Below are 72,089 nucleotides of genomic sequence, written 5' to 3'. Positions count from 1 at the left end.
GAGGGAGAGAGAGGGAGGGAGAGAAGCCAAAAGCCACATCACACAGAACACATCAGGAACTCTAGTTAGGCACACTTTGCATCTCTTTAGATTCAAATCTCAAACCCACCATCACACCTTAATATCTGCCCAGTGACACCTTCTCCAGCCAGGTGGCTGCAGATGAAAACTAGAAACTAATAAAACACTGACTTTATTGAGGGTCATCTATTCAAACTACCACAGCCACCAAATCACTTAAAATAATGAATGCATCAGACAATATTACTTACTTACACTTCCTCTGATTACTAGAAAGTTTGATTCACTGACATTTTTTTCATCATCACACAAAATGTGTATGAATGAAGTTGACCTCATCAGGTTTTCTTCTGTCAATTCCCAGTGTTGGCCCCACATCGCCTCATGGTCTCTGTTCTCCCTGACTCAGCTTAAGTCCATGAAAATCTTCTTAGCTTTTTTTTGCAGATATTCTCAGTTTCCTTTTTTTTTTCAAAATTAATTATTATGTATTGACCTGTAGAACTGAATGCAATTATAAGTTTGAATCTGATGCTCTGAAGTATATATACATGCCACACAATAGTTACATCTAGTTCATCTAAATATGTGTGGTTTAACACATTTATCATTTTAATCATGAGAATATTTAACATCCACATTCTTAGCACTTTCACTAATAGACTATATCATCATGAACTATAGCAGCCATGCTACATGGCTTATCTCTGAAATTATGCCATTTGTACTATATTTTACTATACCTTTGAACAACAGTGCCCCAGCACCAATCTGCAATTGTCACAGCCTTTGATAACCATCATTTCACTTACTACCTCTTTGACATCTATTTTTTGGGCTCTTATGTGAAAGTAAGCACATACTTTTTTTTCTATTTTTGGATTAGTCACTTATCAAAATGTTCTTATGCCTGTGCTGGTGGCACATGGCTATAATCTCAGCAATTGGATGGTTAAGAAAAGAGGATTGTCATGAGTTCAGGGCCACCCTTGTCTACATAAAGAATTCTATGAAAGCCAGAACACCATATCAAAGCAAGACTATTCCCCTATTTCAAAACAAACAAACCAAAAGGATAAATAAAAAAAGTTCTTGTTTCTGTACTATTGTCACTGCCCCATACAACACCTTATGTAAAGTTATACTTTAATTAACACTTGGTAACATCCAACTCAAGGCCTTAGACTATGGAGCCATCCGTGATTTCTCTTTCCTGTCCCCATTCATCAGCCAATCTTGCTGAGCCTAACAATTAAGAACAGATGTTGGGGGCTGGAGGGATAGCTTAGTCGTTAAGATGATTGCCTGAAAAGCCAAACGACCTAGGTTCAATTCCCCAGGACCCAAGTTAGCCAGATGTGCAAGGGGGTGGGCACAAGTCTGGAATTCATCTGCAGTGGCTGGAGGCCCTGGTGCACCTATTCTCTCCCTCTCTCTCCCTCTTTCTCTGTCAAATAAAAAAATAAATAAGAATAAAAATATATTTTTTTTAAAGAACAGGTGTTGGGGCGGGAAGGATTGCTTAGTGGTTAAAGCATTTGCCTTCAAAGCCAAAGGATCCAGGTTCGATTCTCCAGGACCCATGTAAGCCAGATGCACAAGGGGGGCACATGCACCTGGAGTTCATTTGCAGTGGCTGGAGGCCCTGGCATGCTTATTCTCTCCCTCTTTCTCTTTCTCTGCCTTTCTCCCTATCAAGTAAATAAAACAATTCACAAAGGAATAGATGTTGATAGTATAATGGTTAGTAAAGCTACCTGCCCAGAATAGACACACCTGTGTGATGGATGACTGACACTAATACTGTTCTGGCCCATGGTGGTTTGTCAGTACTTCTAAATTAGCCTAAATTATGCCCCTGGTACTAATCTGGTTCATTATTCTATACAAAGACATAAAAGTAATATACTTAAAATAAGACAGATAAAAATAGATCTGATCAATACTCCTGTGCCTCATTTGTCACTCAGAGTAAAACTCAAAGTGTTTGACATCATGCTGATTTGATGGACTATACAGCTACAAGGTCTGAACGAAGATGTTATTCTTTGTTTTCTAAGAATTGATCCTCCTCTGCAAATCTTCCAACATATCTGACATGAAACGTGCCAGGGTTGGTTGCCTTTTCCTCTGCTTGGATGCCTTGTACTCCTCCTCTGCTCATGGCTCCCTCTCCACCTGCTGCAGATCCTGCATCCGACCCACAGTGTTACACAGGAACCTGAAGCCTCCTGACCTCCCCTTATAAAGGACAAGCTCCACCTGTATCTTTCCTATATTTTGCACAACACCAGTTTCTCCAGAGCAGTTTTCACTTCCTGTCACATTATTTATTTGTTTACTGTTTATTTCTAACTACATAATATTAAGTTCATAGGAAAGGTGTTTCTATTATTTCATTATTATATGCTGAGCATTTAAGACTCTAGTTTTAGCACATATTATTTATATATTATATGCATAAAAGAATGAAATAATCTGAATATCATAAGGATAGTTTTCATTTAATTTGCAACTGTTAGCTAAAAAATGATTTTTATTAGACCTATCCATAAACAACTACTCTTTTTTACTACATTTGAGATTCTGTTTACAAATCTGCTTTTCTATAACACAGGAAATGAGTACTTCTTAATAAGATTGATCATATCTTGCATTACTGATATGTATGTGTATATATATATATATATATATATATATATATATATATATGTATGTATCAAAAAATAAGGTTCTGGAAATAGTTCTTGGAACATAGAAAATACTCTATAAATGCCAGATTCCAGTTTTACCAACACTATTATGTAGTTTAGGTATATGAAAAACAAATTGTTCCACAGTACAATCAAGTCATTGTTTTCAGCTATATCTCTACTGTTACTGCAGCAATGAATTGAATATTTCAGTTATTCTTCCCACATAACTGCTTTGTGGATAAAAGCATCTTACAATAAAAGAATTCAGTTACAAGTTCTTAGGGATCTATGATAATTGGTAAGTTACCACTTGGTAAAAATTAGCCAATGATATGAAAGAAGACAAAATGCATGGCAGTATATTCTATTTTCTTCTGAACATTAAGAAATTAAACAGAATTCCAATAGAAATCCTGTTGTAATCAGAATAATTCAAGCTGAACTAATTTTGATTAATATTCTACAACAATTACCTCTAGAAGAAATAAGTATCTGCATTTTAAAAGAAAATTACCTGTGGCTATCCTTCTTATGCTACCCAACACTTCAGAAAAATTCATTCTATGCTTGTGCATGCATATGTGTGTGCATGTGTGTGTTTATATATATTTGTATAATAGGCACTATATATATACATATATAGATATACATATCTATACATATATATACATATACACAAATATATGTATATGTATATATGTATAGATATGTATATCTATATATGTATATATATGTACAGATATGTATATCTATGTATATCTATGTATATATGTATATCTATACATATATATATGCATTTATATACAAGTATATATATGTGTATGTACATTCATGTTTGTATACATAGACAAACCATATCTTTATATTCCTAGTAACAAAACACCTCCACCAAGAAAAATTAAATTGAAAAAATGATAGTAACTCTCTTTCCCATTTAGCTGTCAAAATGTATAATGTGAAGTGGAGCAGTAAGCTTACAGCTTCGTGGGATTGGACAGTAAGCTTTAGGGTTGAAAGGATTGGACGCAGATATCAGTTTTGTCAATTTCTAGCTGTCTATACTTTCATTTACTAATTTTAATGAGATGCAATAGCTACAAATGCACCCCCCTTCCAAATACCAAAATATCAGTTCATGGAAAGGAAGTGTTTTAAGGAACTCAAACTAGCCACTTCCAAGAAATTGAAATTAGAGAAGATATTAATTTACAGATCTCACATTAAAAAAAAACTATCTTTAACTTTAAAAATTTTTTTTTGTTCATGTTTATTTATTTATATGAGAGTGACAGAGAGAGAAAGAGGCAGATAGAGAGAGTGAGATTGAGGATGGACGCGCCAGGGCTTCCAGCCACTGCAAATGAACTCCAGACACGTGCACCCCCCTGTGCATCTGGCTAATGTGGGTCCTGGGGAATCGAGCCTTGAACCAGGGTCCTCAGGCTTCACAGGCAAGTGCTTAACCGCTAAGCCATCTCTCCAGCCCTCTTTAACTTTTTTTTTTTAATTTTTTTTAAAATTTATTTATTTGAGAGCGACAGACACAGAGAGAAAGACAGATAGAGGGAGAGAGAGAGAATGGGCACGCCAGGGCTTCCAGCCTCTGCAAACGAACTCCAGATGCGTGCACCCCCTTGTGCATCTGGCTAACGTGGGACCTGGGGAACCGAGCCTCGAACCAGGGTCCTTAGGCTTCACAGGCAAGCGCTTAACCGCTAAGCCATCTCTCCAGCCCTCTTTAACTTTTTTTAAAGCAAACAATATAATAGGCAATATGAGTCCCAGCCCAACAAATATCATTCTGACAAGTTCCTGAAGGATTCCTTTATTATTTCAGACACTTGAATGGCCATGTCAAGGATAGCTGTGTAGAGGAACCATGAATAAGAACATATGGCAGTCTATTCTTCAAGACAAGGGAAAAGTTATTACATCTAATGAGAATCAAGGTAAAAACCTTACCCTACTACACAACAATCTTCTTAAGTTCTGCTCATTAGTAAAAATTATGGATGCATTTTAAGAACTTTTAAGAAAGTTTGAAAATACTTAGTAATACAATGTGATAAAGCATTTCTTCACTATTACAAGTCCTTTTAAAGTTATAGTAAAGGAACCTGCAACTGTTAATATTGCAAGGTATAAAGTGCCATACTATGGACTTGGGGAAAAACTAGGATCTGGAGGCATAGATCAGTGGTGGAGTACTTGCCTAACAAGCATGTTGTCCAAGATACAACACCCAGAAGAAAGGGAGGAAAAGAGGTAGGAAGGGAGGATGAGTGAATTGTGTCAACGAAAGGCAATTTTAAAATGACTTTCATTAAAATTTTCAGTAAGAGATTACTTAAGAATATTTAGTTTCATGATTTTATATTAAAAGTAATTTCCTTTTGGGAAATTCAATATTTGTTTGATTTTACTTTTTAACTAATGCTAAAATGTATCAAAGTAAGTCAACAGGTAAAAAAATCTGCAATTGCATATATACCACCCATAAATAAAAGAAGAGAAGAGAGAGGAAGGAAATAAAAAAAATTTAAAAAAGAAACGGAATAGTGGCATAGGGAAAGACAAAAATACCAGGATAAAAGAGAAAGAAAAGCAAGAAACAGGGTGAGAGGAAATTAGAATTATGTTAATGTATTTTAAATCAGTAGAATCATAGTGATATGGCAGTATATTTATCATTCAGAGGTACAGACAATAAAAAAATTTCATGTTTATTACCTCCACCATCCTCTATTGGGAATATAATATGACAGTAATTCCAATGTCATTGGCAATTGTGAGAACTAGTTATAAGTCAGATCTGAGTGTTTTTCCTTCTCAGTTAACTAATTATGAAGAATTTCCATTATCCATATGAATGAGCTGAGAAACAGGATGTGATATAGAAGCAACAGATGTCTATGAACCACCTGCTCAGGCAAATTACTTATAACTTCTGGGATTATCAAAACATATTTCTTACACATATGTCTCTCTCTATATACACACATGTGTTTGTAAGGATCCATGTATTGATATGTACCAATCAGTAATCATAACTAAGAAATTTATTTTGAGAAGTTACTTTTTACAGAGTGTGTGTATGTGTGTGTGTGTATGTCATATGTAGTCCAGAGGACAACCTCAAGAGGTTTCTTCTGGACTGCCATCCTTTTTCTGAAAAAGTGCTTCTCATTGGCCTAGACCTTGCCAATTAAGCTATACTGACTAAACAGCTATCCCCAGGAATCTGCTTGTCTCTGCCTCCACAAGCTGGCATTGTAACCATGCATCTTCACACTTGGTATTTTGTTGTGTATTTTAAGGAGTGTTTAACTAAGATGCTCATTTTTTCAAGGTAAGCACTTTGTAGAGATATCTCCACAGCCTTTACATTGAGTAGTACTGAAAGATGCATGAGTTTACATCTAACTTCAATATAAATATTTTATGTGAGGGGGATCTGAGATCTGATAGTAGTTAATTATTATTAGATATTCTAGAGTCAGAATCTACAAAAGTCACTAATATTTATTTCAGAAAAAGAGAATAGTTATCTACTTGAGAAAGTTTCTAGTTTTTCTCAAAAATAGTAAGATTAGGTAACACAAATCTTTTGTGTGGCTTTCCAGATTCTGCATGAAATATCTTCATTTGCCACAGATTCTATAAACATTTTGAACCTTCAAGTTCATAAGACCCAGTGAGGTATTCAGTGAAGTGTCAGTTCCATCCTATAATGGGCTATATTCTTTTCACTAGATATAGGCTGTTCAAATACTGGCCTTAATGCTTAATATGGTGATATTCAGTTTTTATGGTACTCCCTGCCTATTTGCTTATGAAACTATCTGTTGCAGTTTTCTTTTTTTCTTTTAGATTTTCCATTAACATATACTTTAAGCATTTTGTTATGTGGTATAGTTACATAATCAATGTAACTAATGGAGGAATATACTAATATAATTCAATCTAAAGTCATGAACATGTTAGCAATTTATTACAGTACAACATGCAATACCATAACAGCTGGTGTTGCAGTATCTTCTTGCTGCTGGCACATATCACTCAACCAAAAGCAACTGGTGGGAGGAAAGTTGTTTATTTTGGAATAGTCTCATAGTAAAGCTCTATGATGACAGAGCAAAAATGATAGAAGTTAGGATGGTCATCATCTCATTATCACAACTGATGGCAAACAGCAGCAGGAGAGTGAATCCAGCGTTGACAAGTGGTGGCAGACTGTAACATTCCAATGAATACCCCAACAACACACCTCTTCCAATAAGGCCTTGCCTTCCAAATTACCATCAGCTGGGAGCCATTTAGTCAGAACACATGAGTTTATGGGGCACATCTGATTCAAACCACCATACTATGCAGGAAATTTCTTGGTCACAAAGTCTAATCATTGTTCCACCAGCATTTTGGAACAAGGTAGGGTTGTGAAATGTTATCACAATTAACATAGCTTCAGACCACATTGTGGGACAGCAGGAAAGTAGAAACTGTCCTTAGTCAATACATAAAAGTATATTTTTCTCACAATTAAGTAAAAGCAAATTGCTTCTGGTAATCCTTATAAGCACATATAGAATAAAAAGGAATAATGCCAAATTAGTAACTACACATGAATATTTAGAATGAATTTTGCTGTATTAAATGCATTAGTTCAGGAACTCAGAGGCACTTGAAATATCTCCTAAAAAAGTTCATAGCAATCCACTGGAGTTTTCCAATATTCACTTTTTTTTACAGGCATATCATGCCCCTAAAATGGGCATAATAGTGAAAATCATTTCCTATTTTTGACTTTTTCCTAGTCTTAGTTCACTTGGATTTCTGTAGGACATCTTAGATTGCATTAGTTACTAATAACCAAGCTGCAATTCTCTTCAGGCTCGCTTATCTGTAAAGGAGATGCAGGCAGGTTTATTTCTGGTGAGATCACACTGCTTTATACATAGATGGTGCATTCTTGCTGCATCCTCACATAACAGAAGGGGGAAGCAACAACCCATGGTCCTTTTATAATGACACAATTATAAGATATGACCATTCTAAGACCATTCTTGGGAATGGAACTCTTGTGAGATAATCACTTGCTGACGGTCTCCCTTCTTTTTTTGTAATATTTTTTAAAAATTTTTTTCATTTATTTCTTTATTTATTTGAGAGCAACAGACAAAGAAAGAAAGAGGCAGATGGGGAGAAAGAGAGAGAGAGAGAGAGAGAGAGAGAGAGAGAGAGAGAGAGAGAGAGAGAGGGAGAGAGAGAGAGAGAGAATGAGCGTACCAGGACCTCCAGCCACTGCAAACAAACTCCAGGCACATGTGCCCCCTTGTGCATCTGGCTAACATGGGTCCTGGGGAATTGAACCTTGAACCAGGGTCCTTAGGCTTCACAGGCAAGCGCTTAACAGCTAAGCCATTTCTCCAGCCCAACCCTTCTTTATGTACCGAATTGTGGATTGTGTTTCATTATGAGGAACAACCATTGAGAACATAGTACTTCCCAAGTAACTTCTACAACTCCTACAAAAAAGCCACATTTCTTCTACTTAGTACTTTCCAGCATAATGACATGCAATACATGTCTGTTGTTGAAGGAATTCCTCTTTCATGTACTGTTTCAGAACATAGGAATAACAACAGGATCATTCTGCCTCATGGGATTTGAGTACAGACTAAAACTCCTTTTACCATCTTATCGCTATAAACTTCCATTTTGACAATTCTAGCATAACAGACATCTACAAAAATAAACAAGGATATAGGGAAAAAATTATTCATCCTTTTGGAGATTGCATCAATGTATCAATATAAAATTACATGAATACATGTGTTTATGTATTTTAATTATGAAATAAAAATACTACTGTATCCCATTTGTTACTATGTAACTCAATTCTCTTTTCAATGAAAAGTAAAACACAAATCTTATAATGGTGTTTTTAAATAAACATAAAATTATCACCATGCATGGTATCACACACCTTTAATCCCAGCACTCAGGAACCAGAGGTAGGAGAATTGCTGTGAGTTTGAGGCCACCCTGAAACTCCTGAGTGAATTCCAGGTCAGCCTGGGATAGAGTGAAATCCTACCTTGAAAAACCAAAATAAATAGATAAATAACAAAATAAAATAAAATAAAAGTATCAAGAAATATTCAATGAATATATCAACTTTAAGAATAAAACATGGTGAGGGAAATGATAACCAGGCAAAAAAAGAAAATTTTGATGACATGTTTTGAAATAAAGAAAAAATGAAATTATATTTCATGCAAAGTTAACTAGGAGAAACATATAATGTGAATGAATTGGAATCTGGTTTTTAAAATTCTTTGTTTCCTAAAATAGTAAGATTAAAAAAGTTTTAGCTATGAAGGAAAAAATTAGAATTTTCTCTTCATGCAATGCAAATACTCTTTTAATCATTCTAACATTGCTTTAAGTAATGTCTTAATCACAGTTGAATTATTATTTTAAGTAACATTATCTAGTTCATTACATTATCAATCTAAAAATATAAATTTATGTCAAATTTTGTATGGTAAAAGTGTATATTTTTAGAATATCTAGAAATAATCTAACTTACATGCCAGGAAATTCTGAGGACATCTTTGTACCTACTATAAAATAAACTTATATTGAAATTTTAGTACTGATTATTTTAAGTGAGTAGACTTTAACAAAAACTTTTCAGTTAAGTTAATCTATGTAGACAACTATATATTATGCAGTTTGTTGTTTTTATGCATATTACTTAAGACTGAAAAATATTATATGTAAAGTCAATAATTTTCTCATTAGTAGCAATTAAAAGATTAAAAGTATATAATTTTGGAAAATATAACTATAATGGAGAATGCATGTATCCCCAGTTCTGGTGAGAAACATGTCTACTGAGTGTCAAAATCTCCCTGTTGCTATCTTCCTCCCAGTTCCCTGGTCCAGTTACCCTGATGCTGGCTTGGGCCTTGTGGACCTTGTAAGCACATCCTTATTCTTGATTGAAAGTCCCCTGGGTCCCCAACTCACAGATATCCTGTTCCAGAGGGTGCATGTAGTGAGTAAGCTTGAAGTCTCTGCACTCTCCCACATCTCCCCCTCCCCCAAGTTCCTTGGTTGTGGTACAACTGCTGCTGCCATATAGTGACTTGACCCCTGCATGTGGGCTGAGGAAGCAGGCCCTTTGCTGTGATTTCCTGATTCACTGACCCCTGGGTACCCAAATCCACCAAGCGAGAGAGGGCCTCTTGCCCCTAGTTTTCCAGCTTCCCAGGTCCCAGTTTTCCATCCCCTGATCACTGTGTGTTAAAGAATACTTGCAAGTAGAGTGAATAGGTAAGACCTCCCAGTTCCCTACTTGGTAGTTCCCCAGGTACCTTTGATGTACCTGAAATCTCTATAATCTGCTCATCTGTGATTATAACCCCATTGTACACCAATCCAGTTCACATTTAAAACAACAAAACAACTGAAGATCCTACAAGGACAAATACTTGCTTCCCTTTCAATAAAATAAATATTTCCCCAAGATGGGTAGACCATAATGAAAAAAAAAAAGAATGAAAGTGAGAAAACTGAAAGATCTGCACCAAGGAAGCCTAGTTCCACACAGGAAGCCTCAAAAGAAACCATAGAGAAATCAAAAAAACTAAATCCCCAAATGAAAACACAACAACCAATATGATCCTGGTCAAAAGAATTGCTGAACCAAGCCATCAAAAAATCAACAATTGCATAAATGAAGTTGAGTAGGGTCATCTCTTAGGGCACACAGCTTTTGACACTAGACTTAACTAATTGAAGAAAACCTTAAAATCCTCAAAAGAGTTATAAATGAATTGAAGGTGAGTCAAAAAATGAAAGATCTCAATAATCAGTTCATTAAGCTTAATAAAGACTTGATCAAATGCAGAAATAAATTACAGGAAGCATCAAGAAAATCAGAAATAGAACTGAAATTACACCTCAATAAAGAGATGGACACTATGCAAAATAACAACAGAGAAACAAATATTAAATATGTATTTTAAAAACCTCTCTAGAACATGAAGAACTGGACCTTAGGTTAAGTATATGCAGCTACATGATCTTTTAAATAAAGGTGCCAATAAAGTAGATTGGAGAAAAGACAGCAGCTTGAACAAATGGTACTGGACAAAGTAGATAACCATATGCAGAAAAAAATGAAACTAGATCTACTCATCTCACGGCACACAAAAATCAAGTCCAAATGTATTAAAGACTTCAATATAAGACATGAAACTTTTCTCCTTCTGGAGGAAAAAAAAAATAGGAGGAACACTTCACAAATTAGGAGTGGGTAAAGACTTCCTGAGCAAAAACCCAGTAGCCTAAGAAATCAAATTATCGTTCAATCAGTGGGATCACATGAAGCTAAAAAGCTTTAAAAAAAAATTATTAGTTTTCTTTTCAGCAAACACAGGCAGTTTGGTACCATTGTTTAGGCTCATCCATGACCTACTCCCTCCCAATGGCCCCTCCTTGTTGAAGTAAATGGGTCGGGCACTGTGGAGTTAGCTCACAGTTATTGGTAGGATAAATGTCCTTGCATATCATGACCCAACATGTGTCTCTGACATATTTTCTGCCCCCTCTTCTGCAAAATTTCCCTGAGCTATGTAGGGTTCATTTTTGGTCTGCTTCAGTGCTGAGGTGTTGGGGGCCTCTGAGGCTCTGGCTCTCTGATTTAGTAGGAGTTGATTTTTCTCTATGTTGGTCTCCTTCCCATTTGTGCTGGTATCCAGTTCAGGAAAACAGCACCCTTGCTTGTTTAGCCAATTTTCTTTAGTTTCAGTCGCGCCCCTTTTGAGATATGATGGGGCAGCTCTCTCCTCAGGATCTGCATCTATCTGAAAAAGAGAAGCAGATTCTCCAACAAGAGTAAGTTAGCACCCGGAAAATTGAGATAACACTTACTTTTTTTTTTAAATTTTGTTATTTATTTATTTGAGAGCGACAGACACAGAGAGAAAGACAGATAGAGGGAGAGAGAGAGAATGGGCGCGCCAGGGCTTCCAGCCTCTGCAAATGAACTCCAGACGCGTGCGCCCCCTTGTGCATCTGGCTAACGTGGGACCTGGGGAACTGAGCCTCGAACAGGGGTCCTTAGGCTTCACAGGCAAGGGCTTAACCGCTAAGCCATCTCTCCAGCCCAACACTTACTTTTTTGATAGAGAGTTTAATAGGTGTAGGCCCTCTTGTGCCCCATGATTGATAGTAGCTTGATATTGGAGAGTGGTCTTATATTTGGATATGGTTCTGACTTGTTTCCCAGCTCCAGCTATGGGTCCAGTACCACTGAGGGAGCTCAGTTAGCCAAATCTAGAGCAGTCGGTTCCCCACCATGGCTGTGTGCCACCTTTGCACTTGTGTGGACATCACACCAGGTTATTTGTTGCTAAGTAGGTTAGACCGTGAGTTGCTTGGACAGATATTGGTCATTTCCCCCAGTTGCCCATGTAGCACCTTCTGGGACTAGACACGCTGACTGTCTGGGGACTGACTCTCTCCTAGCTTCCAGCCATGCCATTCCTTTTTAAGTGTCAGCTGCGTATGGAGTCTTCAGCAATAGGGTCTTACCACTGACCTTTGGTGTCATCAAGTACTCTGACAGAAGTGTCATTCTTTTAGGAAATCTTGTAGGTTTCTCTGATCAAAAGCTCATTGTGGATGATAGGCCCATGCTGGTAGTGGGGGTTACAGGTCAGTGCCAACTAAGAAAATGAGGAAAAAAATAACTAATATACAAGAGTTAGAGAGGAGGGCAGGGGAGAGGGTGGGAGGGAAGATGTAGAAGATTTAGGTTAGACTTGATCCTACCCTCTCCAATGTCTTGTGGTTCAGGTGTTTCCTGTAATGGTCTACTGAAGGTTCTGACATTTGGTCTGCCTTTTAGGAAGTAGAATTTTATGGTACCATTGCTGTTTGGGTCCAGATTCTAAAAAGCTTTTACATAGACAAACATACAATAAGCGGAGTCAAAAGATTACCCTCTGGATGGGAGAATATATTTTCAAGCTATGCCACTAACAGAAGGCTAATGTCTAGAATCTCAAATTAAACAATAAAAAAATCATGTAAACCACTGCAAAAATGGGGCAGAGAACTGAATAGAGAGTTCTCAGAGGAAGAAATACAAATGGCTAACACACACTTAAGAAAATGTTCAATATCCCTAACCATTAGAGACATGCAAATTAAAACAACTATGACATTCCACCTTACTCCATTAAGAATGGCAGTCATTAAAAAATTCTAACTATAGCAAATGTTGGCAAGGATGTGGGCAAAGGGAAACCCACATCTACTGTTGGCAGAATGTAAACTTGTACAACCCATGTGGAAATCAGTATGGAGATTCCTGAAAAGGATGAACATAGAGCTACCAAAAGATCCAGTTATACTCTTACTCGGAAATTATCCTAAATGCTCCATGAATCACTACAGAGATATTTGCTCAATCATGTTTATAGCTTCTCAATTCATTACAGCTAAGAACTTGGATCAACCCATGTGCCCATTATTGGAAGAATGGATAATGAAGTTGTGCTACATTTACTCAGTGAAATTCTACTTAGCAGTTAAAAAAAAAAAAAAAACAATACAATGAAATTTGTAGAAATAGGGCAGACTTGGAACAGATCATACTCAACAAACTAATACAATCACAGAAACACAAATGTTGCTTGGCCTCAGGTACACATGGTTTCTAATCTGGACAAGCTGACATACCTTATAGGCAACTGAAGTCACAGACAATAGAGATAGAAGGGCTTGGGGGGGGGGGGAGGAAGGGGAAAGGGGGAAACAAGCAAAAACTAAATCCAAAATGAACTACTACCATATAAACCTTTATCCTCGGATATAGCCTAAAAGATATAACCCTGAAAAGGAGTAAGGATGGAACACCTAAAAAGAACAGCCCTAGAGAGGGTGGGATGAAGCCTAAGCTTAATATACATACATACATACATATATATATATATATATATATATATATATATACACACACACACACACACACACACACACACATATATATATATATATACACATACATACATACATACATACATACACACACACACATACATATTGTCTCTGGCCTGTAACTCTCAGTATCAGAATTTGGTTCCTACCCACAATGCCCTATTGATTGGAGAGACATATGAGGTCCCCAAAACAAGACAGGTTTCTGTCAAAGAATTTATTTACTCACAAGAGGCAAAAGAGAAGACCCTATTGCTTAAGACACCACATGCTGCTGACACAGAGCATTGGGAGACTTGGGTGGAATCCAGAAGAGAGCCAATTCCCAGACAGCCCATCTACTACTGGAAAGCACTACATGAGCTACTAGGGGGAAAGTGGCCAACAATGGTCTGAGCAACCAGAGGTCTAAGCTACACAGAAGCAAACAACTGGACAAGATGTACATGATACTGAAATAGTGTCACACAGCCTTGTTGGGTAAGCAGTGTTTTTCTGATTGGCTAAGAGGTCCTCTCAGTGAAAAGGAACACATATTTGGACTTGGAACCAGATCAGAGTCCTATGGGGACAAAAATCTATGCTCTCTACTGTAAAGCTCTCACTACTCTTTGGCTTAAAGAGGTATTACACACATCAAATTCTACCTAAATTAATAATGCTTGTCCAATTTAAGCTATGCTGACTTCATTGATGGATAATCTGTTCTTTTTCAGAAGGTAGCAAGAGCAAAGGAGATAAACTACCCCTTACACTTCAACCAAGCCACATCTGAAACCTCAGAGGAATTAGGGAATTGAACAAAAGTACTGCTTCCATACTGAACCTGATAATCAGTGCCAGGGTGAAGGAGACAGAGCCTGAGGATACTCAACACTTAACAAAGATGAGATCAAGAGGCTCCAAGAAGGCATCGCTGAAGTAGAATTAAAACTCAGCCACTAAGGCTCAGGGAATTTTGTGGGAGAGGGTGCCCAGAGGCATTTTATCTCCCTAAAATAACTGACTGCTGCTCCCACAACACATAACTCACAACCCCATAGGGATTGCCTGCAACCCCACTGAAGAGGATTCTTAGTGGAATGGGGGCAGGGACAAGGTAAAAGACAGTACCAACACATGGTGTATCCATTCAAAATATGTTGTTACTACTACTACTAACAATAATAATAATAAATAATAATAACAATAAGAACATACTACCACTAACAATAGTAATAGTAATAATAATAATAACAATAAGAACATAATATATATAATTGACAACTTCTATACTTACTGACAACAAACCATGGTATTCCTTCCCCTCCCCCGCTTTCCCCTTCAAAACTCTGCTCTCTGTCATATTCCCACCCTCTATCCATTAATCTCTCTGTCAAAATTTGTTGCTATCATATTTTTCTCTTATTATAAGGGTCATGTGTATGTATTTCTAAGAACTGCAAGGTCATGGATATTGAGGCCAATTTCTGTCTGGACAGTTGTATATAAGGAGTGGTCCCCTTCCTTTGGCTCTTACATTCTTTCTAGCACCTCTTTCACAATGGGCCCTGAGCCTTGGAGGGTGTGAGATGTTTCAGTGCTGGACATTGCTCTGTCCCTTCTTCTCAGCACTATATTGCCTTTTTGGTCATCCCAGTGGTTATCACCATCTGAAAAGAGAAAGTTCTCTAATGAGAAGTGAGAGTGCCATTAATATATTAATATGAACGTTAAGTGTAGTGCTTTCAGGGCAATTTTGTGAGAATAATACATGCATTTACAGAGACAAGAACAGGCTTTATAACCCTAAGGTTCATGACCTCCCCTGCCATAGACTGCTGATTAGGTTTTCAGTACCAGGCAAATATTCCCTCCCATAGAGCAGACCTTCAGTCCAATTAAAGAATAGTTGGTTTGCCCAGGGCAGACATGCCACTGTCATTTTGCCTGTCTGGCCAAACTTGAGGCTTCCAGTGTCCACGTTTTTTCACTCCTGATGACTTCTGTCTCCTACAAGGCTGCATACAGTACAGATTTTTTTTCAGCTTTCACTTGGCTGGGCTACAGGAAGGAGATTTTCTGCTCAGCACCAGATTGATTTCTCAGTAACTTTGCCACTCAGGCATGTGAAGTCTTCAGCAATAGGGTCTTACCATCTCTTTCTCATGGGAAACTAGGGGCCTGGGCAATAGTGTATAGTTTTTTGGAGGCAACAGGGACCTCCCTGGCTAACAACTCACTGGAAGGTATCCCATCCCTGGCACTGAAAAACTTCTAATAACAATCTATGGCTTCTGGATGTGCCATTAAATTTTGATTGATCCTCCCCCTCACCTTTCTTTTATACAATCTCTTCCCCTGATATTGCTAAGACCTTTTTTTAAAAAAAAATAAGTTTTTTATTAGTTTTCTATTCAGCAAATATAGGCAGTTTGGTACCAATATTAGGCTCATCCATGACCTACCCCCTCCCCATTAGCCCCTCCTTGTTGAGGTATATGGGTCATGCCTTGTGGAGTTAGCACACAGTTATTGGTACAATAAATGTCTCTGCATATACTGACCCAATATGTGACTCTGACATTCTTCCCATCCCCTCTTCCACAAAATATCCCTGAGCCATGTTGGTTCACTTTTAAGACCTTTCCCCTCAAAGTATTCTTTGTCACTTACATATATACAATACCATCCCCTTAAGACGTTCTCTCTCCCCCCTCTCTTATAGCCTTTTTCTAGCTTATAGGCCTCTGCTTCTAATTTTTGGTTCTAGTTCATGCATAAGTCTATACATTTGTAGCAAGGATTCACATATGAGAGAAAATATATGACATTTGGCTTTCTGGGCCTAGATTACCTCACTTAGTATAATCCTTTCCAGATCCTCCATTTCCCTGCAAATTTCCTAATTTCATTTTTCTTTATCATTGAATAGAACTCCATTATGTAAATGTACCACATCTTTATTGTCCATTCATCTGTGGATGGGCTTCTAGGTTGGTTCCATTTCCTAGCTATTATGAATAGAGCAGCAATAAACATGGTTGTGAAAGTATCTCTAAGATAGTAAGAAGAGCCATTAGGATATATGCCTAGGAGTACTATAACTGGATCATATGGTAAATCTAGTTTTAGCTGTCTGAAGACCCTCTGTATTGATTTCCACAATGGCTGTACCAGATTACATTCCTTCCAACAGTATATTTACATCTATAGCCCATTTTTAAATGGGCTGTTTGGTTTCTTAATGTTCTGCTCTGTGAGTTCTTTGTATATTCTGGATATTAATCCTCTGCCATATGTGTAGCTGGCATAGATTTTCTCCTACTCTGTAGGTTATCTCTTTGCTCTATTCACAGTATCCTTTGCTGTACAAAAGATTTATAATTTCATGAGATCCCAGTGTTTGATTAGTGGTTTTATTTTCTGAGCAATTGGAGTTATATTCAGAAAGTCATTACCCATGCTAACATGTTGAAGGGTTTCACCTACCTTTTCCTCTAGCAATTTCAGAGTTTCAGTTTGGACATTAAGGTCCCTGATTCACTTGGATTTGATTCTTGTGCATGGAGAAAGGCAAAGATTTATTTTCAACTTTCTACATATAGACATCCTGTTTTCCTAGCACCACTTGTTGAAGAGGCTGTCTTTTGTCCAATGAATATTTTTTGGATTTTTGTCAAAAATCAGATGGCTGTAGCTGCCTGGATTAACATCTGGCTCTTCTATTCTGTTCCATTGATCTACATGTCCATCTTTGTGCCAATCCAATGATGTTTTTGTTACTATGGCTTGGAAATATAGCTTAAAATTGGGTATGATGATACCACCAGCCTTATTTTTGTTGCTTAAAATTGCTTTGGCTATTCGTGGTTTGTTTGTGCTTCCAATTAAAATTTAGGGTTGTTGTTTTTCTATTTCTGTGAAGAATGCCAACAGAATTTTTTCATGGGGGGTGCATCAAATGTGTAGATTGCTTTTGGTAAGATTGACATTTTCACAACATTGATTCTTCCAATCCAAGAAAATGGGATGTCTTTCAATATCCTTGTATCTTCTGCAATTTCTCACTTGAGTGTTTTAAAGTTCTCATTGTAGAGATCCTTCATTTCTTTGTTTAAGTTTATTCCAAAATACTTTATTTATTTTTTATTTTTGTTTAATTAATTAGTTTTGTACTCAGTGAATACAGTCAAGTTGGTAACATTGTTAGGCTCATCCATATCCTACACCGCCCCCTAACCCCTCCTTGTTGAGGAATATGAATTGTTCATTGTGGAGTTAGCACACAATTATGGGTAGAAGAAATGTCTCTGTGTATCTTGACCCAACAAGTGGCTCTGACATTCTTTCTTCCACCACTTCCACAAAATTTTCCTGATCCATGTTGGTTTCACTTTTGGTCTTCTTCAGTGATGACATGTTGGGGGCCTCTGGGTCTCTGGATATCTGATTTGGTAGAAGTTGATTGTTCTCTGTGTCATGCTCCTTCACCCTTGTGCTGGTACCCAGTCCACCAAGAAAACAGCATCCTTGCTTGTTTTGTCAATTATTCTTAGTTTCAGCAGGGGCCCTAGTGAGGTATGATGGGATGGTTCTCTCCTTAGGATCTGCATCTGTCTGAAAAAGAGAAGCAGCTTCTCCAACAGAGAATACAGTTAGCACCAGACAAATGGGATAACCCTTATTTATTTATTTATTTATTTATTTATTATTATTATTTATTTATTTGAGAGCAACAGAGACAGAGAGAAAGACAGATAGAAGGAGAGAGAGAGAGAGAATGGGCGCGCCAGGGCTTCTAGCCTCTGCAAACAAACTCCAGACACGTGCGCCCCCTTGTGCATCTGGCTAATGTGGGACCTGGGGAACCGAGCCTCGAACCGAGGTCCTTAGGCTTCACAGGCAAGTGCTTAACTGCTAAGCCATCTCTTCAGCCCTAACCCTTATTTTTTTTATACAGACTTTAATAGGTGTAGGCCCTCTTGTAGCCCATGATTAATGGTAGCTTGATAATGGAGAGCATCCACATATTTGGATATGGTTCTGACTTGTTTCCCAGCTCCAGCTATGGGTCCCATCCCACTGAGGGGATCATTTAGCCAAATCAAGAGCAGTTGGTTTCCCATGATGGTTGTGTGCCAGTGTTGCACTTGTGGGAGCATCATGACAGTTTATTTGCTGCTAAGTAGGTTAGACAATGAGTTGCTTGGACAGATATTGGTCATTTTCCCCCAATCGCCCATGCAGCACCTTCTGGCACTAGACAAACTGACTATCTGGGGACTGACTCTCTTCCAGCTTCCAGCTATGTCATTCCATTTTACATATCAACCGCATATGGTATCTTCAGCAGGAGGGTCTAAAGTTTTGTGGGTCATCAAGTACTCTGACAGAAATCTGTCTTTCTTTTAGGGAACCCTGTAAGTCTCTCTGATCAAAAGCTCATGGATGATAGCCACATGCTGGTACTGGGAGTTATAGGTCAGTGCCCACTAAGAGAAGGAAAGAAAAGATAACTGAAGTAAAAGAGTTAGAGAGAAGAGAGAGAAAGAGAGGCTTTAGAAGATTAAGGTCAGTCTTCTCATACACTCTCCAGTGTCTTGTGGCTCAGGTGTTTCTTCTAAGGGCCTGGTTAAGATTCAACCATTTTTTCTGCCTCTTAGGATGTAGAATTTTATGGTACCATTGCTGCTGTGGTCTAGATTTGTGTCTCCCACATCCTCCCTTGCCCTCCTCTCCCTCCCCACCAGCCCTATTGTCCAATACTCCAGATGCTTGCTGAGTATGTTAGCATCTTGTGTAGATTCAAGTTAGGTGCTGTACAGGAGGGAAACTATGTGGCAATTATTTTTCTATGATTGGGTAAATTCACTGAGAATGATCTGTTCCAGTTTCAACCATTTTCCTCAAATTTCATTCTCACTGCTGTGTAGAATTCCATTGTGTAGATATACCACATCTCAGTTATCCATTCTTCTAGCAATGAACATCTGGTTGATTCCAGCTCTTAATATTATGAATTGAGCTGCTATAAACATGGCTGAGCAAATTTCTCTAGACTGTGATTTAAAGTTTTTAGGGTAGATGCCCAGTTAGGGAATAACTGGGTCTCTTGGTAACTCTCTAGTCAGCTTTTTCAGGAGTCTCTATATTGCTTCCAAGTGGTTGTACCATCTTAAATTCCCACCAACAGTGAATGAGAGTTGCGAATTCTCCACATCCTCACCCACATTTATTTTCATTTGATTTTTTGATGTTTGCTGTCCTTACTAGGGTAAGGTAGAATCTCATAGTTGTTTTAAATTGTCCTTCCCTGATAACTAGGGATGATGAATATTTTCTTAAGTGTGTATTTGTCATTTGTATTTCTTCCTTTGTGAACTACCTGTCCAGCTGTTTGTCCCATCTTGTGAGTGGGTTGTTGACTTTTCATTGTTTAGGTTTTTGAGTTCTTTGTAGATTCTAGAGAATAGGCCTCTGTCAGTTGGAAAACCAGCAAATATTTTCTCCCATTCTGTAGGTAAGCTATTGGCTTTGCTTATTGTATGCTTGTCTGTTAAGGAACTCTTCAGCATCATGTGATCCCATTGGTTGAGTGACTGTTTAAGATCATGAGCTACTGGGATTTTGTTCAGGAAGTATTTTTCCATTCCTGTATCATGGAAAGTTCTTCCTGTATTATCTTCCAGTAGTAGCTGAGTTTGTAGTCTTGTATTGAGGTCTTGGATCCTTTTGGACTTCAGTGTAGTGCATGATGAGATGTGTCGATCAAGTTTCAATTACTGGCATATGGTTAATCAATTTGTCCAGCACTATTTGTTGAAGATGCTGTCTTTTTTCCAGCCTGAATTATTAGGGCCTTTGTCAAATATCAAGTAGCTGCAGTTGCTTGACCCAAAGTCCCAGTCTTCAATTCTATTTCATTGGTCTATACTCCTGTTTTTATGCCAGTACCATGCTGTTTTTATTACTATGGCTTTGTAATATAGCTTTAGATCAGGTATGGTGATGCTTCCAGAGGTATTTCTTTTGCTGAGGATATGCTTGGATATCTGTTGCCTTCTGCCTTTCCATATGAGATCATTTTTTCTATATCTTTGAAGAATAATGTTGGTATTTTAACTGAAATTGAATTAATTCTGTATATTGCCTTTGGTAGGATTGCCATCTTCACAATGTTAATTCTGCCTATCTAGTAACATGGAAGGTCTCTCCATTTTCTCAAGTCCTTCTCAATTTCTTTTTTTTTCTCTTTTTTTACTGTTCAGCAATCTGATTTTTTTCTTCTCACAATTTTTATTAACATTTTACATAATTGTAAAAAAGATCCCATGGTAATAACCCCATACACACTTTCCCCTTTGAAATTCCATTCTCCATCATATCCCCTCCCCATCTCAATCATTGTACTTACATATATACAATACCAACCTATTAAGTACCCTCCTCCCTTCCTTTCTCTTACCTTTATATATCCTTTTTAACTTACTGGCCTCTGCTACTAAGTATTTTCCTTCTCACGCAGAAGCCCAATCATCTGTAGCTAGGATCCACATATGAGGGAGAACAGGTGGCACTTGGCTTTCTGGGCCTGGATTACCTCATTTAATATAATCCTTTCCAGATCCACCCATTTTTCTGCAAATTTCATAACTTCATTTTTCTTTACCACTGAATAGAACTCCATTGTATAAAAGTGCCACATCTTCATTAACCACTCATCAGTTGAGGGACATCTAGGCTGGTTCCATTTCCCAGCTATTATAAATTGAGCAGCAATAAACATGTTTGAGCAAGTACTTATAAGGAAATGACATGAGTCCTTAGTATATATGCCTAGGAGTGCTATAGCTGGGTCATATGGAAGATCAATCTTTAGCTGTTTTAGGAACCTCCACAATGATTTCCACAATGGCAGGACCAGACTGCATTACCACCAGCAGTGTAGAAGGGTTCCTCTTTTTCCACATCCCCGCCAACATTTATGATCATTTGTTTTCATGATGGTTGCCATTCTGACAGGAGTGAGATGGATTCTCAATGTAGTTTTAATCTGCATTTCTCTGATGACTAGTGACGTAGAACATCTTTTTAGATGCTTATATGCCATTCATATTTCTTCCTTTGAGAATGCTCTTTTTAGCGCCATAGCCCATTTTTTTATTGGTTTGTTTGATTCCTTGTTAGTTAACTTTTTGATTTCTTTCTATATCCTAGATATTAATCTTCTATCAGATATTTAGCTGGCAAAGATTTTCTCCCATTCTGTAGGTTGCCTCTTTGCTTTTTTCACTGTGTCGTTTGCAGTGCAAAATCTTTGTAATTTCATGAGGTCCCAGTGATTAATCTGTGGTTTTATTGCCTGAGCAATTGGAGTTGTATTCAGAAAGTCTTTGCCAAAACCAATATGTTGAAGGGTTTCCCCTACTTTTTCCTTTAGCAATTTCAGAGTTTCAGGTCTTCTGTTAAGGTCTTTAATCCATTTGGACCTAATTCTTATGCATGGAGAGAGAGAACAATCTATTTTCATCCTTCTACAGATATACATCCAGTTTTCCCAACACCATTTGCTGAAGAGGCTGTCTTTTCTCCAATGAGTATTTTTGGCACTTTTACCAAATATCAGGTGGCTATAGCTACCTGGACTTACATCTGGGTCCTCTATTCTGTTCCACTGATCTACATGTCTGTTTTTGTGGCAATACCATGCTGTTTTTATTACTATGGCTCTGTATTATAGGTTAAAATCAGGTATGGTGATACCACCAGCCTTACTTTTGTTGTTCAGTATCACTTTAGATATTCTAGGTTTTTTGTGATTCCAAATGAATTTTTAGATTGTTTTTTTCTATTTCCATGAAGAATGCCTTTGGAATTTTGATAGAGATTGCATTAAATGTGTAGATTGCTATTGGTAATATTGCCATTTTCACAGTATTGATTCTTCCAATTCAGGAACAAGGGATGTTTCTCCACTTTCTGTGTCTTCTGTAATTTCTTGCTTGAGTGTTTTAAAGTTCTCATTGTAGAGATTCTGTACTTCCTTGGTTAGGTTGATTCCAAGGTACTTTATTTATTTATTTTTTGATGCAATTGTGAATGGGAGTGATTCTCTGACTTCATCCTCTGTGTGTTTGTTGTTAGCATATATGAAGGCTACTGAGTTCTGTGTATTTATTTTGTATCCAACTACATGGTTGTAGGCTTTTATCAGCTCTAACAGTTTGCTAGTAGAGTCTTTAGAGTCCTTTATGTATAGAATCATGTCATCTGCAAATAATGATAACTTGATCGCTTCCTTTCTGATTTGTATCCCTTTTATGTGTATCTCTTGCCTTATTGCTATGGCTAAGACTTCCAAAACTATATTAAATAAAAGTGGGGACAGTGGACACCCTTGTCTTGTTCCCTATTTTAGAGGAAATGATTCCAGTTTTTCCCCATTTAGTAATATGTTGGCTGTAGGCTTGTCATAAATAGCTTTCATTATAATGAGATATGTTCCTTCTATTCCCAGTCTCTGTAGGACTTTTATCATGAAGGGATGTTGAATTTTGTCAAATGCTTTCTTTGCATCTAATGAGATGATCAAGTGATTTTTGTCCTTCCACCCATTTATATAATGTATTACATTTATAGATTTGCATATATTGAACCATCCCTGCATCTCTGGGATAAAGCCTACTTGGTCAGGGTGAATGATCTTTTTGATGTATTTTTGTATACTCTTTGCCAATATTTTTTTGAGGACTTTTGCATCTATGTTCATGAGGGAGATTGGTCTGTAATTTTCTTTTTTTGTTCTATCTTTGTCTGGTTTTGGTATCAGGGTGATGCTGGCTTCATAGGAGGAGTTTGGTAGAATTCCTTCTTTTTCTACTTCCTGGAAAAACTTAAGAAACGATGGTGTTAGCTGTTTCTTGAAGGTTTTACAAATTTCAGCAGTACCATCTGGGGCTGGGCTTTTTTTAGTTGGGAGATTATTGATAACTGTTCGGATCTCCATGCTTGTTATAGGTCTATTTAAGTGATTAATCTCATCTTGATTTAATTTAGGTAGGTCATATAAATCAAGGAAATCATCCATTTCTTTCAGATTTTCATACTTTGTAGAGTATATGCTTTTATAGTAAGTCCCTATGATGTTTTGAATTTCTCTGGAATCTGTTGTGATGTTACAGTTTTCATCTCTGATTTTATTAATTTGTGTCTCTTCTCTCTTTCTTTTGGTCAGATTTGCTAATGGTTTATCAATCTTGTTTATCCTTTCAAAGAAGCAACTCTTTGTTTCATTAATTCTTTGGATTGTTTTTTGTTTGTTTCTATTTCATTAATTTCTGCTCTAATCTTTATTATTTCTTTCTGTCTACTGATTTTTGGTTTGCCTTGTTCTTCTTTTTCCAAGGCTTTAAGGTGAAGCATTAGGTCGTTTACTTGTGACCTTTCTAGTTTCTTAATACGGCACTTAATGCTATAAATTTACCTCTTAGAACTGCCTTCATTGTGTCCCAGAGAATTTGGTATGTTGTGTTCTCATTATCATTTGACTCTATAAATTTTTGATTTCCTTCTTGATTTCTTCAGTGACCCATTCATCATTTAGTATTTTATTGTTTAGTTTCCATGATTTTGTGTATGCTGTATAGCCTTTCTTGCTTCTGATTTGTAGTTTAATTCCATTGTGGTCAGATAGAATGCAAGGAATTATTTAAATTTTCCTGAATCTGTTAAGATTTGCCACTGCTGGATCTGCTGCTGCTGCCACTGAAGCTGCTGCTGCTGGATCAGCTGCTTCTGCCTCTGAAGCTGCCGCTACTGGATCTGCCACTTCTGGGGTCACTATTGCTGGTGCCGGAGCTGCTGATGTTGCTGCCTGACCCTGCTCCTGCTTGGGTCCTGCTGTCGGCTCAAGTTGGAGTGGCTGGGTCCCGGGACTGCTGCTCTGTTCGCTGGAGCTGGGCTCAGGTGGTGGGCAAGGGGAGGGAGATGCAGCTGCTCTAGTTCTCTTGCTGTTCCACGTGTTCTTCTTCCTTGTGGTCTGCTCCTCCATTGTTCACTGCTGCTCTCCCTTCATGTTTCTTAGGTTGTGGAGAGCTCTGGTGTGAGTGGAAGCTCACCACACCTGGCTTTTCCTGCAGCTCAAGCTGAGCCTGGTGGCTTTCTGATGTGCTGCTGCCGCCGCCGCAGTCGGCAGACCTGCCAGGGCCACTTTTGCTGGCCTATGTGGGTCTCTGGATGCTCTGGAACTCTTCTACTTCTCCCCTGCTGTTTCAATTTCCTATACACCTCACTTTTTAGTAAAATTGTGTATTTTGCTGAGGTTTTTTTTGGTCTTTCCCCCCCTAGGCTGCTTTGGCGTGGAACATATGCCACCATCTTAACCAGAAGTCCTCTCAATTTCTTTTTTAAATGTTTTTATTTTTTTGTTATATAGACCTTTCACTTCTTGGTTAATGTTATATCAAGGTACATTTTTGTTGTTGCTATTGAAAATGGGACCATGTCCCTTATTTCTTTCTCTTTATTTTTGTCATTTGCATATAGAAAGGCTACTGATTTTTGTGCATTGATTTTGTATCCTGCTACTTTGCTATAGGAGTGAATCACCTTCGGGAGTTTTGCGATGGAGTCTCTTGAGTCTCTTACATATACAACCATGTCATCAGCCAATAGAACTAACTTAACTTCCTCCTTTCCAAATTCTAACTCTTTTATTTCTTTCTCCTGTCTTATTGCTGAAGCGAGGACTTCCAGTACCAGATTGAGGAGCAGAGGTGAGAGTGGACAACCCTGTCTTTTTCCTGATATCAATGGGAATTCCTCCAGTCTCTCTCCATTAAGTATTATTTGGGCCTTAGGAGCTTGTATATTGCCTTTATTATGTTAAGATATGAGTCAACCAGGCCAATTCTCTCCAATGTTTTGATCATGCAGTGATGTTGTATTTTGTCAAAGGCCTTTGCTGCATCTATCGAAATGATCATGTGATTTTTGTGTTTAACCTTGTTTATGTGGTATATTACATTGACAGATTTCTGTATGTTGAAGCACCCCTGTGTTTCTTGGATGAAACCCATTTGATCAAGGTGGATAATGCTTTTGATGTATTGTTGGATTTGGTTTGTGAGGATTTTGTTCAGGATCTTGCCATCTGAGTTCATCAGGGAAATAGGCCGGTAGTTTTCTTTTCTTGTGGCATCTCTGTCTGGTTTTGGAATTAGGATGGTACTAGCTTTTAGAATGAGTTGGGTAGCTTTCCCTGTTTCTAATTGTGTGGCACAGTTTGAGGAAGATTGGTTTGAGTTCTTCCATGAAGGTTTGATAGAATTCAGCTGAGAAGCCATCTGGTCCTAGACTCTTTTTTTGGAAAGGTTTTTTGTTACTTTTTCAATCTCAGTGAGTGTTATAGGTTTGTTTAGGAGATTAATCTGCTCTGATTTTATCTTTGATAGATGGTGGTATATGTCCAGTAATTTATCCATCTCTTCCACATCATCCAGTTTTGTGGAGTATAGGTTTTTGAAATAAGTCCTGATGATTCTCCCAATTTCCCTTGTGTCTATTGTGATCTCTCCTTTTTCATTCCGAATTTTGTTAATTTGAAGTGTTTGCTTGATCAAATTGGCCACGGGTTTTTCAATCTTGTTTATATTTTCAAAGAATCAGCTCTTTGTTAATCGCTTTCTTAGTTTCCAATTCATTAATTTCTGCTCTGTTCTTAATTATTTCTTTCCTTCTGGAGATTTTGGGGTTGGATTTTTCTTGCTTTTCCAGTGCCTTTAGGTGGATGGTTAGGTTATTGATTTGAGATCTCTCTGTCTTTGTTGTGAAGTCATTTAGTGTTACAAATTTTTCCCTGAGGACCACCTTCATTGTGTGCCATACGTTTTGGTATGATGCATTATCATTGCTATTCATTTCTAGAAATTTTACAATTTCTTTTTTTTTTTTTTTTGTCCACTCTCCATTTATTGTTTAAATGTATGCTGTTCATTTTCCAGGTGTCAATGGGATTCTTGATGGGTCTTTTGTTGTTAATTTCTAGCATTGTGAACTGATGTTTTGCAGGGAATTATGTCAACCTTCCTAAATATATGGAGGCAGGCTTTGTGGTCCAGTATATGGTCTATTTTAGAGAATGTTCCATGGGCTGCTGAAAAGAATGTGCAGTCTGTGGATTTGGGATGGTATGTTCTGTAGATGTCCCTTAGGTCTAAGTGGCCTATGGTAGTGTTGAGCTCTCTTATTTCCCTGGTGACTTTCCTTTTGGATGATCTGTCTATTACCAATAATGGTGTACTGAAGTCCACAAGTATGATGGTCTTGGTGGTTATTTCTGTTTTATTGTCAAGTAGGTTTTGCTTTATGAATTGTTTTGCCCCTGTGTTTGGTGCATACAGATTTAGGATTGTAATATCCTCTTGATAAGTAGGAAGAGGCCTTCTTTGTCCTGTTTGATTATCTTTGGTTTGAAGTCTATTTTATCTGATATTAATATAGCTACACCTGCTTATTTCTTATTCCCATTTGCTGGGAATATTGTATTCTACCCTTTCACCCTGAAGAGGTGTCTGTCTTTAGTGATGAGGTGGGTTTCTTGAAGACAACAGATTGAGGGGCCTTATTTTCTGATTCATCTTGTTAGCTTGTGTCTCTTAATAGGTGAATTAAGGTCATTAATATTTAGGGTAATTACTGTGAGGTTTGATTTGATCCTTGCCATATTGTGTTGGTATATGTGGTTTGGTGTTTGCATGGACTCTGAAGTTTTTTGTGCCTTCTCTGTGTTTGGTTATTGTGATCTGTTTCTTGTAGGCATTTGAGTTTGATTATTTTATTCTTCTGTGTGGAGAATTTTCTGAAATACTCTCTGTAGGTTTGGTTTTGTGTTCATAAAATTGTAAAGCTGAGTTTTGTCATGGTAAGTTTTTCTTTCACCATCTATTATGAAGGATACTTTTGCTGGATAGAGTAGTTTGGGTTAGAAGCCATAGGTTCTTAGACTTTGCAGTGTTTCATTCCAGGCCCTTCTGGCTTTCAGGGTTTCCATTGAGAAGTCTGGTGTAATTCTGATGGGGTTACCTTTAAAAGTGAAGTGCTGTTTTTCCCTAGCTGCTTTTAGGATTTTCTCTTTGGTGTCAATGTTTAGAGTCTTAATGACAATGTGTCTTGGAAAATACTTTATTTTTTTGAGGCAATTATGAATGGGAAAGATTCTCTGATTTCATCCTCCTTGTGTCTGTTGTTAGTATCTACAAAAGCTACTGATTTCTGTGTATTTATTTTGTTTCCTGCTACATGGCTAAAAGTGTATATGAGCTCTAACAGTTTGCTGGTAGAGTATTTAGGATCTTTTATGTATAGAATCATATCATCTGCAAATAATGATAATTTGATCTCTTCCCTTTCAATTTATATACGTTTTACGAGTATCTCTTGCCTTATTGCTAAAGCTAAGACTTCCAGTTATATATTAAATAAAAGTGGGGACAGTAGACACCCTTGCTTTTTGCCTGAATTTAGTGGAAAAGATTCAATTTTATGCTGGCCGTAGTTTTGTCATAAATAGCTTTTATTATGTTGAGATATGTTCCATCTATTCCTAGTTTCTGTAGGACTTTTAACATGAAATGATGTTAGATTTTGACAAATGCCTTTTCTGCATCTATTGAGATTCATGTGATTTTTGTCCTTCAGACCATTTATATGATATATTGCATTTATCATTTTGCATATGTTTAACCATCCCTGCATCCCTGGGATAAAGCCAAGTTGGTTGAAGTGAATAATCTTTTTGATATATTCTTGAATTCTGTTTGCCAATATTCTGTTCAGAATTTTTGCAGCTATATTCATGAGGGAGATTGCACTGTAATTTTCTTTAGTTGTACACTCTTTGTCTGGCTTTAGTATGGGAATGATGCTGGTTTGATAGAAGGAGTTTGGTAGAATTCCTTCCTTTTCTATTGTATGGAAAATTTTAAAAGCATTGGTATTAGTTCTTCCATAAAGTTCTGGTAAAATTCACCAGTGAATCCATCTGGGCCTGGACTTTTTTTAGTTGGGAGAATTGTTATAACTTCTTAGACCTCCATACTTGTTATAGGTCTATTTAAATGGTTTATCTCATCTTGATTTAATTTGGTAGGTTATAGGAATCAAGGAAATATCCACTTCTTTCATATTTTCAAACTTAGAGGCATATATATTCTTAAAGTATGTTCTTATAATTTTCTGGATTTCTTTGGTATATGTTGTAATGGTGCCATTTTCATGTCTAATTTTATTAATTTTTGTCTGTTCTCTATTTCTTCTGGTCAGATATGCTTATTAAAAATACTAATGCTTTTCTGAAAAATCTGCTTTTGTGTACCAATGAATACCTTAGTGTCCTAAAAAATATGGGAATAACTCGTAGAAAATAATCTAGTGCCGCACATGGTGGCTCACGCCTTTAATCCCAGCACTTGGGGAGCAGAGGTAGGAGGATTGCCATGAGTTTGAGGCCAGCCTGAGACTCCATAATGAATTCCAGGTCATCCTGGGCTAGAGTGAAACCCTACCTTGAAAAAAAAAAAACTAGAATACAAACAACTACAAAAATGAAAGAAAAATTCTAAGGCTGAATAGATAGCTCAATTAAGCTTGCTACCATGAGGACCTGAGTTCCTCCCCCAGTGTCCACATAAAAAATGACAGAAGAGGGGACATGTGTTTATAATTCCTAAACTGGGAAGAGAGACAGGAGGATCTGTGGAGCTTACTGGTCAGCCAGTCTAGACTACTTGCAGAATTCCAGGCGAATGAGAGACCTTATCTCCCAAAAGGTGGCATTTCTGAGGAATGACACCCAAGGTTGTCTTTTTTGCCTCCATATTCACACATGTTTATGCACACCTGCATCCATGCTTATAATTACATAAGTGTGCACAAATTAGAAATGTGATTGTTTTATTAGTTAGCTGAGAAGCTTATCTTCCATATTAATTATCTGATAAAGTTGTACTACCAAATCTTAAATACAATTTTAATTGGCCATGCATGTCCCAAAATATGTGATAAAAAATTGTACTAACTTTTCTTATTTTAATAGTATACTTTATTTCTTACTGATAGTGATTACCAGAAAAAAAAAATTAGATACAAATATATCAAGGAGGAAGTTTTTAAATTAGAATCAGATGGCTTCTGAGAAAAATATAGGAATCATGCCAACTACATAAATGAAAAACTACAAATACAAGGACTTTTTTTCCTGAAATGGAACAAATATTGAATATCTTGGATTTTGAAAGCCATCCAGTTTCTTTTCTACCCACTAAACTTTACTATTGTTCTGAGGAAATGGCCGCTGTCAAATGGGCCTAATTCCATTCCAATATAATTCCATTTCCAAGACAGGCAACAGGCCAGTTTGGCCCTATGGGGCAACATTCACCAACCAAATGCCAGAAAGCATGTTTAAAGGATTTTAAAGCCTTTGAAAGATTTTGTAAAATTTAACATAAAGAAAGTTCTGTGAAAGGAAATAAGTATACAAATCAGAGTTTAACAAGAAATTTATACTAGAAGTTTGCATTATAATCTCTGGTAATTATAATTTTGTGCTTTTTAAAATATCTCAGTCCACATTAAAGCAGTCAATCCACTTTAAAGTAACAGAAACAAGTTTCTTTGCTACTTTTACTTAGCATATATATTAGTATCAATGAAGCATGGACTTCACAGGACCCATGCCTGAAATGTTCTGACTCATACCTACAGTGCTCCAGTCTGTGAGTCATGAATGAAAGGGAGCTGGAAAACGTCCCTTCTTCAGTAGAAACCTTTATTTTAATTATTTTTTTCATAAGTATTTGTTCTTGAACAAAAAAGACACCAAGAACATTGAACTTTGGGTGATAAATTTTAAAATCTGCTCTTTCATTTTCTGAAGAACAAGTGAGTCATCTTGACAATACCCACACAAAGTACAGAACAAGCAGCTATGAATGGATGGCAAGTAAATAATGACACTTTAAAATATATAGAAAATCAAAATTTGATCTTTACCTTATAAACGATATTTCTGAGAAGTCGACATTGAAACTCTTTCAAGTGAAGTCAGGACAGGCAATTGCTGTGTCCCAGAACATCTGTTTGTTTGGTTCATATGTCTTTCAAGAATAACTGGAAACACACCAAAAGTTTATATACATAAAATCAGGCTCTAACTATTTTCAAATGATTGAAAAAACAATGGAAATCAAAAATTTGTTTTGAAAACACATTATTAATATGAAAATAATAATTTTGTTCTGAATTTGGATATGTGGATTATAAGAAGAATAAATTACATGAAACACTGCAAAGGATCTGGGAGTGGCTCTGCTGGAAAAAGCACTTTCTGTTCAAACATAAAAATCTATGTTCAATCCTGAGTACTCACATAACAGGCATAGTCATGCATTTCTATAACTCCATGACAAGAGAAGTGGACACAGGGGGATAAATGGGAAACCCTGGTCCTCCCATTCAGTGGACATGAAAAGCAGCCAACAACATAAGGGCATTCCAAGTTACATGAGAGACTCTTTTAGGGAATCAAGATGGAAAAGTGATTGAAGAGAAAATCTAATGTTCAGCTCTGGCCTCCACATGGGTATACACTGCATGTGTGCACATGCATGTCAGCACACATATGTATATACATAACATGCATATCACATACAGAGACACACACATGCTGAGAAATTTTGTTACTGCACTGCACTGGGTTGTTGTATAGCAAACAATAAGCAGTGATAGAATATTAAAATAAACTTAGACAGGGATGAAGGTTCTGGAGAGACGATATCAAACACTTGCGGTATAAAAAACAAAAGGGACACCTGAGTTTAGATTACCAGAACCCACATAAAAGCAGGACTCTGTGGTGCACTTCTGTGATGATAGTTGCCAAAGGGCAAGAAGAGAGGTGGAGACAGGAGAGTCACTTTGAATTCTCAAAGCTAGTCTTGGGATAGCTAGCCTGCTGAACACAGGGCTGAGTAATGAGAAGCCCTGCCACAAGCAAGGCGGAAGTTGAGAACCTACACCCAAAGTTGCTATCTGCCATTAACACATCCATGACATATATTCACCTGAACTTACCCACATGAACGTGCATACACACAGAGACCAGAGACCAAACAAAGGGCCAGTCTGGCCAATTTAGAGTACAGTATTTTACTGTAGAACTGGTTTTACTTCACCAGACATCTCTGTTGTCAGTCTTTATGACCACAGAGTGTTATAAAACTATAAACAAGGAAATGCTATCATTTTTTAAGTGCATGAATGAACCTGAAAGTCATATGCTAATTGATATCATAGAAATAACTAGTGCTGAGATTACTCAGAGGATGGGGAAACGTTTCTGTAAGGGTGCATAATTATAGCTTGATAGAAGGAATAAATCCAGGAAATCTACTATACAGCAAGGTGACCAGAATTAGTGACAATATATTGTATGCTTGATAAGTGTAAACAATGTGAATATTATGTATTCACTATGAAAAATAAGAATCACTTGTGGTAATGCATATTTTAATTAGTCAAATTTAAACAGTTCATAATGTATGTATACTTCAGAATGTTAAATGTATATAATTCTACCTATAAAGTCAAAAGAAAGGTCAAATTTACAATTGAACTTAATCTTTTTTTAACATATGTTTTACAATTGAACCTAATCTTAAAATACTTATACATTGTGGTGCACAAATTCTAGAAAAGTAGAAATAAAGTGGTCCTTGATGTACCTAAATCAACTGTCCCTGAGTTTATACAACTGGGATTCTTGTAAGATGCTAATCACTTTAATTCACTTTGAGGGAGAAATTCTGCTGCTTTCAGACAAAAGCCTGCAAAGAATCACACAGCTCCTGGGATATAAAGGGAATTTTCAGCTGGAGTGATCATTCATCAGTCCCCAAGGTCTCGTACAGCACACTTTTGTCATGCAGTGATAAAAATATTTAATTGTATGATAATTTTATCTTAGATATAAAAATTGTCACTCTTTAGGAGCTGTAGTATTGCCATCTTTGGAAAGCATGGATTATTTTTCACATCAGGGTTGTTCAACCTCATATGACTGACATTTTAGACCAGAAAACCTTTGGCTGTGGGGAACGTTTTTGTCACTGGTGGGTGTTTAGCAGCATCCTTGGATTCTATCCACTAAATGGTAATAGGAAGTTACCTCTTCTCAACAATATCCAGATGTAATGACCTAAATTTTCTCCAGATATTATCAAATGAATCGTAATGACTAAATTTCTCAGTGTCCTGGCTGGATCCAGAAGCATCTTCAGTGAGTTACTGGTAAAAAATTAGAGTTGTAATTTCCTTTGATGCGTCCAAATATTTTTACATATGTTGTTCCTTAGCAGTTTTTAAAATGCTGGTAAATGGTTTGGGAGACAACTGAACATCAGCTATGGTCAAATTTCATGAAGATAAAAATTCAGCACTGACAATGACTGACTGCTGCTCTCTCAACTCATAACCTGCAATCCCATGGTGAATACCAGCAATCCCACTGAAGAGGGCCCTCAGTCGAATGGTGGCAGAGAGGAGGGAAATAATGGCACTAACATATGATGTGTCCATATAAAGTTTCTACTTAATAAGAAATATTTAAAAGGATACTTTTATAATGTAGCATACATAAATGGATGAAAGAAAGCCTTTGTTCTGTCACTTTTATGCCTGTATTAAATACTACTTATACTTTCCAACGTTACTTAATATCTCATTCCAAAACTTCAGCTATATCGCTTTTTTTAACTTGTAAAATATAAGAGAGGGGTCTATATACTTAATTGAATTTAAAAATTATTAAAAACAAATGAATTTGACTTTATGTTTCAGAAAATGCAAAAAGAGTCAATTGCCTGGTGACAATTTACTTTGTATGTTTGTGAGCATTCATTTCTATGCTGAATTGCCCTAAAATAGCTAACACAGGGCCTCTTTTTGCAAACTTAATTTTTCTATCAATTATGTGGTTTTATATGTTAAAAGCAGTTTGGTATAAAATCTAAAATAAATGGCTGGAGAGCTGGTTTAGTCATTAAGGTGCTTGACTGCAAAGCCAAAGGACTCAGGTTCAATTCCCCAGCTCCCACATAAGCCAGATGCATATGGTGGCACATGCATCTGGAGTTCATTTGCAGTGGCTATCTCTCTATGTGCCTCTTTCTCTCTCTCTCTCAAAAATATAAAATAAAATTTTTTAAAAGTTAACACTGAAAACCCTCCTTCCCATCTATGCATACTTCTGACATCATTAGATTCTGCCCAAAAATAAACCTCAAAGTATTCCTCAGCCTCAAGGTTGAAAGGCTGCTCCAATAACAGTTCCTGCCATGCCGCAAGACCTACTCTTACTAGTATGTATGTATGTACAACCAGTTGTTGATAGTTGCAGATAAACAACAGCAATGACATAAGAAAAATGAAAGCTATATATGTATGGTTTTTCCTTGATATTTTAAAATATTCTGCTCAACTATTCTCATACAAAGTATGTAAAACTAATCCAACACTTTTCCCAATATTCTTCCATATATACAGATAAACTATTAAACACCATAGTCAGTGACCGAATTAAAATGTATATGTTTTATCATATTACTATGTGACAAGCTAAACTAGCAGAAATAAGGGAGGCTATTTAAAATGAAAATTTAAAACTTACTTAAACTAATCGACATATATGTAGATATGCCCATTTTCATTATTATTTTCTTCTATTTGTTAATATATAAATTATGTTCTTTTCATAAGAGTTCTGAAATATCATGAAATAAAGAGATAAAAGTTTACTTCTGTGAAATCAGCTCAGGAATTTCCCAATAAAACTTATAGTAATAAATCATGACTCAGAAATAATGTCAGGAAGTTGAAGTAGTATTAGCCTCATTTGAAAGTACATCTTGTTCATTCTGAGAAGCCATAACAAAGCTTCTAGTTCTGCGTTAAAATCTAGTATTTTCTCATCTATTTCTTAGTACAGATGTCACAGATCTGTCTAATTTTGCTCTTTTATCATAACACATTCCTTTATAATTGTCTGCTAACTTTTAAATGCAGCCAATGGCTATATTTTACTGCTAAAATTAATGCAGTTTAACTTTTAAAAACTCATGCTAAAGAAAGAAATATAAGTAGAGCTTCAATGTTCAAAACAAACAAACAAACAAGAGTTAAGCACTTAAAAAAAAACGTTAGGACTGGAAAGATGGCTCAGCCCTTGCAGCAGTCAACCACAAAGCCAAAGGACATGAATTCAATTCCCCAGTACCCACATAAAACAAGATGCACAAAATTGTGTAGGCATCTGGAGTTCATTTGTAGTGGCTGGAGGCTCTAACATGTCCATTCCCTCTCTCTCTATCTCTCTCTTTCTGTGTCTGTCTCTCTCTATTTAAAAATAAATAAACAATGGGCTGGAGAGATGGCTTAGTGGTTAAGCGCCTGCCTGTGAAGCCTAAGGTCCCCGGTTCGAGGCTCGGTTCCCCAGGTCCCACGTTAGCCAGCTGTACAAGGGGGCGCACGCGTCTGGAGTTCGCTTGCAGAGGCTGGAAGCCCTGGCGCGCCCATTCTCTCTCTCTCCCTCTATCTATCTTTCTCTCTGTGTCTGTTGCTCTCAAATAAAAATAAAAAAAATTAAAAAAAGATTAAATAAATAAATAAATAAACAAATAACTTTTCGTTCTTTTAATATCTAACATTGATTTTAAAACTCATTTTAATATATATGTTATTATATTTAATTGCATTCACATACTTTGAAAAATATTTCTGTTGTATCCTTTAACATTTTACATAAAGCCTAATTGTATCATAAAAATATTTGGTGCAAGGAAAGTGAGTCTATAAAATTAAAATAATTTTTAGAGAAAACAATTTCTTTTAGAGAAAACATGTTATATGCTTTCTGTTTCTTACTTATGAACTAAATGAGAAACAGTACATTCAAGTGATAAAACACTCAACTAAATTTAAAGAAAAAAGTAAATTTGAAGTGGTTCTAGAAAAATGTTCAGATTTGAATACGAATAGCAAGGAACTTCTTGGTGCCCATATGCACTTAGGTACTGAGGCATTGATCTATAAGGATCAAGAACAAGTACCACAGGTCCCTCATCAGACCTATGCATCATTAGCTCAGGCTGATTGGCTGACCTTTATTTTGGCTGACTCCCTTGGCTACTAACATTTTTTGATAACCAAGGTCTGTACCTTGTTTACTACCTAAGGGACTAGTCACATGTTGAAACCCTTTAAGTTTTTCTTAAGTTTGCATCCAATTTAATGTTTTGTGTCCTATTTTCTTTATTAACAACTTTCATGATTGTAAACAATACCCCATGGTAATGCCCTCCCTTCCCCCACTTTCCCTTTTGAAACTCCACTCTCCATCATATCCCCTCCCCCTCTCAATCATTCTCTCTTTTATTTTTATTTTATTTTTAATTTTTTTTATTTATTTATTTGAGAGCGACAGACACAGAGAGAAAGACAGATAGAGGGAGAGAGAGAGAATGGGCGCACCAGGGCTTCCAGCCTCTGCAAACGAACTCCAGATGTGTGTGCCCCCTTGTGCATCTGGCTAACGTGGGACCCGGGGAACCGAGCCTCGAACTGGGGTCCTTAGGCTTCACAGGCAAGCGCTTAACCACTAAGCCATCTCTCCAGCCATCTCTTTTATTTTGATGTCATGATCTTTTCCTCCTATTATGATGGTCTTGTGTAGGTAGTGTCAGGCACTGTGAGGTCATAGATATCCAGGCCATTTTGTGTCTGGAGGAGCATGTTGTAAGGAGTCCTAATCTTCCTTTAGCTCTTACATTCTTTCTACCACCTCTTCCAGAATGGACCCTGAGCCTTGGAAGGTGTGATTGAGATATTTCAGTGCTAAGCACCGATCTGTCACTTCTTCCCACCACTATGATGCCTTCTGAGTTATCCCAAGTTCACTTTCATTGAAAAGAGAAGGTTCTCTACAAAAAGTGAGAGTGGCATTACAATATGGGTATGAAAATTAAGAGAAGTGCTTACTGGGCAGTTTGATGAGCATAGTATATACTTTTAGCCAGACAACAGTAGACATTACACCCCTCGGGCTCATGACTACACCTGTTCTATTTTTTCCATATCAGGTATGTATTCCCTCCCATGGAGTGGTCCTCCAGTCCAATCATAGGGCAGTTGGTTTACACCATGACAGACATGCCACTGTTGCACCTGTTGGCTTATTTTTTCCTGACTGGGAACATATAAGGTTTGCAGTGTCCACTGTTGAGTATCTTCACTGGTGATTTCTCTTTCTCCCATTGAACTGCATGCAGAATGGCTACTTCCAGCTTTCCGTCAGCTGGTCTATATGGAAGAGGTTATCAGATCAGCTCCAGAAGGATTTCTCAGTGTCCTTGCAACCCAAGTATGTGGAGTCTTCAGCAATAGTGTCTTGTCATCTATCCCTGGTGGGAAACCAAGGGCCTCGGCAATGACTTGTAATGTTTTGGGGGAATCAGAGACCTCCATGGCACTGAAAATTTGCTAGTAACAATCTGTGGCTCCTGAGTGTTCCAGTTCCATTGTCCAAAAAAAGTAGGTTTCCATATGATTGATTTATATCCTCTTAGATTTTGATTAGCCCTCCCTCCACCTTTCCTTTACTCAATATCTTCCCCTGACCTCACTTAGGCCTTTTCACTCCCACTAATCTAATCTTCTACTTACATATATACAATACGATCCTATTAAGTACCTCCTTCCCTTACTGTCTATTCCCTTTTTATCTCTTTTCTAGCTTACTGGCCTTGGCTACTGAGTTTTCTTCCTACTCACACAGAACTCCAATCATCTGTAGCTAGGATCCACATATAAGAGAGAACATGCAACATTTGGCTTTCTGGGCCTGGGTTACCTCACTTAGTATAATATTATACCTCACTTAGTATAATATTATATATATATACATATATATATATATATATATATATATATATATATAGAGAGAGAGAGAGAGAGAGAGAGAGAGAGAGAGAGAGAGAGAGAGAGAGCTCTGGAGAAATGACTTAGCAGTTAAGGCACTTGCCTAAGAAGATTATGGACCCATGTTTATCTCTCCAGATCCCATGTAAGCCAGATGCACAAAGGTGAGGCAAGTGCAAGGTTGCACATACCATTTAAGTGGCACAAGCATCTGGGGTTCAATTTCAGTGGCTGTGGTCCCTGCTTGCCAATTCTCTCTCCCTCCCTCTCTCCAAAATAAAAAAATAAGATAAAAAAAAAATTATATACCTTAAAAAAGTCAGCCTAAGTAAGGAAAGATTTCCCTGGACTTATAATTCGAGTTTATTGTTTATTATAGTAAGGAAGTCATGGCAGTAGAAGCCATCACAATCATTCCTCAGTGAGGAAGCAGAGAACACCAATTATTTGTGCTTGGCTCCCTTTCTACTTTTTATATGATCCTGGAACCCCTTTCATGAAATGGCACCACCAGCAGCTGGAGAGAGGGGTTCTTTCAACCTCAGATAATCTACTAGAAGAAATCCTTCACAGACATGCCCAGAGATTTGTTTACATGGTGATCCTATATACTGTCAGTTTTACAACCAAGAATAACCATCACAGACAGGAAGGTCATAGCCATTCCTCTAAAGAAATATCAAAGCATCATCTCTTTGGGTATGCTAAATCCACCTCTCTAGCCAGATAGTATAATGTCTCATGTTAAAAACAGCTCAGCAGAACAGCTTATATGGCCAAAGTCAAAATTATCTATCTACTAACTGAACCAGTATCTGTTCCCTCCAATATGCAGTCTTTCCCTCTAATCAGAAACTGTGTCAGTTATGTAAGTGGTACAATAATACAGATATGTAAGAGACTTTCTCACAGGAAATACTTGCTTTCGATAGAGTGGGAGAGGAACAACTCATGTGCTTACAAATTTCTCCTCTCCACCCAATTAGTGAAGAAGACATGTAGACAGCTCAGATAAGTTAGCTTTTACATTACTCTTCTTTGAAAGACAACTGCAAAAGGGGAAGTTTTTATTTTTCCCTTACCATAGTTGTCTTATTTGTTGATGAAGTTTTCCACTGTGTGTTTTAATTGGCTCTTTTCAGGCAACTTTATTTGGTTCTCTTTCAGATTATCAATTCCACTGCTGAATGTTCCCTTCATGTTTTTTAGTTTATCCTCCACATTGCTGACTTTTGCATATACTTTGATAACTTTTTCTATATAGGTACTAATTTTTTAATACAATCATGTGTTTATTGAAGTTCTTTATGGGGGCCATTTATCCTTTTTATTGGAAATTTTAGCTTTCTCATTATTTGTTCCTGGTATTGAAAAATTACCAGTTTGTAGAACAATCAGAATGGCTCTTCTCACTGGTTGGGTGTTTTATTTACTTATTTTTTTTTCTTTTTACTTTCTGCCAATATGTTAACATGTATATGTTCTCCGTATATCCCAGTCCAACATGGGTGACAACACACAGAAATTATGCCTCTGGAGAACACTGCACGACTTCTAGGCAGCTGTGCTGGTTAAAAAGTCCCTCACCAAGCAGTTCCTGCCAATTATATAACCTTAGGGAGGGGGTCTTGCAACATTTTAGTCTTAATATTTTAGTCTTAATTTTCCTAGATTTGTTGACCTCCCTAAGTCCCCTGAACCTCTCTCCTCACGCCAGGAGGGAATGTTTAAATTCAGAGACATAACTTGGGTAAGAGTCTGCCCTCCATCAGTTGCCTGCTTCATTGTTTACTACTCTTATAACCTTGAGGAGTGGTCTTGTAACCTAAATTTCACCTCTCACAGATTTGTTGACCTTAGTCTCTTGAGCTTCCCTCCTCCCTCCATTAGGGAAAATTTCAATTCAGAGGAATTTGCTGTGCAAAATATATACTCCCTAATAAATTCTCACATGGGTAAATAAACAATACCTAAATAGTTATTCACATAGAGTTGACACTGAGTATAGTTAGGACCAACATGGAAAGATGAAGGAAGAAAATATATTAAAACATTTAGCCTTGGGCAACAAAAGGGTTAGACAAATAATATTTGGGTAAAAGATACATTGAAGATATTTTTAAAAGAAAAAGAAAAATGAGATGTCAAACACTTTTCATGCATTTAAGTCTTAAAATTTTTAAAGTTAAAATATTTTTATAAGTTATATACAAGATAAATACCAACAAAAGCCTAAAACCAGAGCATCTGGCACTAATGTAACCTTTCAAATAAAGTTTTTTAACTGATGGTGAATATTTATGAAGTCCAATTACATAATGAATCTGATTATTCAGGTTTATCTAGAGAAAAAGAAATATAGAAACATAAATAATAAATGTAGCTATGTCTATAGGTAAATACATGAAATAAAATTAAATTGATAGATACACAAATCACTTTTGGCCTTTTGTCTGAGACAAACTATGGCAGACACTAAAGACAGAGAAAGAGAGGGAGAGATTGATGTGCTATAAGATACTGGCTTACATGATTATGAAGCCTAAGAAGTGCTATGAGCAGGCTGGAGACCCAGAAGAATACATGCTGAAATTCCACAATGAAAGCCAAAAAAACATGAGACTCAAGAAGCACCTTTTTCCCTCTGAGTTCAAATATAAACAAAACCACAATGACCCAGCTGAGGTAGCCAGGAGGAATATTTTCTTTCTCAGTGGTTTGTTTTTTTGTTTGTTTGTTTGTCTGTTTGTTTTTTAATGTAGACCTTGGTTTGCTTGAGTAACTCACACCCAGATAAGGCAAGCAATCTCTTCCACTCAGACTACCTATTTAAATGCTGACACACCATAACAGACACACCCAAAATAATCTAGACCAAAAGTCTTGAAACTGTTACACAAATTGACACAAAATAAATTACCATGGCTAACTCCTTCCGCTATGACATATTCAAGATAATTTTGAAAGTTTTGCTCATTTTTAAAGTTTTATTTATTAGAGATAGGGAGGGAGAGAAAGAGTTTGAGAGACAGAGAGAAAGAGAGAGAGAGTCAGAGAAAGAGAGAATGGGTGTGCCAGGGCTTCTAGGCACTGCAAATGAACTCCAGATGCATGTGCCACCTTGTGTATCTGGATTACATGGGACCTGGAGAATGGAACCTGGGTCCTAAGGTTTTATAGGCCAGTGGCTTAACCAGTAAGCCATTTTTTCAGCCCAGTTTTGCTCATTTTGACATAATAGTCCTTTCCTTTCACCATATTATTTCAGTTTTTATTTAAATGTCACATGCACTTTATTCCCTTGTCTCATAGTGTGCCTATTTGACTTGGAAACATACCTTTCAGGGTTATGAATTTTGTTGCATATGCTAGAATTTATTCCTTTTGGAAGGTTGGGTAGAGTGCTTGTGCATTTTGCACAACACTTTATTTTCCTTAGGAAAATCCAATTTTGAATAATCTTACTTTTTATTTTGTCTACTGAATATCTCAAAATCTCTCCATGCTTCCTGCTTACTCAGCAATATTATTATTTCAAGGAAGTACTTTTAACTGCTGAGCCATTTGCCAGTGCCAGTACCAGTATTTCAAATATAAATATATGAATAATTGTATTGTGCACTATTACAGGACCTATTAAATGTTCAGAAAGTAACAAAGGTTAGTAAATACTGATTTAACTGTTAAATAGCATTAGTTTTTGCCCTGGGATAGCCTCTAATTTAAGCATTCCTCACCTATATCCAATTTCCAACCGAACTTACATAATTAAATGTCAAGTAAGTACATATGAGAATTTTATTACAAATATATAAAAGAGTCAGAAACTTTTAACAGAGCATTATAAGTCACATATCAAATAAAAGTTTTGTGACTTTTGATAGAGCTTCTAATAGAATTATCACTGAATAATACCTAATAAAGTAATGAAAAATTAGCTGTTAAAAAGAACATATTGTAATTCTTGTCACAAGAAGTAATTGCAGTGCTTGAGAATCACTCAAAAATTAACATTAAATTGTAGACTCTTTTCTCTATAAGAGATGTAAAATTTTCAAATTATATTTAAAAGCCAACCAAATACAGAAGTACATGGAAATATTACTCTCAAGTAGTTTAACTTTTAAAAATGAAAGTAACTATAGAAGGTATATGATATTTAAGTCATATTAATTTTTATATGTTCCATTTAGTTCAGTTGGCAACTAAGGGTATAACATGATTGTAACAATATATACATAAGCATAAACTTTACCTTTTATGGATTAATGTTAATGTTTTATTAGAAAACACTATTTCAGAATGATTTTCTCTTAACCCTGTGAATTTTCTGTATTATTAATTTTTAAAATATTTAAAATTTTAACTGATACTATATATATATATATATATGGTGAAATGATCAGATTACTATAAATGGTAATAATGATAACTTCAAACACTGTCTTGTGATTTTTCCTAGGGAGACATAAAGAAATGTCCATTTAACCTTAAAAGAGAGAAAACAGATGAACGAAAGGAGTCTATTCAAGCCCAGCTTAATGAGCCAGTGAGCTTACTGGGCTTACTTATAGGATCATGGGTGATAAACAGGAAGTCCCTCTTCAGACCACTCTTTGCCCCTGTAAAGGGGCAACAGGAATCTCAGTTAGGGGAAGGATCTAACCTCACCCAGTTGATGAGTCTTGTGAGCCTCATTGGAGTTGACTTTCTCCTCTTCCTGTATGCACCATGATCTGATTTCCCAAGGGCTACTACTCTGCTTCAAGGTTGGGATACCCATGTCCACCTGGAAGAAGCAACTACAACACAAACTTAAATTTTCTTTGTGTTGGAAATCTTCATATTTTTCTTTTCCAGTTACTTTTGAAATATACAATTATAATAATAATCATACTGTATTAAAGAGCATTAGAAGTGATTTTAACTATATGTTGACGCCTCTACCCTATAAAGGATTCTTTCCCCAATCCCTGGTACCCCTCTCACTCACATAGGAACCACTTTTTATCCTTTCTTTTTATATGAGGTAAACTTTCTTGCTTCTTCAGTTAATGATGAACATGAAAATTTTACCTTTATGTACCTAATTTATTTCACTTAATTTCCTCTGTCAATGTCACCACAATAATAGCATTTCATTATTAGAACACTATCTTATTATATGTATCACATAATGTTAATATTGATAGTCACTAAAGGTGATTCTATGTCTTGGCTATTGTGAACTGCACTATAATGAACATGGGACTGCAGATGTATCTTCAACAAACAAATTTCATTTCTTCTGGATACATTCCAAGAAGTGGGATTCCTAGCTTATTTTATAGTTCTATTCCTGCTTTTTGAATGCAAATAATAATTTGGATTGCCACTAACAGCATATGAACTTTCTCTTTTATTTACATTTTCCATAATATTTATTAATTTGACTTTTCATTCTGAGATGAGATTATATACCAACTTTAGTTTTAATTTGCATTTCAGTGATTAATGATATTTACTAAACATTTTCATAGATTTGAATGTGATTAATTTGTTTTGGGAAATGTTTGTTAAGACTATATGCTCATTTTAATGCAATATTTTGCCATTTTTATTGAATTGTTCATATCCTTTATATGTAATGAATATTCATCCTTTGGAATATTTTTCTTTTTTTATTAATTAGTTTTTTACTCAGCGAATACAGTCATTTTGGTACCATTATTAGGCTCATCCATTACCTAGCCCCTCTCCTTGACCCCTCCTTGCTGAAGTATACGGGTCATGCATTCTGGAGTTAGCCCACAGTTATTGGTAGGATATATGTCTCTGCATATCATGACCCAACATGTGGCTCTGACATTCTTTCCACCCCCTCTTCCAAAAAATTTCCCTGAGCCATGTTGGGTTTATTTTTGGTCTGCTACAGTGATGAGGTGTTGGGGGCCTCTGAGGCTCTGGTTTTCTGATTTGGTAGGAGTTGATTTTTCTCTGTGTTGATCTCCTTCACCCTTGTGCTGGTACCTGGTTCACCAAGAAAAGAACATCCTTGCTTGTTTCACCAATTGTTCTTATTTTCAGCTGGGGCCCTTTTGAGGTATAATGGGGTGGCTCTCTCCTTAGGATATACATCTATCTGAAAAAGAGAAGCACAAAGACCTCCAAAAGTTTCCCCAATTGCCCTTAACCACACTGTAGAGTTTAGTACAGTCTTGAGCTCATGATTCTCCTGCCTGAACCTCTTGAATAAGTCAGATGAACTAGGCCACTCTTTTGGTCTAAAGCCCTATACTCAGGCTGGAGAGATTGGTCAGGGCTTAAAGGGACTTTTTTAAAAGCCTTCCATTCCAGGCTCAATTCCCCAATATCCATGTAGATCCAGACACACAAAGTGGCATGTGTATATGGAGTTCATTTGCAGCAGCAAGAGGTCCTGAAGCACACATTCTCTCTTTCTTTCTGTGTCTCTCTCATTCACCCCCTCCCTCTATCTCTATCAGGTGACAAATAAAAATATTTGCAAAAATAAAACACTAGGCTGGAGAGATGGCATAGTGGTTAAGCACTTGCCTGTGAAGCCTAAAGGACCCCGGTTCGAGGCTGGATTCCTCAGGAACCACGTTAGCCAGATGCACAAGGGGGCACATGCATCTGGAGTTTGTTTGCAGTGACTGGAAGCCCTGGCGTGCCCAGTCCCTCTCTCTCTGTCTCTTTCTCTCCCTCTCTCTCTGTCACTCTCCAATAAAGTAATAAAAATGACAAAAAATATTTAAAAAAATAAAATAAAACACTGTAATCCAAAAAGAAATCTTTTGTCCTTAACTTGGTAGTTATTTTTGTCATTCTCATATGAAATATGATTGAAATTCTAAGATTATTGTAGTGGTTTGATTCAGGTGTCCCCCATAAACATAGGTGTTCTGAATGCTAGGTTCCCAGCTGATGGATATTTGGGAATTAATGCCTCCTGGAGGGAGTGTATTGTTGGGGGCGGGCTTAAGGGCTTTATAGCCAGTTTCCCCATGCCAGTGTTTGGCACACCCTCCTGTTGCTGTAGTCCACCTTATGTTGACCAGGGGGTGATGTCCACCCTCTGCTCATGCCATCGTTTTTCCCTGCCATCGTGGAGCTTGCCCTCGAGCCTATAAGCCAAAATAAATCTCTTTTTCCAAGAAGCTGCTCTTGGTTGTGTGATTTCTACCAGCAATGCGAACCGGACTGCAACAATTATCTTTACTGATTTTCCTCATTATATTTCAATTCATCAAAAGTACAGATGATGTTACAGAAGAATTAACTGAGCAAACAAAGTCTGATAGACATAAAAAAAAAATCACAAATTAGCCAGATGTGGTGGTGCATGTCTTTAATACCAACACTTTGGAGGCAGAGGTGGGAGAATAGCTATGAGGGTGAGGCCACCCTAAGACTCCAAAGTGAATTCCAGGTCAGCCTGGGCTAGAATGAGAGCCTTCCTCAGGAAAAAAAAAAAAAAAATCACAAAGTATATTACATATGAAGACTTCTTGGTAAAATATAGCAAGATTGTGATCTCAGTATGTATTCTCATCTGTGTATACTCTGGGATTGTTTTCAGTTAATGCTTGGCTAGAAATCTGAAAGTTCCATTTAGTGTTATGCAGAAAACATAATTATATTACTAGTGATATGTCACAAATATAACCATACCAATGGCACCACTATTGTAAAATGTGGAGAAAAGAGGAATAAGGAAACACTTCAGAAATGAAAATGTGAATGTTAAAAAAATATATAAACCTTTACAGTATTGAAGATATTGACCTTTCACACTCTCCATATGTAAGCTGGAAACCTGAGGCTACCTGACCACAGGAAGAAAGCTGTGCACCATGCCAAATGGACAAAGTCATTGTAAAGTTGGTCACTTGAACTGTGTCTTAGTTTAATTCAAGAAGGACATGCTTGATATTCTCATTGCTAACTTTTATAGGCTTTTCCTTTGTTTATGCACTATGATTCTAGAGTATTCTAGTACATAAATAACCAAATGCATTCCACACTAGGGTCATTCATGATTACAATATGGAACTTACAAAGAATTTAAATTGATAACTTCAAAAAAGTTAAGTACAACTAAGCATCTGTCACCAAAGATATGGACTGGGGTCAGATTCCAACACAAATACCAGAAGGAAAGAAAATGGAAAGTTAATTCTGTCACTTCTGAGGCTGATGATAAGAGGTTAGGAATGCATACCAGATCTCCCATAGTTTGATTATCTTGAAATGGGCTTGACCAAAGCTGTGACCCTAAACAGGAGGGCTGTGCTAAGTCACAACAATTTATCAGGGTAGAGGCTTTCAGAATAATACTGAAATCCATACCCCTTCCCTCAAGGATGGTTCCTCTCAGCTGCACACCACCAGTCCACACAGCCCTCCCCGACCGTTACCTATCTGGTAGGAGGTAGGAACATAACATGTTCTATAAATGCAAATAAGCTGTATGTAGTATGGTACTCTAAATAAATAAATAAAAATCTTTCCAAATAAGGAAAGATCCTACTAAACTACTAAACCCGGAGCTCACTAATTTGACTAGAGTAATAGCTAATAAACACACGACAGGGGTCCTTCCAACACCACCTCCTCTGCATGGGGATTACAGGCACACACTGCCACCTCTGACTTTCATGTGGGCACTCGGTATCAGAAATCAGGTCTTCATGCCTAACACATGTTACCAACTGTGCGGGAATGCCAATATAACAATATCTATCTCCTGATTTATTTCTCTGTAAAAATCACCTTTTACTATGTAATGCTCTGAAATTAATGATGCTGTTATCATTTCCCTCTTGCTGGAATGCAGGGTACATAAGGGCTGAGGGCTTTCTGTTTTACTCCCTGAAGTGCTCACAGTACCCAAAACTCTGTTAGACTTAGACTATATACAGAAATAGTTTCAAAGGACTGAATTGGAGAATATGAAGACATTGTAATTCAAAATCAGTAATTTAAGCCAGGCATGGTGGTGCACACCTATAATCCCAGCACTCGGGAGGCAGAGGTAGGAGGATCGCCATGAATTCGAGGCCACCCTGAGACTCCATAGTGAATTCCAGATCAGCCTGAGCTACAGCAAAACCCTATCCTCCCCCATCCCCCCAAAAAAAACCCAGTAATTTAATAAGATAAATAATATCCATATAGAGAACTGTTCAGAGTTATTATTCATGTTAATATGTCCAAAGCTTACAAAATAAAGCATTTCTTTATAGTCAAATTTCCTCTTAGAATGAAGTTTGTACATGGAAGAAAATTGGCAGGTATGCTAACTAAGAACTAGCAATAAACTCAGCTCTTGGAAACGTCAACTGTTATTCTAGTTATTTTCTGGTAATTAATCTTGCTGTGGCTTCACACAGAAGAGATACAAATATAGGTATAACTTTGGTAAGCCGAAGAGTATTTTTTTCCAGAGACTTAAAATAAGAAACTTATTGGTGTATTTAAACAATTTAGGTAATAATGTACAGATAGATCTAAAAAACACCCTCAAAATAAAGGTATTAAAGTAAATGCATTAAAATTCAAAATGCAATGTCTGGAAGTGTATCTTCTCACTTTGGTTTTATGCACTTTTGGTTTTATATATTTATGAAACAATTGCCTTGTGTAAAATAGAAACAAGTGATACAATATTGGGAAGCTTCTCCTGAGTCTGAGGCATGGGAACTGCTCTATAATCTGCCAGGTCTTGACTTTGTCATTTTCCTGCCTGCAGATCTCAGTGGCAAGTCTGTACTGATAACTGTTCATACTTTGATTATTCTCATTGTGAGCTAATTCTGACAATACTTTTTCTGTCAGGATTGTTTTACAAAAGCATTGTCTGGGCTCCTAAACGTCTGAGGCTTCTTCCTGAATTAGTAATCATGAGTCTACTGGTACAAACCTCCAAATCCTGAAGTAACTAGTACTAAGCTGAAAACAACGGGAACTAATCCTTGATCACCTCCAGTGCATACTGCGTCAGAGCAAGGAACACATGCAAATGAATGCCCCACAACTATGTTTCCACTGTTCCCACTGCAACCTCTAAGAGGCTTCTCATATTGAGTAGTTGGCATTTATATAAAAAAGTATAGAAATTCCCATATATAAAAATGTGGGTGCCTTTTCTATACCTTTTGCTTTCTACATGCTCTTTAGTTCCCTGAAGAAAAATGTAATTGTCATCATGCTGTGACTTGTTATTTAATATTTAGTATTTGATTTTACTTCTTACTCAAATTACACTATATTAGGCCCTGCATTATTCATTTCTTTCAAGAATATAGAAGTGAGTCTATGCCAATATACTCCCTCAGAAATCCTGGTTTCCTTTAGTCTTGCAAGACACTGATGGCTATTTTATTCTGCATCAGTTTATGTGTTAGAACTTCGGGCTTATGTTGCTATAATGTTTTCCAAAACTGTTCATCCAAAATTACCTGTATGAATTCTCTGTATACATTGATATAAAATACATGCAATTATGAATGAGTGTTTCTTATAACATCTATTGGCATACTAATTAACTATCTAACATGCAATCTAAAATCATTCTAGATGGTACTTTGATCAACAAAACTCACAAAACTGCTACCCTCAGCACAGTTGCATTCTTCTACAAAGGAATGTATACCTTTTTTTGCAAAGATCTAGTACACAAAATGACAGACCAATGATTCATTGAAGAAAAATATTCAATATTTATTTTAATATGCAATCTCATCAGATATTGGCCATGCTCATGAAGGCTGAGGATCACAAAATACAGATTCAAAGATTCATAATAAAAATAATTATGTTCTATTGAATTAAAGGAAGTGTTGAAACAAAAATAAAAATCAAAACATCATGGGCAAAGTAGAGAAGAGGCATTCTAACATTGAAATTGGATACATAATTCATAACAGGTTCTAGATAGAAGCCAAGCAGAGCCAGGTGTGACTGACAATTGCCAAGCCTGCTCTTAGGATCTAATGGGTCTAGGATTGGTTGAATCAAGAGATAGTCTCATAGACCTATAGACTTAACTGGGGCTCCTGTTCATCTATGTAATGCTGGCTGTATCTGGCTATAATAGACCAGATCCAGAGCCTAAACACTTCTTAGCCTTAAGGCAGGTAGGACAAAGCAGACTTGTCGGATAGCTATACCAGGGTGCTCTTGGTTTCATAATCTAACTAAGTCAAAATATGTTTGTCTTGCGTCATCACTTAGGGCATCTTCTGTAAACAAGAGAACTATGTATATCTTTAACTTATGTGTGACCAGCCTATTCCAGCTCCCCCGGAAGTCATGATTCCAGATTTTTAGGGGACACAATATTTATTCATGAAAAGAATGGCTCCTTATTCCATACTTACCTTCTGTCTGAACATCATGGCTTTGAGTTGTACCTATTTATTTTAGTTCTTCTTTCATTGATAACAATACATATTGACAAGAAGCAACTTGAAAGAGGAAAGATTTATTTTGGCCTATGACTGAGAATAGAATACATTATGGTGGGGAAGGGAAGGCAGCAGGATGAGCTTCTATCTGTGGTAGTAAGGAGCTGCTTTATCAAATCTCAGTGAATTAGGAAGCAGCTAAAAAATAATTAGAATTTTCTTTTCAAATTTTTCAGTTCAAGATCTCAGGCCATTGGATAGTATTGCCCCAATTCAGGGTATATCTCCCATCCTCAGTCACCCTCTTTAGAAATACATTCGCAGACACACCCAGGTTTGTGTCTCCTAGTAGATTATAAATCTGGACAAATTGAAAAATGAAAATTAACTATTATAAACTACTTTGTCATTAAAATAAATGACAAAATGGAGGGAATATAATTTGCAAAACAATGGAAGTAAAGCTATCATGAAATGAGTCATTATTATTTTAGCAAGCTCTACCATAATCACAAACTAGTATGTTTTTAAATGAAAGGATATACAGTAATAATATTACTTCAAGAAAGTTATTTTTTTTTTTTTTTTAGAAATGGGGGATCTTTGTATGCTATGAATCAGAAACTAAAATGAAGGAACATGACTAAACTTTTTAAAACATTTGTCTCCCTAACGGTTTGGTTCTGCCTCTGTGGTTGTATAATTTTCATGTTGTTTTATGCATTCCCTATGGCTTAATCAACTACAATATCATTGCATATTAAATTTCAACACAGAAATTCACATTTAAATTCTGCACTTAATATAAACGTCATGAAGTGACTAGAGGCAAGTTGAAGAAACAACTGAGTTTAATAAACAGATCAATATAGCTGAGTAGATATATTGCAACCCAATTCTCTAAGGCATCTCTTTCTCACAAATGCATATTCCAAAACAATCCCCTTTTCAGTGCATTTGGTGAAAACATAGAGCTTCTTGTAAAGTACCAAAAGATCATTTATTATGTACCTACATTAGAAATAACTTTAATGTAGGTTACATATTTTCTTCAGTAAAACATCGACTAATTCTTAAAATTAGAAAAAAGTACTATATATAATTTATATCTGAAAGATGGCCATGGTAGTTCATGTCTATAATCTCACAACTTGATAGGCTGAGATATAATGATTGCTGCAAGTTCAAGGCCTCAAGGTCATCCTGAGCTACATAGTGAGTTCCAAGTCAATCTGGTCAAGAATGAGTGTTTGTCCCCAAAATATAAATAAAAGTAAAAAGGAAAAATAAAAACAACCTCAGCTGATAAGTGAGAATTTGTATCATTGATTTATGTATTTATGTGATTTTGTAAGAAAATCGATCATTAATTTTGGTTGTCTCTAAAAATTATAATTTGGCAGTTTAACAAAATGTCCATTTAGCAAAATCGCATTAGTGGGTCCCCCTCTAAGGCCATTACCTTCCCAGACATGGGTTTTTGACTGTGGCCTCAAATCCAATCAAAAAATAGCTGGTTGTGGCTGGAGAGATAGCTTAACATTTAAGGTGTTGGCCTGCAAAGCCCAAGAATCCTTGTTTGACTTTCCAGGACCCATGTAAGCCAGATGCACAAGGCAGCACATGCATCTGGAGTTCATTTGCTGTGGCTAGAGGCTCTGGCATGCCCATTCTCTCTCCCTCTTTCTGCCTCTTTCTCTTTCTCAAATAAATAAGTAAGTAAAATATTTCTAAAAGAGAAACTAGCTGGTTATCTCCATAACAATCATGCCACTAGGTTGTCAGGCTATCTTTTAAATGTTTACAGTTATTCCCACCAATTAGTGCTGTTCTTGGCCTTGGTCAGAGAAGCCTCTTTTACAAAAGGTGAGAGTTAATGCAGAGACTAATATCATAACTAGTAAACTGTATTGAGAATAAGTGATTATTGAGTGCTCCCACCCACTAAATTGAACATATGAATCACCACATCCAAGGCTTAGAAAATATCATGGAAGACAGGTAAGAAGGAAGGTGAGAGAAGGAAAATTCAATAGGAGTGCTGTAAAATGCAGTCTTCAAGGCATAACATGGCAACTGACATGATCTTACAAATGACATGGTTTCCTGCACAAGACTGAGCTCTACAGTATTCCATGGCAGATAGGGGAGGGTTCATGAGGCCCACCCTTGCAAATGAGCTATTAGTCGTCAATGGTTGCCATGGCAGAGGAAAGCTTTTTCTTCAGTAGTATAGCCACGTGTCAGTTGTCCATACTCCAGTAAACAATCCACAACCAAGACTCATAAAAGCCATCCTAACTAAACTAGGTCACCCCCTCCAAAAAAAAACAAACAAAACATGAAAGCAGGAGGTAGGGTTTTTTTTTTTTTTTTTTTTTTTTTTTTTTTTTTGGAAAGAAGACATTTAGCAGGAATAGGAGGAAACAAAATGATGAAAATAGAGGGTAAATGGCCAAAACACATTATATACTTTCATAAAATTGTCAAAAAAATAAATAAAACTTAAAAAAATAAATAAAAATAAATGATATGACTTCATAAACAAACTACTAAATAAGGTTAAAGGCGCTGCTCATAGATACAGTGCTTGCCTTGCATTGGATTCTGGGTATGGGGGGCAAAGTAAAAGAAACCCGTCTAAACTTTGCATTGAAGTTTCTCAATGCTTCCAACAGACACACATAAAGTTTATAGTAATGTAAAAATTTGTTTTATTTTATTCATATACTTGGAAGTGCCTTAACTATTCAATCATCAGTTTGTATAATTGAATAATGCTGTTAATAAACAAAAATGAAGCATTTGATTACATGGTTTTAAAATGACAAACTTTATCATATGCATAACCTATTGTCTATGGAAATTTTAATGTTTGAAAAATCTGTGCATTGAAAAATAAAAAATAAAAAGAAACTAGAGTGACTTCTGTGAATAGTCCACCTCCAATAATAGATCTACATTAAAATGTACATTAGTTAAAATACTGTCTTAAAAAGTGTACATATTTCACTATTTTTAACATAGAAGGATAGAAATTCTTCTATTTATGGGAATAACTGTTCGCTCCTGGAGAAAATTATCCAAAACTATTTTTAATAAACAGTGAGTAGAACACTATATTATTTTAAATACATAGCTAACTAGAAATCTGAGAGTAATATTAACAATTTTATTTTGGCCACTTTTATGTTACATCATAATAAAAAGGTGGCACTTTCAAGATGTGCCCATCAACTTTATTTTGGTTGACAATGTACTAAAACTCTAAAATTTTTAATGTGTTTCAGTTCTTTAAAATAATCGTTTCTTCAGCATTTGATATTTAAATTTTGAAGACATAATCAAAATGAGAATAATAAAATATTGGAAATGTCCTCTGTTTTCCTGAATAGGTAATCACATTGATTTAAACTCTCTATTAAAACTAATTGAGGAGTTGGAGAGATGGCTTAGTGGTCAAGGAGTTTGCCTGGGAAGCCTAAGGACCCAGGTTTGATTCTGCAACACCCATGTAAGCCAGATGCACAAGTTGGCACATGTGTCTAGAGTTCATTTGCAGTGGCTGAAGTCCCTGGTGTGTTCATTCTCTCTCTCTCTCTCTCAAATAAATAAATAGATAATATATATGAATATATATATATGCATATATATTTGCTTTAGCAATCCAGTCTCACTGTACTAAGAAGAAAAATAATATTTAATTATTCATATCTGTACATGTCTGAGGCCCTTGGAAATACAAGGCTACTTATATTTTTCAATAATGCAGAACTGAGAGCATGCAATATTTCTCACAAATGGCCAGACAGATCACTGTTTGGAAAGAAACCTAGTACTTTCATTCCAATATATGATTTTCACTTGCTTTAGTTATATAGATAATTGAAGTCAAAGGTCTTTTTTGGTTTCTATATCCAATTTATTCATGGATTCAACCTCTGCTAATTTATAGGAGAGAAATAAAGTGTGTTTCTCAAATGTATAATGACATATGAGATTCTATCTGTGGCTACACAGGGATCTTAGTGTACTCCCACAATGCGGTGAACCATGAGAATCATTGGCTAGAGCCTCACATACCTGCCACATATGCACATTTGTCTTATATAGTAGAAAGAATTTTTTCAATATAGTAACAATACCATAGATATGCAATATTTTGCATCCACAAAAGCATATTTGTTTAAATTTATATCTAAGCCTGCCTTAATTGTCTCATTTCTGCTCTCCTTTCCCTAAATTACATGGAGATGATTTGTTATATAAAAACCTTCACATTGTATTTTTTATTTAAAAATATGCTAAAAAGATATTCAACATAGCTTTAAGACCTAGAATACTAATTCTTTTTTACAATGCACTCCTGTCAGCCACAATATCAGAGCAGAGCTACAGAGAAAATGATTCAGCCTCCACAAGCTGCCAGTGTGAATACCATACACCACATTCATAAATATGAAGACTGAGAGGATCATTATTCAATGTCCTGAAGAAAATGAAAACACAAGATTTTCCAGGATTCATCCTCTATATGGAATAATTTAATTTTATTTTATCACATACATTACTTTCTCCTAGCAAAATCTGTTTAAAATCTTTGAATCCATAAAACCATCAGATTTAGAATCAGCATGCAAGAAAATATCCTGATCTATTCTTTTATTTTATTTTACTTTTTTTGGCCTTCCATGAAAAGCATTTGTCATGTAGTGTGCAAGACAGAGAGCTGTAAATTCAATTACAATTATTATCATGATTTGTTAATTTTAGGGTTTAAGAAATATTAAATAATTATTAAGATTATTCAACAAAATAAGCCTTCTACCCATATTAAAAATTAGGCAATAAATTTTTCTATGATGAAATGCTACATGTGCATGTGTATAAAAGTAACAACAGGACACATAGAAGTCAAAAGGTCATTATTTTTCTGAAAATTACATATCCTCATGCAAAATCTGATAGTCTTTATTGATGGACAATGTCATAAAGCCATCACTGTGTTTATAGACATTTAATTGAAGACAGCATAAAACGATAAACTAAGAAACATGCATGGTTGACTCCTCCAATTCAAACCATAAATCATACTGATGTTCAGACAAGTCGCCCGGACACAAATTCTGATGATAGATGAACCATTTAACTTTGATTTTTGAAAGCAATGAGCTTGCTAGCAATACCTCACACTGACTAATACCACATATGGTCATATAAGAACTCATCAAAAATCCATTTTTCCCTTGTGTGGATACTAAAATTATCTTCTAAATGATCATTATTAAAAGTATGCACTATGTAACATCTTTCTAATGTGCATAGCTGGATTCAATGACTACTTGCTTCACTAAGCAATGATTTTATCACTGCTTTTGTTTCAAATATTCTTAAAGAAAATAAAGTGATGAGCTACAGTATAAAATTAATAAATAAAAAGAGTATATGCAAGTTCATTATAAAGTGAAAAGAAAGAAAACCATTTTAAGTTTCATAAAAAGGTTCATATTTTTGTATTCCCATTTATACCAGTATAAACATGAATTTTACATCCAATAAATTAATTACATATTGCTTCAGAAATCAATATTTCATGAGAAAAAATAAAGCTTTTTGTCTTGTAGTCACTCCCAATTTTTTAATCCAAAGTATAGGACATAAAACTATGTGGCATGTATTTAGGATTTCAGCAGTCTGTATGTTTAAAAGATTTACAAATTTTAGATGTAACTTAAATATTTGTTCCTTATAAAAATATCTAATCTTATATTTAGAAAACTGACAAGATATACATTTTCTGTTTTTGTAATTTTCAATATTTTCCAAATTTTATTAAAACATTTTAGCATGCACTAGAGAAAATTGAAATTATTTTAGTATATAAGTATAGCCTATTTAAAAACTAAAGATAGAGTTATTTATTTTGAGGTGAAGTAATCATATGCTTCTATAATATATAAAAGCATAGTGAAGTGCTAAATGAAGAAAATATCTGAACATTCTTAATAAATATCTTTCTGTTAAATAATCAGAAAAACTACACTTAATCAGAGCTATAAATAGCATGTGATTAAAAACACAGACAAAACTAATGATCATTCTTAAGAAGTACAAATTTATTTTGTTATGAAATGTTAACTTCATTTTCAATGATGTTAAATAAAAAATTCTTTAAATATGACAAAAAGTTTGCAGAGTTTGTAACATATTATTAGAACACATGTTTAGCTTATAAATTACAAAAGAAAAATAGTAGTTAGCCATGTACACTTTAAGCTCCAGGTAGAGGATCTCTTGTACTAACATGAGCTGAATATCTGTTTTGGGGTCAATATTTTCATATTGGGCCAAAGGACCAGAAATTTTCTCTGGCACTTGTTCAACTGTGTATAACAATGTCATATTTTCATATTTGGGGTCTTGTTAAGCAGCCATAAGGAAAAACATCATGGACATGACTCCCTGTATTCTTTAATTTATTATTATTAACTGCTTTATTTTTCTTTCCAGTGACCCAAATGATATTTGGTGTATCTCAATGGGTGTTCTTATTGTAGCTAAATATTTTAAGTCCATAGGAGAATTTCAGGTCTAAAAGTAAGGACTTGGCAAGATCAACTCCAAGAAAGCACACTAATACCATCACTTGTTTTAAAGGCAATTGAACACGTCTCAGTCAGATCCCCTTCGCAGCATCAGCGATTGCAGCATCTCACATGGCAGTGCTCATTCAAACGATGCTGTGACATGTTCTCTTCCTTCAGACCTTGTGAAATCACATTTTTGTAATAGAGGGAAAAGATCAGAATGCACCCCTCTTGCCGTTTTTGTTTTACCATACAGCAGTAATAAATGAAAGTGCAGTGATATTTAGATGGATGGGTCGTGTGCCAGGAAGAGAAAACTACCAAACAAGGACCTACAGCGATCCCCTGTCTTCACATGCTTGATTTCATTCCTTAATTAGAGCCATTAATCAATAGGTATGAGATATGAGGCTTTAGAAAGGCTTGGTGACACGACACCTTGCCACCTGTCAAAATTACAGCTTTCTGTTCATGCACCATCCCTCAAATAGTTATTTTCTGCAAGCCTGGCTGCATCCCACAATTCATTATTTACTGTATAGTTCTATCCCAGTGCAATGTCAGAAGACAGTCCATTGATGATAAGTAATGCTTTACATTGAATGGTTAATACTCATGTGTCTATGTATATATGTGTGAGTATTTCACACACACACACACACACACACACACACACACACACACTCCTGTGTTTTGTAGTTGAAAATTTCAAATTCATGATCATTGTCTATGGTTAGCACTTTCATGCCTCTTAAACTATTGTTTTGCTATTAATTAAACATTTAGGATTTTTGAAAGGAGATATATCATTTTCAATGCAAAAGAATGATCATAAGAATACACATAATAATATTTAATATAGGAAATTTTACTTATTCCTGTATAAGAATAGCAAAATGTCAAAAGACCAAAAACACTATTGGCTAGGCATGATAAAAAGTGGAAAACTCTTCAAATTAATGCATTTCAAAAGTAGATAATAACTCAGAGAAAAATAAGTGCATGAATATTTTTGTCTTAGAAGTACATTTGTGGCCTATGGATCTGTGTAAAAAAAACCCATGCCAGCTTGCTTTAAGACAGAATCTATATGAATACAGCTATCGCATGCACTGCTTCAAGAAAAGCTTTCCCAGAACCCTGCCCTGAGAGAGAGATCCAGCTCTGCTTTTCACACAGAATAGAATTGTGACCTTCATTTAATTTTTCCTAGAGAATAGTGACAACCATCAGATAGCTCTCAATCACAAATGACCTTGGCATAATTTGAGCCACTGAATGAAGAGTAGAAAAAGACTATATTTCAGTAGCCATTCTTTGGGTCATGCAATCCCATATGCTATTTTATATGACATTCAATTCAATACTATTACAATTACACCTGGGCTCTAAATATAATGGCAAAGGCTTTTATAATTGATACTGAGTTAGAATCAAACGCCATTCTCTCTTAGCTACCTAAAAATATACATGAAATTATCTCATGGTTTGTAATTTGGAAAACAGTTAATTTAAATCTGATATTTTCAGAATTCTCTGAAACAATGATTCCTTCAAGTGAGAAACTTTATATTCTCTGTAAAAAATGCCACCTACCAGTGGTTTCCTTGCTATGTACAGTACTGTTCTCCATGGCTCACCTTGCCTAAGTCTACAGAACTTGCCCAAACTATTCAAGCAACATACTTTAAATTATAACAGAAGCAACATATATAAAATATGAACAAAATCACAGGGGTGGGAGATAGAAACAAGAATTAGAAAAGCTAGGAAGGTATTTTGGTGGTTAAAAGAACTTCCTTGCAAAGCCTGAGGTCCCTGGTTCAATTCCCCAATATCCCCCAAAACCAGATACACAAAATGGTACATGCATCTGGAATTCATTTGCAGTAGCAAAAGTTCTGGCTTGCCCATTCTCCATCTCACCCCCATCCTCTCCTTGCAAACAAATAAATAAAAATATATTTTAAACAATATCTATGAAATATGAAGATATTTTTATGTACTCTTGATCAAGTGGTACTTTAATTATGTCTGTCCCTTGTGATGTTAGTTGGACTATGCTCAGTTAACACAGATTCAACAAGATAATTTGTATATTCTGCTAATTTGTTATCTTCTTTTTAAAAATATTTTATTTAGGGCTGGAGAGATGGCTTAGCGGTTAAGCACTTGCCTGTGAAGCTTAAGGACCCCGGTTCGAGGCTCGATTCCCCAGGACCCACGTTAGCCAGATGCACAAGAGGGCGCATGCGTCTGGAGTTCGTTTGCAGTGGCTGGAAGCCCTGGCGCGCCCATTCTCAATCTCACTCTCTCTATCTGCCTCTTTCTCTCTGTCACTCTCATATAAATAAATAAAAATTAACAAAAAAAATTTAAGAAAATATTTTATTTATTTATTTGTCAGAGGAAGTGAGAGAAAAAGGGAGCAAGAGAAAGGCGGAGGGAAAGAAAATGGGCACACCAGGGCCTCTAGCCACTGCAAATGAACTCCAGACATATGTGCCACCTTGAACATGTGGCTTTATGTGGGTACTAAGGCAAGTGCCTTAACCACTGAACAATCTCTCCAGCCCTGAAATTATCTCTAACTATATACATATACCTGATATCTAAATATTCTTATATGCAAGTTGGTAAATAGTGGATGGCATAGGTATCAAAGTAAATTATCAAAGCATATGAAATTTTGTCCATGAAAAGTTTGTATTGGTTGTATTGGTAAATTTCAAGGTACAATGTGTTCCCTATACTCCAAATCATGCTGTAAATAATTTTAACAATTTCAATAAATTTTTAGATGTATGAACTTCAAACAGATCTCTAAAAATTGATATTTATGTATATATATATATTTATATATACACATATATATATATATATATATCATACTACTATGCATTGACTCTGAATAGATGATATGTAGTGTACGCTTTTGCATTAATGAAACTAAAGATCAATATTAATTAGTGATCAGTAATATAAATTCTACCCTAAGTTTTAGTGTTCATTTATTTAACAAATTGAGAGTTTATAATTATGAATTATTTGTACATATTACACATATGTGTATTTATATCTTATGAATATATAATTATAATCATATTATATTTAATTTCTCAAATGTTGGAAACTTTGGGACTATAATTAAAGTACAAAATTGAATAAAAATAAATATAACAAACAGGATTTATTTAGTCTCCAAATTATTGATCATTAGCTGTCATTTTATAGAATATCCCAAGTTTAAACCAAAATTCTCAAAGTTATGTTCCATAGTATGCTAATTCTAGAATATTCCATTAATAAAAGATTTATAATCATAGAAACTTGGGCCTAGCTATAAATAATACTCTCTACCTTTAGTATATGTTGTTCATTTCCAATATGTATTTGTATGTTAAATGTTAATAATTACCAAATAAATGTGATTTCACTTTAGACCATTTTGAGCAAATATGTCTCATTCCATATCTGTCATGATTGGATAATTAATATTTCTACATACTGCTGAACTAAACCCAGTATCCTCATCTGAAGAAATAGATAGGATACAGTTGATTAACGAATTATTAAGAGGAGTTTCTTTTATTAAAACAATTTTTCAAAGCATGCTAAATTCTCTTGAGCTCTGTAATCAAGTGCCTACGGAGATATGAGGTTGTGTTCTACCTAATGTAAGACTCTAGGACTATGTGACTTGTAGAGCCACAGACCAAACAATAACCATGTGCTTGTCTCCATTCCCTGATCTCTATTTCATCTCACTATATCACAGTTGGTGAAAACCATTGACTATCCTGTTGGTTTGAAAAAAGTGTTGCCTGTAGGTGCACATGTTTTGAATACTTGCTTTCTAGCTGGTGACAACTTAGGGAGCTTATGGAGTCTTTGGGAGGTACAAACTTACTTGAGGAATTGTACCAAGGTTAATTAGCCCCAGCACTATGGGATATTCATAGCTAGCTCATTCTTGCTGCTTCCTCTTAGCTAATGTCACTTCATGCTATCTGTTTTTGCTGTCTTTTCCCTATCATAATGAAACTTCCCCTCAAAAGTATACACAGAAATAAACTCTTTCCTTCCATACCATGCTTTTGGTCTGGTGTTTTTCTCTAGCAATGAGAAGATAACTACTACAAAACACTGGTACTGAGAGTGGGGTCATTTTTCCAATGAATGTGACCATGTGCTAAATTTAGTCTTTTGGAATTAGTTTGGGGGAGGTACATGGCAGGACTAGAATAGGCTTGCAGTGCTGTAAACAGAGCTTGATGAGCCATTATGATGAAACTTTCAGAAACTTAAATTCAAAGAGAACTGTGAACTGTGAGTTCTTGGCTTATGAGATTTCAGAGACGAAAAATAGGACTTTATTGAGAACTGGGCTAGAGGCAATTTATGTGATACTCTGGTAGTATTTTGACCATGTCCTGAGAGCTTGAACAAAATTGAACTTAAAAGTAATGGACTTTTTGGCAAAAGAAAACACAAAACAGAAGGACATGGCAAATGTGAGCAGATTTTGATCCTGGGCTCAGAGAGTTAGATGCAATTGCTTAAGAGATTACTACTATTAAGTTGGAACATATGCTGGGCATTGGGAAAATAGAAACAATGTGAAGTCTTTTGAAAGAAAGGTGCCTGAGGGAAGAATGCTGAAGGAGTTTTCTCTTCCTCAAAGTTTAATCCCTCCCCCCGATTAACACATTTGGGAACATCATTTACCTTGTACTGGTTTTGGGGGCATAGAAGATAAGAGAAATGTAGGATCATGAAGTTTACACAGTCCTTGTGATGTGCAGTAGGATCATAGCCCCTTCATGAAGGCCATGAAAGGCCATTGCAAAGAGCTGTGAAAATGAACAGTGTGTTGTAGTGGAGACCCCAAGATGATGAAAATGCCAGGACTATGGGATGTTTGTTAAGAAAAGTTGGTGGCTCAGAAAGCAAATATCACAGCTTGAGAAGATATATTATCCATGCCTTGCTGAGCCCAGATGACTTCATCACAAATCCCAGGTGACAGATTGAGATACAGAATTTGATGTTTGCTCCCATTCATCTTTGATCTTGCATTGGTCAAATGTTTCCTTGCTATGCCCAAATACCTCCATTTTGAAAAGGAATGCTTACTCTTTGTTAGATATAACTCATGCTTTGATTTTACAGGGCTAACAATTACATAACAGTTTCAGATGAAACTGTGCTTTTTATCCTTGTTGGGACAGTAAATATTATGGAGACTTTTAAAGTTAGACTGAATATGTTTTGCAACATGACATGGTCTTGAGTCCATGGAGGCAAAAGGCAGAATGCAGTGGTTTCAGTGGAATGCACCTCCTCACCAGGCTTATATTTTTTAATATTTGGTTCCAGCTAGTGTTAATTTGTAGAATTTTTGAGCAATTAGGAAGTGAAGCCTTAATGGAGGAGGTTCACTGTGTGAGGGTGTTTCTTGAGGTTAATTATCCCAGCGCCACAGAAAGTTCATAGCTAGCTCACTGTTGCTGCTTCCACCTACTTGATGTGACAAGTGCTATCTGCTCTTGGCATGCTTTCCACACCATGATAAAGCTTTCCCCTCAAAATCATAATCTGAAATAAACTTTCTTTCATTCCATATGCTGGTTTTGCTCAGTTTTTTTTCTTCTCATAACAAAAAGCTAACTGTACACCTATACATAGAAGCCCTTTGATAATATCTAACATAGGCCTAGAATAAAAAGTTTAGGCAATTCAATATTATCTCAGTTCCAAAACACACCTCAAGGCTTTCAGATTAAACTTGGTATCAATGAGGAGCATATCATGTAAGGCCAGCACCTATCATTCATTCCATACTACCTACTAGATAAGTAGTCAGTTGAGCCTTCTTAAGTTCTTGTTCAGTATATCACTGAATTAATTTTAAAGGGGCATTTACACTTAATTCTGTGATGTATTGAACATCATTTCACAATAAATGAAGGTCAGTTTATGGAAACAGCATTTCTCAACTAAGTTACAGATAAGGTTAATTGTAAATATTTAGCTTATTTTAAAATATACACTCAGAGGGATAAAGAAAACACTATTTCTGCTTTCTTATACTGCTGTAACATTGAAATCTGATTTATTAAAAGAATTAAATAATTACTTATAAAATAAATTACAAAGTTTGAAACATGATGTCAGATACAAATATTTTGGCAGAGTAAAGAAAAACAAATTTTATAATTTATTTAACATAATTTCTGTAGATAGGGTAATATGTTATTTTAACCTGTATTTTAGAAAATCAAAGTAAATATATTTAGGTTCTATTAATTTCATAAGAATTAAATTGCCCCTATAATATTTCCATTGAAACTTATTTATAAAATCATGATACTATTTAAAGAATTCGTGCATACTATAATAAGAATCCCAGGCTTAAACATAAACAAAAACTGAAGAGTGATAGATATGGCCCAGTAGTTAAAGGTGCTTCCTTGTAAAACCTGCAGAGTTCAATTCCCCAACCACCCACATAAAGCTGGAACAACATTCATTTGTAGAAGCAAGAGACCTTGACAGGTAAATGCCCATGTGTACCTGCACACTCATACTCACACTCAAAGCACACACACACACACACACACACACACACATATATATACATATATATATATATATATATGTATATATATATATATATATATTTTTTAATGTTGATTTGAAACATGAAGAAAATTTTTTAAAAAACTACAGGAAAGTTTGTGACAGAAGTTACCATTTCATACTTTAAAATAACACAGTATTTAACATCAGTTATAGATATTTTATTTTATTTTTGTTCACTTTATTTATCCATTTGTTTATTTTGTGAGAGATTCTTTATAGCACTTAAAATGACCTGGTACTCACTGTGTAACCCAGACTTGCTTTGAACTTGTGATCTTTTTGCCCTAGTCTCTCAGTGAAGTGATGGCATTTAGGTGTGACCTTGCCTAGCTGTTACTGGTATTTTACAAATCAACAAATAATTATAAAATTATTATTTTCCTTCTCAAAGTGAAAGGAAAAGTCATGAAGAAATGTGAATATATAGTTACTCAAAATATTTGTAAATGATTATTAATTTGTATGCATCACTTAGTATTGATATAAACATAAACAAGGAGCACAGCCTCATATATACATTTAAATTCTGTGAAGCATGGTTCAGCATGGTTCAACAGTCTCATCCTAAATGTCAATTCTCAACCTTCAGGCTCCCTGTGCTAAATGTTAGAGCATTGTCTCTGATAGAAAATGTTTCATCCTCATGTGCATGCCTACAAACTAGGCTGTATGGCAAAAACCTATATTTTAAAATACTTTATATAAGATATTTCCAAAGAAAGACATGTGAAATGATTCCCTGATTATATGGTGATGTGTATTTCCTAATGTATAGTAATGTGCATTAATTCAGTTGTTTTATTTATTCAATGAGTCAATTAAAAATCTAGAAATCCAGATATTATGCTAGTTACTAAAATGTTTTTATTTGACTCATTAGACTCATAATAAATGAAACATTATAACAAACAAACTAACAGTAGTTGCTGATGTAGGGAGGCCTGGACCCTAAGTATGTGCTATGGAAGATGGCCTTTTGCTTCCAGCATCCTCATGGACAGTCTCCTGGGTTCCCAATTCTATGTTGCTGTGTGTTGGAGGGTGTGCACAGTTCTTCCAGTTTGTTCCCTGCTTCCCAGTTCTGTGGCCCCTAGTACCCCTGCTGCTGGTGTAGGGAGCCTGAACCCTGAATATCTGCTGCTGATACATACTTGTTTTGTTCACAACTTCTGGATTGGCTGGCCCCTGGGCTCTCAATCTCCTGTTCCTCTGCACCAGAGGATGCACATACCACTTTGGGAGCTGGCTTTCTGATCCTGGCTCCCCAGATTTCCAGGTCCAGGTTCCCTAAACCCCTGATCCCTTGTGCTGAAGAGGGCCCACAAACAGAATAAGTAAGCTCGAATTCCCAGTGCCCCACCTCCTAGTTTCGCAAGAAGCCCTATTGCACTTGCAATATATACAACCTGTGTATCTGTGGTTATAACCCCATTTTACTCCAATCTGGTTCAAATGTAAAACAGAACACTCACTGAAGAGCCTAGGGAGAAAAATACTTGCCTCCTCCTTAGTAAAATAAGACTTTTACCTTTAGTTGGGTAGACCACAATGAAAAAATAAAGTCAGAAAACAGAGAGCTCCACCAAAGATGCCTAGTCACACAATGGAATCCCCCAATAAGAATATAGAGGAAACAAGAGAAATTCAATCCCAAAATGAAAATACAAAGCTAAGTGACCCTGACCAAGCAAACCATCAAAAAACCCAACAATCAAATAAATGAAATTAAGCTGAATTATCTCTTACAACACACAGATTTGTCACTATGCTTAGCTTAATTGAAGGAAACAAGAGAGATCTAAATAAATTGAAGACAAGTCAACAAATAGAGGATCTCAAAAATCAGCTGATTAAGGTGTATAAAAATATAACCAAGTACAAGAATGAATTCTAGGAAGCATCAAGAAATGGGACCTCAATAAAAGATGGACAAAATGCAAAACTACAAAACAGAAAAAATATCAAATACAGCTTTTAAAAACCTCTCTAGGGCTTGAGGGATTGCTTAGTGGTTAAGATGCTTGCTTGCAAAGCCTAAGGACTCCTGTTCAAATCTCCAGGTCCCATGTGGCCAGATGCACAAGTGACTCAAGTGGACAAAGTCATGCATACACACAAGGAGTGCACATTTCTGGAGTTCATTCACAGTGGCTGACAGGAACTGGTGAGCCTGTCTTCACTCTCCCTCTCTCTCTCTCTTTCTCTCTCTTTGCCTATTTTTCTCTGTCTCTCTCTATCTCTCAAAACAAAAGTGTCTCTAGAGGTTCTCACTAACAGAGTCAATCATTTGTAGGACAGAACCTCTGAACTGGAAGACAATACAGAAGAAAGTTATCAAGAGTCCAAAAAGTTTGCTAAATTTTAAAAAATCATGTAAACAGAATATGAGAGAATTGTAGGATACCCTAAAATGACTGAACATCCAGATCATGGGTATATCAGAAGGTGAGGAAATCCAGGTCTGAAGCATAAGAGAACATATTAAACCAAGTTATTGAAGAAAAATTTCCCAATCTCAAAAGAGAGGCCAATCCAGATACAAAAGCCCACAGAACATCAAACAAACAGGACCAAAGAATAAACTGTCCAAGTCACGTAATAGTTGCAACTCTCAACAATGAAAACAAAGAGAGAGTGCTACAAATAGCAAGAGAAAAACAACTCATCACATACAAAAGCAATTCCATCACAGTTATCTTAGATTTTTCAATGGAACCCATGATAGCAAGAAGTGCATGGAATGAACCACTTCAAAGCCTAAAAAGTACAGTTTCTAACCAAAACTTCTGTACCGAGCTAAAGTATCCTTCACAATAGATGGAGAAAGGGAAACTTTCTATTACCAAAGCCAGCTCTACAGAGAACACTGAAGGAAATATTCCACCCAGAAGAATCAAACAATAAACCTCAAGAGATTACAAGAGAACAAACACAAAAACCAAAACTAGAGTATGTATTAAAAAGTTAAAATCACCAAATTCCACAAATCCTCCAGCATGGTAGGAATGAATGGAATTACCCCCTCATAAGATACAAGTTAAAGGGGTAGATCAGAAAAATGGGCCCTTAATCTGTTGCCTTCAGTAAACCCACCTCATGATTAAGGGTAGATACCTTCTCAGGGTGAAAGGATTGAAAAGTATTTTCAAAGCAAATAGCAGCAACAAACAAGTGAGTGTAGCTTTGCAAATATCTTATGAAATAGACTTCAAACAAAAAATAAATAAGAAGCAAAATAAGGCCACTTTTTATACATTAAGAGAATGATTGGAAAGGAGAAAATTATAATCATCAATCTATATTCACCAAGCATAGGTGCACCACACTTTATAAAGCAAACCCTACTGGACAACAAATCAGAAATAAATCCCAATACCATCATAGTAGGAACCTCAATACCACACTATCATCATTAGAAAGATCATCCAAGCAGAAAATAAACAGGGAAATAATAGAGCTCTATACAACCATAAATCAATTAGACCTAGCAGACATCTGCAGATCATTCCACGTCCATACTCAGATTACACATTCTTTTCAGCAATCCATGGAACCTTTTCCAAAATAGATCATATATTAGGCCATAAAGCATGCCTCTATAAATTAAGGAAATTGATCCAACTTCCTGGATCACATCAGACTACAATGCCCTAAAGCTAAATGTTAATAAGAGAAACTGTAGTAGCTCCTGGACATGAAATAACATGCTGCTAAGTAAAGAATTGGTCATGGAATAAATCAAACAGTAAATTGTAAAATTTATTGAACTGTATGATAAGGAAAATACAACATACCAAAACTTAGGGGACAGTTTGAAGGCCATCCTAATGGGAAAATTTATAGCACTAAATGCCTTCATAACAAAGACAGAGAGAGCTTTCAAATTAATAACCTAACCATCTACCCTAAAGGCATCAAAAAATCAACAGCAATCCAATCCTTAGACTTCCAGATGGAATGCAATAATTAAGATCAGAGCAGAAATTAATGAATTGGAAGCCAAGAAAACAATTAAAAATATTGACAAATTAAGGGTTGGTTATTCAAAAGTAAATAAATAAACAAGATAGATAAACCCCTGGCCAACTTGATCAAACAAAAAGTAGAGAAATCTCAAATTAGCAAAATCAAAAATGAAAAGGGGAGGTCACAATAGACATCAGTGGAAGTGGAAGAATCATGAGGACATATTTCCAATACCTCTACTCCACAAAATTTGATAACCTGGAGGAAATGGATAATTCCTAGCCATATACTACATACCAAAACTGAGACCAGAGCAGATGGGTCTCCTAAACAGACTCATTACATCCATCAAGGTTGAAAATGTCATCAAAAACCTCCCCAAAAGAAAAAGTCCAGGATCTTATGTATTCTCAGCTAAATTCTACTAAACTTTCACTGAAGAACTGAAGCTTCATTTTCTCAAGCTATTTCACATAATCAAAGAACAGGGAACCCCCATAACTCCTTCCAAGAAGTCTGTATCACATTAATTCCAAAAGCAGACAGATACAAAAATAAGAAAACTATAGACCTACACCTCTGATGAACTTGAATGAAAATTACCTGAATAAAATCCACACAAACTGAATTAAACAAAACATCAAAAGCATTATCCACCTCAATCAAGACTTCATCCCAGGGAGGCAGAGATGTTTCAACATACGGGAATTGATTAACATAACACACCACACAAATAAATTTAAACACAAGAACCACATGATCATCTCAATAGATAACAAAATACAATATTACTTGATTATCAAAATACTGAAGAGACTAGGCATGGAGGATTTATATCTCAAAGGGCCATATAAAAAGCACCTACAGCCCAAATCATAATTAATGAGTATAGACTCAAGGAACACCCAGTAAGATCAGTTCTTCAACATAAAATTAGAATTGCTAGCCCACACAATAAGATAGGATAAAGATATAAAAGGAATAAAAATTGGAGAGGAAGAAGCAGCCCTATGATGACATAATCCTATGCATAAGAGATCCAAAAGACTCTACCATTAAGCTTCCTAAAAGTGATAACTTACTTCAGTAAAGTGGCATGATTCAAAAATCAACAAACAAAAATTAGTCACCTTCCATTATGCCAAAGACAAATATACAGAGAGTCTGTCCCATTTTTAGTAGCCATACAAAAATCAAATATCTTGGTATAACACTAACCACAGAGGTGAAAGACACATATACTAAACAGATAAAATTACTTGAAATTGAGGAGGACATGAGAAGATGGAAAGACTTTCCATGCTCCTGTAGAGATAGAATTAACTTTGTGAAAATGGCAATCCTACCAAAAGCAATATATAGATTCAACACAATACCAATAAAAATCCAAGCATCATTCTTCACAGAGATAGAAAAATTGCCTCAAAATTTATGTGGAATGCATATAAGACCTCAGATATCTAAAAATATCCTCAGCAAAAGAAATGCCTCTGGAGGTATCACCATACCAGATCTAAAGCTATACTACAAAGCCATAGTAAAAACTTTAGCATGTTCCTAGCACAAAACCAGACATGTAGACAAATGGGACAAATGGAAACCCTGGTCTTTAATTCAAGCAACCATAGCTACTTGATCTTTGACAAAGGAGCCAACAACATTCACTGGACAAAGGACATCTTTAATAAGTGGTTCTGGGAAACTTGGACAATCTCATATAGAAAAGTGAAACTATACACTCTCATCATGCACAAAAATCAAATCCAAATTGATTAAAGACTTCTAACACCTAAAACTTAACTGACAGAACAACTAGGAGGAACTCTCTATGATATAGGAGTGAGAAAAGACTTCTTGAACAATACCAAGTAGCCCAGGAAATTAAACAATCACTCAACCAGTTGGATCTCATGAAGCTTAAACGCTTTTGTAGTGAAAACTATACCATAAGCAGAGCCAACAGACTACCCATATAACATGAGAAAATCTTCATCAGCTATACCACTGACAGAGGCCTAATACCTAAAATCTACAAAGAACTCAAAAACCTAAACAATAAAAAAAGTCAAGCAATCTACTAAAAAAATAGAGAAGAAAGCTGAATAGGGAATTACCAGTGGAAGAAATACAAATGGCTAATAGTCAAGAAAAATTTTAACATCCTTAACTCTCAGGGAAATGCAAAGGAGAACAACTATGAGATTCTACCTTACTCATTAAAAAATCAATCAACAATAAATGTTGACGAGGATGTAGGAAAAGAAGCACCCTCATTTACTGCTGGTGGTTGAACAAACTTGTACAACCATTTTGGAAAAAAATATAGAGACTTCTGAAAAAATCATGAAAATAGAGCTGCCAATTGACATAGCTATTCCATTTTGGGCATCTACTCTAAATGTTCCACTCTTCACTGCAGAGATATTTGCTCAATCATTATTTATAGCTGCTCAATTCACAATAGCTAAAAACTGTAATCAACCCAGATGTCCATTGTTTGATGACTGGATAATGAAGATATGGTACATATACACAATGGAATTCTACTCAGTAGTAAGGGAATACTAGATATAATGAAAATTATAGAAAAATAGATGGACTTGAACAGATAAAACTATGCATACTCACACAAGCACAGAAAGACAAACACTGGATGTTTTCCCTCATCTGTGGATCCTAACCTGGAATTCCTTGAGCTGCAGGCATACCTGACAGACAACTCAAGGAACAGATAAAAGGGAAAGAAGTTTGTCAACAAGGATGAATGGGAGTGGACAGGAAATACATACAAAACTAAATCCAAAATAAAAATTTTTCCCTAAAAATCTTTCTCCTGGAAAGCAGCCTAAATGATACAACCTTCATCAGGAGTATGCAGGGATTGTCAGGTAAGAAGGGCCTTGGAGAGGGTGTAATGACTACTAATCCTGAAACATCTGACTGTCTTATAACTCCCAGTACCAGAAATTGGACATAATCCACATTCAGCTGTTGATCAGAGAGACCTACAAGGTCCCTAAAACAAGACAGAGTTTGGTCAAAGCACTTGATTACCTGCTTGAGGTAAAATATAAGACCCTATTGTAAAGACACCACATGCTTCCAACACAGAAAATCAGAACATTGAGAGATATAGATGAAATCTGGAAGGAAATCAGTCCCCAGAGGCTTTGCCCCTGTAGCACAGGAAAGTGTTATATAAGCTGCTGTGGGAAAATGGCCAACAACCTTGTATGGGAACATGAGAAACTGCTATACCAAAGCACCCAGCCTGACAAGATGAATATGCCTGTGCAATAGTAGCTCCCAGACTTGGTGGATAACCAAAAGTTTTCTGATTAGCTAAAGGATCCTCTCAGTGTACTGGAAGCTTTATCTGGACCTAGGAACATTGTCAGAATCCTATGGAGACCAAATTCATAAAATCCAACAAAAAGACCCCACTAGTCTTTAACCCAAACAGTGGCTACACCCTCCCAAATCTCCCTTAATTAATAATGCTTATCCCAGTGATCCTACATTGACCTCAGTCACCTTGGGAAAACATGTGTTTCTTTTTCAGAAGGCATCTAGAATGAGGAGATAAACCACCCCTGGCACATTAGCCAGGACTGAGGTAAAACCAAAGAGGAATTTGCGAGATGAGCAAGAATGCTGTAGATGAGTGAGACTATGTGGCAATTTTTTTCTGTGATTAGGTAAATACACTGAGAATGATCTGCTTCAGGTTCAACCATTTTTCCTCAAATTTCATTGTGCCATTTTTTTCTTACTGCTTTATAGAATTCCATTGTGTAGATATACCACATTTTAGTTATCCATTCTTCTAGTGATCTACATCTGGGTTAATTCCAGCTCTTAGCTATTACGAATTGAGCCACTATAAACCTGGTTGAGCAAATCTCTCTGGCCTGTGGTTTGAAGGTTTTAGGGTAGATGCCCAGTAAAGGAATAACTGGGTCTGTTGGTATGTCTATAGTCAGCTTTTTCAGGAGTCTCCATATTGCTTTCCAAAGTGGTTGTACCATCTTACATTCTTACCAACAGTGGATGAGTGTTCCTAGTTCTCCACATCCTTGCCAGGATTTATTTTCATTTGATTTTTTGATGTTTGCTATCCGTATTGGGGTAAAGTGGAATCTCATAGTTGTTACAATTTGCATTTCTCTGATGATTAGGGATAATGAACATTTTCTTAAGTGTGTTTGCCATTTGTATATCTTCCTCTGTGAACTGCCTGTTCAGCTCTTTGCCTACTTTTGGGAGTGGAGTGTTTGACTTTTTACTGTTTAGATTTTTGAGTTCTTTGTAGATTCTATAGATTAGGCCTCTGTCAGTTGGGTATCCAGCAAGTATTTTCTCCCATTCTGTGGGTACTCTATTGGCTTTGCTTATAGTATGCTTGTCTGTAAAGAAACTCTTTAGCTTCATGTTATCCCATTACTTGAGTGACTGTTTAAGATCGTGAGCTACTGGGGTTTTGTTCAGGAAGTCTCTTTCTATTCCTATATCATGGAAAGTACTTCCTATATTTTCTTCCTAAATCTACCCAAGATGCTTTACATACCCAGAAAGCATCTCTTGGACTAGACAACAGGATGGGGGGGAGAGAGGGGAGGGTAAGGGAGGAGGTGGGAAGCACAAAGGTAGACCCAAACGGCAATGGTACCATAAAATTCTACATCCTAAAAGGCAGACCAAATGGTTGAACCTCCACCAGACCCTAGAGGGAACACATGAGTCACAAGACACTGGAGAGGGTATGTTGAAGAAGGACTTCAATCTGCTACAGCTTCTCTCCCTCCCTCCCTCCTTCCCTCCCTCCCCCCCTTCTCTCTCTCTCTCTCTCTCACTCACTCTTCTCTCTAACTCTTTTATATTATTTATCTTTTTCTTCCTTTTCTTAGTGGGCACTGACCTGTAACTCCCAGTACCAGCATGCGGCTATCATCCACAATGAGTTTTAGATCAGAGAGACCATCAAGGTTTCCTAAAAGAAAGACAGATTTCTGTCAGAGTACTTGATGATCCACCAAAGCTTAGTGGTAAGACCGTACTGCTAGAAACACCTTATGTGTTTGATATGAAAAATGGAATTCATTGCTGGAAGCTGGAAGAGAGTCAGACCCCAGACAGTTAGTGTGTCTAGTGCCAGAAGGTGCTATATGGGCAACTGGGGGAAAATGATCAATATCTGTCTAAGCATCTCATGGTCTAACCTACTTAGCAGCGAATAAGTTGTCATGATGCCCATACAAGTGCAATAGTGGCACACAGCCATGGTGGGAAACCAATTGCTCTTGTTTCAGCTGACCATCCCCTCAGTGGTAAAGGACCCATAGCTGGTGCTGGAAAACAAGTCAGAATCTTATCCAAACATAAGCCTGCTCTCCATTATCAAGCTATCATCAATCATGGGCTACAAGAGGGCCTACACCTATTAAATTCTCTATTAAAAAAAGTAAGGGTTGTCTCATTTGTCTGGTGCTAACTTACTCTCCACTGGAGAATCTGCTTCTCTTTTTCAGATAGATATAAATCCTAAGGAGATAGCCACCCCAAAAGGCCTCAGCTGAAACTAAGAACAATTGGCAAAACAAGCAAGGGTGCTGTTTTCTTTGTGAACTGTATACCAACACAAGGGTGAACGAGATCAACACAGAGAAAAATCAACTCCTACCAAATCAGAGATCCAGAGACCCAGAGGCCCCCAAAACCTCATCACTGAAGCACAC

Source organism: Jaculus jaculus, chromosome 2 (assembly GCF_020740685.1).
Source record: "Jaculus jaculus isolate mJacJac1 chromosome 2, mJacJac1.mat.Y.cur, whole genome shotgun sequence".
NCBI classification, from domain to species: domain Eukaryota; kingdom Metazoa; phylum Chordata; class Mammalia; order Rodentia; family Dipodidae; genus Jaculus; species Jaculus jaculus.
Note: the sequence above shows the minus strand (reverse complement) of the source record.